This window comes from Carlito syrichta, unplaced genomic scaffold, assembly GCF_000164805.1.
Source record: "Carlito syrichta isolate Samal-C Ts95f unplaced genomic scaffold, Tarsius_syrichta-2.0.1 Scaffold302044, whole genome shotgun sequence".
Lineage (NCBI taxonomy): Eukaryota > Metazoa > Chordata > Mammalia > Primates > Tarsiidae > Carlito > Carlito syrichta.
In genome coordinates, this window is record NW_007246140.1 from 213,023 (window position 1) to 285,111 (window position 72,089).

The window sequence follows — 72,089 nt, forward strand, 5'->3', positions numbered from 1 at the left end:
CCTCCCCACTGCTCCCCCTCCACCTGCACGGACATGCTATGAATAATTCTAATGTTAACCACTCAATGTTGTGGGAAAGTAGCTTGGCATAAATATCTAAGTGCTCCTTTATTGCCATCTCTACAAGCTTCTATCACTAGAAGAGTCTGGTGAAGAGGAGATCAGGAAAGTAGTCAGTGGCCCCGGGGAATCAGAACCCCATAGTCATTTCTTTTCATGTCTTCTAATTCACACTTTCCCCATGCTCATTACTTAGGAACAGTGAGGGCTGAGAAGAACGGGTCTTTTTTTCGGTATCACAGAGAGTTTCCATACAAGTGAATTGAGGCAAATTGCTGCTGTCCAGAGAGCTGAAATAGCATTTTTTTAAAAGCCCCAATCTTTCCTTCCTTCCCACCAAGCTCTATTATTGCTCCATATGTTTATCCGGAGCTTTAACATCTACACAGCCCTCAGCTGTGCCAGCTCAAGGAACCCCTCCCCTCATCCCCCAGAGCACAGCTTTACCTTTCAAAGTGAAGAGGGATCTGTAGATGGCAGAGCTGGGATATAAATTCTGCAGAGCTCCTATCTTAATCTGCTTTATGCTGCTCTAACAAAATACCACAGGTGAGATCATTTATAAACAATAGAAGTTTATTTTCTTACAGTGACTGGGAAGTCCAAGATCAGGGAGCTGTTATCTTGTGAGGGCCTTTGTGCTGCATTATCTCATGGCAGAAGGCAGAGTAGCAAAGAGAGAGCAGAAGAGAGGGAGTAAAAGGGGGACCAAACTCCCGCTTTTATAAGAAACCCACTCCCTCATTAGCAACATTAACCCATTCACTCTGTAACCAGCTGCAAGTTCAGCCACTCATCGCCCAAAACCAAACTTGAGAGAGGAGAGATGGTGAAAGGAATGTGACTTTATTCCAAAAGCCAGCAGTTGGGGAAATAGCCAGGTTCATGCCTCAAACAGATCATTTCCATTTTGGAGACTATGTACAGGGGTTAAAAAGGGAAAACTATGTTTGGGGAGCATGCAGGAGTGACAGTAGGTGTTGATCTGTATGACTTGTTATTGAATTATTGCCTGGTCTGATATCCTGGCTGGCACCATCTTGGAGTTGTAGGTTAACTGCAGTCTTGAGGTAATCTCCTGGTGGGGGAGAATCTCTCTGCCATCTGGCTTGCTTCAAGATTAGCCCCTGGAACTTCTAAGCAAGCACATAATTAGATAAGTGAACACAATACAAGGGAGTATGTGGTAGGAAAAGGGAGGAAGGAGAGCGAGAGAAGGAAAAAAATGTCTTTTGAAATTAGGGACTCGGTTACAGCTCTGCCCACATGTCCTAATCATTTCTCATTAGGCCCTACCTCCCAACATTGTTGCACTGGGAATTAAGTTTAGAACACATGCTTTTTTAGGGGACACATTCAACCCCAAATCCAGCACCCAGTACTTGCCTGGTGCAGCAGATTCCAAACCCTCTGTCCAGTGTCCTCCTCAAGGGCCTAGGAGTCTTTGACACAAGCACCTGGCCAAGACCTGGGCATGTGTGAAGGAGGTTGTAAAATCCATGCACTGTAGACATGCCCAGACAGAGGAAGCTCATGGAAGCAACAGAGCTTGCCCTGAGCTTTTCCTTGTAAGCTTTGGACCATCCAGATGCATTGCCTAGAGAGGATGCTTTTTCCTAATCTGGGCATGAAAAAGGATCACTTTTTCTAATTCAATCAAAGATGCTTCAGTATAGACAGCTTGAGTTCCTGATCCTGGGCTTCCATTTTCTAGGAATTTACAATCTTGTGAGCTTGCTGTTGTCTCAATGCTTGTGTCCCACCAAAATTCATAGGCTAAAATCTTAATCCCCAAAGTGATGGTATTAGGAAATGGGCCTTTGGGAGGTACTTGGGCCACAGAGGCAGAGCCCTCATGAGTGGTACTAGTGCTATGATAAGAGAGACCTCAAAGAGACTTTTGTCCCTTCCACTTATGTGAGGATTTAGAAAGAAGCCAGGACATATTGTCACAAACAATGAGAGAATGATGTTGGAGGAAATTCGTAAATCTTCAGAGCTGATCCTCCCATCACAAGCCCAGAATGCAAGAGTTCTGGTAGGGGAGGGACTGATGCAGAGAGGCCCTGTTAGGGCAATACCCAGCAGAGCAGAGGAGGTGTGCCCCTGCCTCCAGATTAGTAGAGTGACCGGCAAGTGATTCCAGTGCAGGGGAGCCTGGAGCATGTGACCCAGGCACAGAGCCACTGCAGAAGTGGGACCACCACAGAGAACAGACCCAGGTGGGACCCAGGCATGGCCCAGGTACAGAGCTCAAGATAGGGAAGTAGGGTGACTACCTCAGTGTGCCCAGAAGACAGGACCTCAGGCCCAGTGGACCTGTAGGGAAGAGTATTAAGTCCAATAACATTATTTTAGACTCTTAAGGTCTTAAACTTAATTGGGACCATTTACCCCTTTTTTCTTTCTCATTTCTTTTTTTTAACTTTTAATTTTTTTATTTTAAAGGTGTGGGGTACAATTCAGGATTAAGTATACATATGTTCATTATGCACGTACCCCTGTTGATGAGGTATACCCTCTTCCTCAGGCAGATTCCTACTACTGCCAATCCCTCCTCCTCCCTCCTCCCACATTCCCTCCACAATTTCCTGCTACTGCCAATCCTTTTGTTATAGTATTACGATGGTTGTTTAAGGTTCACTTATGAGTGAGAACATGTGATACTCAGTTCTTTGTTTCTGTGAAAGATCACTCAATATTATAGACTCTAAGTTCATCCAGTAGCTGTGAAGTTCATGATTTTGTTCTTCTTTATGGCTGTGTAATATTCCATTGTGTATATGTACCACATTTTTTAATCCAGTCCTTTTTTGATGGGCAGCACAGATGGTTCCATGTTCTTGCTATTGTGAACAATGCTGCAATAAACATATATGTGCAGGTATCTTTTTTATAGAGTGATTTGAGTTCTTCCAGGTATATTCCCAGAAGGGGGATTGCAGGGTTGTATGGGTGGTTGATTTTTAGAACTTTTAGAAATCACCACACTGTTTTCCACAGAGGCTGAACTAGTTGCACTCCCACCAACAGTGTAGACATGTTCCCTTTTTTGCCACATCCTCTCCAACATCTGTTATTTTTTGAGTTATTGATGATAGCCATCCTGACTGGAGTTAGGTGGTATCTCAGTGTAGTTTTAATTTGCATTTCTTTGATGACTAGTGAGGCTGAACATTTTTTCATGTATCTGTTGGTTGCTCATATGTCTTCTTTTGAGGACTGTCTATTCATATCTTTTGCCCACTTTGTTATGGAGCTGTTGGTTTTTTTCTTTTCAGCATGTTTGAGTTGCACCATTTCTTTCTTTTGAACTGCAGATGTCTATCCTATGTCTGTACCATCATTGTATTTTGGAAGTATTATGCTTGATTTCACAGGATTACAGCTGGAGAGCAAATTGTCTTGGGACGAATAATATATTGAGTATCACCCATATCTGATTTAAATGATATTTAGATGAAACTTTTGAATAAATGCTGGAATGAATATGACTTCTGAGACTATTGGGATAGAATGAATGTACTTTGCATGAGAGAAGAACATATATTTTTGGAGGCAAGGGGTGGAATGCGATGGTCTGAATGTTTGTGTTTCCCAAATACATAGGTTGAAATCCTAACCCTAAGGTGATGGTATTAGGGGGTAGGACCTTTGAGATGTTATTAGGACATAAAGGCAGAACACTCGTGAATGCTATGAGTGAACTTGTAAAAGAGGCCCAGAGATCCCTTCCTCCTTCTACTCTGTGAGGACACAGTCAAAATACAGCCATATATAAACCAGGAAGAGGGCCCTCTCTAGACACTAAACTTCCAGCACCTTAATCTTGGACTTCATGGCTCCAGACTGTGAGAAATAAATTATTTGTAAGCCACCCAGTTTATGGTATTTTATTATAGCAGCCTAGGTGAACTAAGGCAGAGTCAAAGTCAAACATTCAGAAAGCCCTTCAGTTCTCTTTGTTTGCTTGGACTCTGCAGAAGGAGGCCTCTAAGGCAGGAAACCCTCTGTCTTAGGGAGGTGAAGCCTGCAAGAACTCTTTTAAAGGTGTTTGCTGGTGTTAAAACAAGGTTAGATGAGCTACCTCCATCTAGTTAACCCTTCTTTTCCTGCCTCCTTGGGTGCATACTAGTGTGAGGACACACAGAGGTCATGCATGGGCAGTCATGCTTTATTTCGCATATTTGGAGAGTACTTCCCTGTAGTGTCCCATCCTAGATGTTAGGTTACAGAAAGAAATGCTGCCTTATTCCCAAACCTCCCTTCCAGGGCCAGATCATCCCTAGGGTCAGGGTACACAGGAGGAAAACTGCACTTATTCATACAAAGCTGGCTAGACCCAGAGCACATCCTCGTGGGGCCTGCTATCCTTTCCCATTTGGGGCTGAGGCCCACTCTTGCACCCTTCCTGTGTCTCTGGGCTCTTATGTGGGGTGTCCCCAACACTGCTTGTTCTGTGTGTTGTGCTGAGGGCTGAATAAGTGCTGGACCAATTATTTAGAAGTGGGCCCTAACTCTGACAACAGTGCTTAGAAAAGGAAGTCTTGAGAGCCAAAGTCTGAACGCACCAGGTTTGAGGGTTGGTTGGACTCAGGGAATAGTAATGTGTGGCCCCAGAGCTAGGAGTAGGGGACTAGTGCTCAGGCTCACTATCCAAGTGGGAAGCCTGTGATTTCTTTTTTTTTTTTTAATAGCACAAAAAAGCCCTTCCTCTACTCTAGTTTCCTCTTTCCCTCCCACATACCTTTTTAGACAATGTAGGTCCTTGTTCTCTCTGTCTTCCTACTAACTGATATCAGTCATTTACAGCCTGTGCATGAGTTGAGAGCATTGTTACTCTACATATACCCTTTTTTTGTCTGGCATGACAGGATTGTGCCTGCTGTGGGGAGCTTTAGACCCAGTCCATTGTGATGCCTAGCAGGGTTTCTGGGACAGAAGAACAAGAGCCCACAGTTGCCAGGGCCAAGTCAGGGCCCAAGCCTAGGTGGAACATAGGGATTTCTGGCAGTGAAAAAATATTAGCCTCCCCAAACTCCAAATCGGAGGAGGAGAAGGAGATAGATGGCCTTATGGGTGGATTTCAGGGAGCTAGGGAGATCCCACACCCAAACATAGGCCCTATGAAACTAGTTGAAATGCTTTGATTATTTCCTATAAAATTAAACTCTATTACCAAGCAATCGCACTCTTAGGTATATACTCAAGAGAAAAGGAAAGCATATATCTGCAAAAAAGACTTGTGCAAGAATGCTCATAGCCACTTTGTAATAGCCATGTATTGGGTTGAATAGTGTTTCTCCAAAATCCATTCACCTGGAACCTCAGAACGGGAAATTATTTAGAAGAAGGCTCTTTGTTGGTGTAATTAGTTAAGTTAAAATGAGGCCATACAGAATTAGGGTGGGTCCTAAATCCAATATGCCTGGTGTCCTGGAACACAGAGGCACATAGGGAAAACAACATTCAAAGACAGAGGTGTCAGTAAGCCAAAGCTTGTGGATAACAAGCAGAAAGAGACAGGAAGAACTCTTTCCTAGAGCCCTGAAAGGGAGCAGGGCCCTGCTGACACCTTGATTCAGACTTCTGGCCTCCAGGACTGGGAGAGACTAAATGACTAAATTTTTGTTGTTTTAAGCTACCAAGTTTATGGTAATTTGTTGCAACACCCCTAGGAAAATAATATAGACCCCCAAATAGTAAAAAAAACCCAAATATATATCAACATATGAATAAACAAATTGTGGTATAGACATAAAATAGAAAACTATTTGGCAATAAAATCTGACAAACTCTTAATACACATAATCCCATGGGTTAACCCCATAGACAGCATGCTGAACCCATAAAACAGTACACTGCTTGACCCCATTTCTACAGTGGTGTGGACACACAAAATCAATACCTGGGATTAAAAAGTGAGGAAAGTGGTACCTGGGCAGGGGTGCTGGAGACCTTTCTGCAGTATTTTGTATCTTGGTGTGGATATAGGCTTCATAATGAATGTATCAGTTTATGATCATTCAGTCATACCATTAAGGTCTATGTATTTCACTGTTTGTGCAATTTCCTTAAAGAAAGTACAGGATGAATGATTTTACTTTTATAGAGTTTGAGAACCACCAATGCTAATTCATGCTGTCAAGAGTACAGTATCCTTGGTGGGGCATGTGATGAGCACACAGGGTCCTTTGGGGTAGAGGTGGTGATGCTCTTCTCTTTTAGGCTTTGTGAAAATTAATAAATTGTATGGTCACAATGTGTACGTGTTTCTCTTGCATATGACACTTCAATAAAAAGTTTATTTGAAGTACTTAAAGTATGCACATAGGTGTTATTTTGTCCTTGTTCCCATCTTGTATAACTCTAGGAACCATGCCTCCATGTTCGGAATAGCATAATATTGGATTTGTAAGAAATGCTGAGGCCCTTTTGGATATCTCCCCATAAGCCTCAGGGGTTTGAACAGTTTGCTGGGCATCTGTGTGGTCAAAACTACCCTTAGTAGTCCCACTCCTTGCTGGAGAGGACTGGGAAAGAAGCTGGGTCTGCTCTAATCTGAGCCCTGGCAGGCTAGGACCCTGGCAGGCGAACCTCAGTCAGGTGGTGTGGGAATCCTCTCTGTTGCTGCTTCTGAGCTTTGAGCTGCAAGTCAAATTTCCCGCCAAGGTGCTGGCTAAAGCTGAACGATGTCCTCATTGCCATTTTCCTTCCTCTGGGGCTGCAATGACAGAGCACAGGAGCTTTCCTGGATGGGGGCCTGGAACCCCTTGTAGACTGACATGGAAAGGAGGACAAGGGACAGTCTATATGCAGGCCCTAAATCCATCTTACCCAGAAGGTGACCACATCAGAGGACAGGACTCCTACTCCCACTCCCTGAGACCTGGGGACCGCCTTGTCCAGAGCCCCGTTAATCAGCAGTGGCAGACTCCTTTTCAATAAGAATGGCCCCATTAGACTCTATTGACACCTCATGGTCAGAACTCATGGGCACTGACTGCTTAACCTTCATGACAAGTTAGGTAACAAGTCTTAGATCCCCTTATAGATCAGGGAGGTAAGATTAGAAAGGTCACTATCCCAGGACTCCTAAGTGGAGGTTGGGTCATTTCTATCCCTGGCCCCTCTGCTGTTTTTAAACTATGTTTGCCTCAAGGCTTTGTTCCGTACCTGGAGGAACTGGGCATAGCTCAGCCTCACCTTCCCCTGCTTCTTTCCTGCCATCTCTGCTGGATCCAGATGGCTCTCCTGGGTGAGCTGCTATACCCAGAACCCACCCCCCAGTTGTCACTGTCTCTGCCACAGGCCACTTTGATGTGAATCCATCCTCCTTCCTAAAGCGACCCCCTAACCAGGCCCAGTTCCATCAGCTCCTGTGTGTTCTGTTGTGACAAGTGAGAATAATTCCCACCAGGTGATAAATGCGGAGTGTGGCAGCAGCACCTTAGGCTAGTGAGAGGCGCTTCCAGCAGCCCTGAGTGCCATCTCACTTCCCTGTACCTCAAGCTCCAGCCCCCTGGAAATCCCAGGTTTTCTTCTTGCTTCCCCAAGGACTATGAGGAAAGGAAAAGTATTAAAATGACCTCAAACCAACCACAAAGCAACCCTACCCCAATTTTATCTTTTCTGGCCTATAGAACAATATACCAATACAAATAAACAAAAGATTAATCTTTCAGCCAACAACAGCTTAGCTGCCCTGCAATGAATGAACTGTACTCCTCAAAACATGCTAATGTCTCATTAACAGAAGTCAAATGCATAGAGAACATTAAAGTTAAGACATTATGTCCAATTATCCTAACAATAGCAGTGGGGGAAAATTGTCAAAGATTTATTTATTCTTTAGCTTAAAGAGAATTTCAGTGGTTCCCTATTTATGTATTGCTTTGTTTATTTGTGTTTTACTTCCTCTCATCTATTTAAAAAAATCATTTGAGGTTTCATTTCTCTGCAGTTTGTGAGAGTTGGCAAGGCCGGCCTGGGGAGGCTTGGGAAGCGCTCGTCTCCTCTCAGGCCTCCGCATCCTCAGACCCCAGTCAGGCCATGACTGAGCAGCAGTGGCTGTGGTCAGGAAGGCCTGGGAAGCTGTGGGGTGGTGGTGTGCCTGCAGACTCCTCTGGATGCCCAAGGAGGGCTTCTGACTGCCGTGCATGCTCAAACCACTGGCCCTCTTCACTGTGACTATGGGGCTGGGCCCCTGAGGCCCGCTGAGTCTCCGAAACATGGCCCTTCTGCCCTTGGGCAGGCAGCTGTCCCAGTCACAGCTTTCAGGCAGTCTCTGCTGGCCCAGAGTGGGTGTTTCAGGAGGTTTGTAGGGTGGATGAATGAGAATCCTCTTGACAAAACCTTATATTATGGGCGAAAGGATTCATGGGGCCTTCGGCAGTGCACAGGCAGGTATTCTTGGACTTCAGGGGTGGTTGCAGGCCACTGGCCAGCTCCTGTGACTGGCTTGGCCTGGAGCATCCTCCTTTCTGGATGTCCTACCCAGTTCCCTCATAGGTCTACATGCTCAGCTTCCTTGGGGTTCTATTTGGTTTCCTACACTCTCCTCCCTGGGCCTCTATGCTGTCCATGCTCAGCTTTTTCTTATCCCCTCTGGTCAACAGGGCAACATCATCATCCCTTAATTTTCAAGATGTTCAAGGTGCCCTTTTCTCAACGCCAGGCATGACCCAGGCCCAGCTTAGCTGGCACCTCCCATAAAGCACAGCAATGCAGCTAGTCCTCCATAGTGCTGCAGGACATGGGGTGTGGTGGAAAGGGCCCTGGGTTCCAGGAGACCTGGGTTCTGGCTCTGTAGTTACTAACAACTTTATCTCTCTGAGCATCAGTTTTATCTCCTGTAAAACGGACTGGTAACACCAGTTGTTATGGTCCAAGTAACACTCAGCTGTTCCCTTTGATATCAGTAAATCAAAGAGGCAAGGAACTAGTAAAAAGAAGTTTATTTCTGAGTTCAAATCCAGGGAGCAGAGCAGAACTTGAGGTCTTTCTAAAATGGTTCTGCTCACCCTCCAGGCTTTTACAGTTCACTTTTATAAGTCCAGAACTGTTAGTACATATACATTAGCCATGTGACCAGCAGAACATTGTATAGAACTTGAGTTTCAGCTGCATTTATCAATAGTGATATTTTTCAGTTCAGATTTCCTGGTTCCAGGTATCAGAGATATCTCATAGCTTTTATTAGCAGGACCCAGCTGAAGCAGTAATCAAGCTTGCCACAGAGTAAAGGGAGTTTACAAGGTCTAAGACATCATGCATTATGAAAAGTTACACAAATCACAAAACTTATGATTACATTGATACAAAAGTTATATAAATCACAAGGCTTATGATTACATTGATACTATATTATTCAAACTTATAGCCACCAAAAAAAAGGCATCTTTCAGTTGATTGATGTAGTCTACAGGGAAGTCAAGGATCCCCTGAAACTACTTACAGGGAATGCTTAGGAGATAAGAGGACTCTCAGCATGTGCTCAGGAATGTGCAAGAGCACTTGAACTCTTGCTATGCCCTTCTCTAGGGTCTGTGGAAATATGAACAGACATGAGCAGGTCTCTGTATCACAGCTGCCACAATGTCCCCCAAGAGTCTTTCTGAAACTCAGAAGAGCCCCTGCCATGAAAAGTCCCTGCTGACCATAAACTGCTTTGGAGATACACAGGCACACAGCATCGCTGTGCATGCAAACCCACTGATACATGTCTTTCTTTCTTCTAGGATGGAGACCAGTCCTGAATGGAAAGATCCAGTGCCTTTCAGCGAGTTTCCTTTATTTTGGAATTGAGAGAAATTCAAGGGCTGCGAAACTGGTGCATATAGGTTTTCCTAGTAAAACGGTGTACCCCAAAATATAACCTTTTGTCTCAAGGGCTCTCTGACCTAACCACCCACTCCAATTTCTCTCCTAAGCTACTTGCTCTACCTGGCCCAACCCTTTTACAAAATAATGCCTGTCTCTCAGGTTCTTTGGGCTTCCATAGAGAACTATTTCCAAGTCATTCTCTGTGTCCCTTATCTATTCATTCCCTGCCATGTGTTGCCTCTCAATAAAATTCTTTTCTCCCCCTTCCATAACCTGTTTGACCAATATTCCAGCCCCCATTCTTCCTATTACCTCAAGATAATATTTAAGTTTCTGTAACTTATTGGAAAGTTGGATCTTCTTTCTAAAGGCTCTCATGTATACATATTAAATAAAATCTGCACGTCTTTTTTCCTTAAAAAAAAAGACTCTCATTCTAAACAATTGGCGGGAAGATTAACTTTTAAAAAAGAAGTAATATTGTCATAGTTAAACTTAATAATTTTCATCTATCTGGTTTGATATTTATGTTTCAGAAATATAGAAGCTGTTCATCTTAACTAAAATCTGGTAATACTGTTACAGCAACTGCAGCAACTCACCAGGAATGCACTCAGAACAGGCACTGGAGACCGAGAGGAGAATCAAAAGTGTTTATTCTGGAAATCTCAGGTGGAGTGGCCTCCCAAAATCTGAGCCCTGACCCTCAGTTTCAAGCTGCTTTTATCGAGCTTTCTGTGGTTACAACACACATGGGTTTGCCATTGGTGGGTTTACAGTTTTAAATTTAGGACTGGGAATGGTTACTTCCACAACAAGCATTGAAGCAGACATCTTTATGGACATTTCCATATGAGGTGGTTAAGGAAAATGGCATACAGCTGCTTACTTTAGATAAGACCCTTGAGGTAAGCTTTCCTGCTTAATTCCTGTTTTTCTATCTCATTTCCCCCTTTGATGCCCTTTAAAGTTTTTCTTTTTTTTTTAATGGTTTCATCAGAGGTTTATTTACTGTTAGCAAGTGAAGTTCTTGATATTTTAGTCATGAGATTAATGCAAATTTACCAGATATTGGAATTAAAATGACTAGGGCGATAAGTTTATCGATGGCATCATAACAACAGATAGTTTTGAGAAGTAAAAAGGCTGAAAATGAAGCAAAGAGGGTAATTTTATTAAAGACATGAAAACAACTTAGGAGGAAACTGTTTCAGCCTTTGATAAAATGTTCATTTTTTTCTTTTTGTAGAGACGAGATCTCACTATGTTGCCCAGGCTGTCTTGAACTCCTGGGCTAAAGCAATCCTCTCATCTTGGTCTCCCAAAGTGCTGGGATTTCAGACTGCACCTGGCAGATAATGTTCATTTGAATAAAGTTTTCACATGATCTTCCCCAGGGTGCACACATGACATGCACATTCTACTGTCCATTTTTAGAGAGAACGAGTCGCAACCCCAAGCTGCTATCTCAGTTCAGGAAAATTCCCATGTCACGTTTCAAGATGCTCTCTAGGGGCATCACCTGCTTTCCATATCTTGCAGAGGAAGTTGTTCATAGCTATGAAGAAACATTTGGAATTTTATGGATGCTTGGTGGGAGGAAACAAATCGAACTATTAGGTTGAGAATGCAGTGCTTAAACAGGAGTGCTAATAGGACCATGAGGAGGGAGTCCACCTAATGGGAGAAGTCAGGATGCCCAATTTTAAATATTGTTTCAGTTCAACCAAGAATCAGCTAATTTTTGTCTTCTTTTTATGATTAGTTATCTTATTTGTTAGGCCATGTCCCTAACTACTCCTGACTTATTTACATAAAAACAGCATTCCTCATTTAGGAAGAGACAAAACCCTCATTTCTTAGCAATTAGCAGGTTTATCCTCTTCTATTTTGTAATACCACTTCAGTTAGGGAACCTAATTGATCCTGTAAAGCTACCACTGATATAGCAACCCGTTTTATGACATCTGTTAGATTTCTAGACAGTTGATGATAGTATGTGGTTGAGGCCAGGATGACTCTATTCCAATACCTATCAAACTGTTATTCGTAGTTTAATTAGCAGGGGTATTACCGGGATGGCTCTTGGGGTTAAGTAAAACACATATTTTTATTGCAAACATAGTAAGGCAGTAATACAGTCTATGCATGAGAGATAAGATAGCATTAGCAGAGACTTTTTGCCACATTTTTAGTTTGTCAGTCTCTGGAGGCTATGGTAATTAAGCCTATGCCTAAAGCTAAGGCAATCAGGATGAAAAGGGCAAGGGTTAAGGGATGATAGTAATACATTCAGTGAATTAACAACCAGTGAAACCATTTATTTATGGTTTTGATGGTTGGCTTCTCAGGATTCCACTATGTATAGATTAGTCAGCTTCCAGAGTGACTAAAGCAAGGCTGATATTCTATAGGTCCTTTGGAGGCTTTAGTTGCATATTGACTGGTCAGCCTGCAGTGTGTTTGAAGTAGAACAGTGGGCTTGGAAGGTGATTTTTGAGGGGATTCTCAGAGTCTCTAGTAGTCGTCCAGTTAGCTATGTGTTCTGGTGGAGCAGCAGATTTCACTTGGGAGTGATGGAACCAGGTGTCTTTGCCTGCAACGTTTAAACCTGAGGGAGTTGTTAGAAGCAGAGTAGGGCCGGGCTCGGTGGCTTAGCCTGTAATCCCGCGCTTTGGGAGGCTGAGGTGAGTGGTTTGCCTGAGCCCACGGGTTCGGGACCTGCCTGGGCAACTTGGTGAGACCTCATCTCTACAATAAATAAAAAAATTAGCTGGGTGAGGTAGCGCGCACCTGTAGTTCCAGCTACTTGGAAGGCTGAGGCAGAAGGATCGCTGTGAGCCCAGCAGGTTGAGGCTGCGGTGGCCCGGAGCAGCCACTGCACTCCAGTCTGGGCGGCAGAGTGAGACTCCAACTCAAAAACAAAACAAAACAAAAAAACCCCAAAGAAGTAGAGTAGGGATCCTTCCATGTGGGTTTTAGGGATACCTTTTTACTCAGACAAAATCTCCTGACTTGTAGGGGTGCACTGGGTTGCTTATGGGCAGGGGAAGTCTTTCCAGCACCCAGTAGTGTAACTGGGATATGGTAGTAACTAAGAGCTGTAGCTGGGAATGGATATCTAGATTTCCTATTTCTTACCTGTCTCTGGGGACCCTTACAAGGGGAGGAGGTCTGCTGAACACGATTTCATAGTGAGAGAGCTTGATTCCTGCTCGGGGACAGCATCTTACCCAGAGGAAAGCCATAGGCAATACAGCGGTCCAGGGAAGTTGGGTTTCCGGACAAAATTTACTTAAAATTTGCTTTAGGGTTCAGTTCATGCACTCAACTTTCCTTGAACTCTGAGGCCTGGAAGCCATGTGCAAGTTCCATTTGATTTGTAGGGTCCTTGCTAGTTCTTGTGTTATCTTGGCCACGAAGCCAGGCCCACTATCTGATCCAATTAAGATAGGCATTCCATACCTAAATAAGATTTCAGTTAGTAGGATTTTTGTTACTTCTCTAACCTTTTCAGTTCTGGTAAGATATGCCTCAACCCAGCCTGAGTATGTGCATCCAATGACTAACAGGTATTTATATTTTTTGTTGGGTGGTAATTCAGTAGAGTTTATTTCTAAGTCTTCAGATGGGCTTTGTCCAGTTCTTTGTATTCCTGGTGGCTGGGAAGGCCTTTTCAGCATTGTTGCAAGCACATGTCTGACATCTCCGGGTTACATTTCCGCAAAGTCTGGCCATATAATAATATCAATTCACTAATGTTTCTAATGCTGTTTTTCCCATATGGGTGTTTTTATGAAGTTGGTGAACCAGGAGATAGGCCAGGTGGTTTGAGACAAAGGGCCATTCAAGGGGAGAAGTCACCATTCGTCTGAGCCCTTGGTATCCTTTTCCCTTTTTATCCAACATTTTTCCTTCCTGGGCATAGCTTGGGCATTTGGGTAGGGCTGAGATCACCAAAATTTTGCCAGTGCAGAAGGGGCCTGAGGAGTCGCTGTCATGGCTGCCTGTTTGGTCTCCATGTCTGTCCTTTGGTTTCCTTTGATTTTGGAACTCTTTCCCTTTTGGTGTCCTTGGTAGTAGATGACTGCAATGGTTGTGGGATCCCAGACTGCTTCTAGGAGGCATAGGATTTCAGCTTGATTTTTGATAGCTTTTCCTCCTGAGATAAGGATTCCTCTTTCTTTATAGAGGGTCTTGTGTATATGGAGGGTGGCAAAGGCATATCTTGCGTCTGTATAGATATTTACTCTCTGTTCTTTTCTTAATTCTAGGGCCCTGATTAAAGCCATTAGCTCTGACCATTGGGCTGACCATCCCATTGGGAGGGCCCTTGATTCTATTACTTTTGTTTCTGTTACGACTACATATCCTGCCAAATGCTTCCCATTTGACAGGAAGCTGTTCCATCAGTGTAGAGGACACAGTTTACAGAAGGCAAAGACTGATCTGTGAGATCTGGATGGTTTAAGTAGATTTCATCTGTTGTTTTAATACAGTTATGGTCTGGAGATCCTGGCTCAGCAGGTAGGAAATTGACTGGACTTAAAATTCTGACAGTTTTTAGGCGCACCTGGGGATTTTCACACAGAAGGCCTCGGTAGTGGCTCATGCGTGGATTGGTGAGTCAGTTGTGCCCTCTGTGGTCCATCAGGGCTGTAACTGCATGAAGGACCTTGATGTTTAGGATTTGTCCCATAGTAAGTTTGTCTGCCTCTTCAGCCAAGAGAGCGGTGGCAGCCAGGGCCCGCAGGCAGGGAGGCCATTCAGCCACTACTGTGTTTATCTGTTTGGACAGGTAGGCCACAGGCCATTGCCAGGGTTCTGTGTTTGGGGTTAGAACTCCAGGGTCATTCTCTTCTCATGAACAAAGATATTAAATTCTAGAGTCACATTAGGGAGTCCCAAGGCAGGGGCTTCTAGTAAAGCCTTCTTAAGGGTAAGAAAGGCTTCCTGTTGCTGTTGCCTCCATTGGAATGGCTTTTCTCTCCTACCCACCCCCACTTTGTGGCTTCATAGAGGGGTTTGACTATTAGTGAGTAGTTAGGGATCCAGATACAACAGAAATTGGTGACCCCCAGAAACTCTCGAACCTGTCTCTGGGTGTTTGGGGTCAGAAGGGCCCAAATTGCCTTTTTTATTTAGGCCCCAAGGCCTGATGCCCTTTTGAGATTTGAAACCCCAAGTACTTGACTGTTTTTTTCACAAATCTGGGTCTTTTTAAGGGACATTCTGTATCCAGTTCTTTGGAATAAGTCTAATAGTGTATTTGTTTCCTTAGTGCTGTCCTCCAAGGCTGTGCTTGCCAGGAGGAGACCATCTACTTATTGCAGGAGTGTACACTTGACTTCTGCACTTGGGAAGTATGCCAGATCCTCTGCTAGGGCCTCTCCAAATGTGGTGGGGGAGTTCTTGAGCCCCTGGGACAGCTGGGTCCAAGTTAATTGCTCCTTTTGGCTGGTGGCAGGGTCTTTCCATTCAAAGGCAAACATGAGCTGACTTATGGCAAATGCAGAGGAAAGCATCCTTCAGATCCAGACAGGTGTAGCATTGGGCCTCTGCAAGTATGAGGCCTAGGAGGGTGTACGGGTTAGGGACCACCAGATGGATGGTTGTTGTGGCTTGGTTGATGACCTGCAGGTCCTGGACAGGTTGGTAGTCATTGGTACCTGGTTTTTTCACAGGCAACAGAGGAGTGTTCCATGGAGACTGGCATTTCCAGAGCAGACCGAAATTTAGTAGTCTTTAAAGGTAAAGTTGGATGCCAATTTTGGCTTCCTAAGATAAGGGATATTGTCAAACCCTTACCAGGTGGGCACCAGGCAGCAAGTCAACTACTACTGGTGGATGGTTGACGGCGAGCCCGGGTGGGTTCTTCTCAACCCAGACTCCGGGGAAGTGGGAGCTCCATGTGTCCAGGGCTGGGCTGATGTTTGTGACAGCCTGGGAATGGAGTTTCCATTCTTCCTTTCGGGGAATTGTGATGGACAAAATTTAGGAGGTATCCTTTGGGAGTCCCAGCCACATGGGTCCCAGCAGTTCAAAGTGGGCAGGGCCATCAGCCAAGAAGGTGATTTGGGCCCCCAACTTGGACAGCAAGTCCCTTCCCATCAAGGATATTAGACATTCTGGCACATACAGGAACTCATATTTTACCTGGTGTCCCCCCATGATGCAACTGTGGGTTTCACAGAAAGAGCACTTGGTTTCAGCTCCAGTAGCTTCCATAATTCTTGCTTTTTTTTTGACATGGGTCCCACCGGTCTGGTAACAACCAAATGTTCAGCACCACCATAAAGTCCACCATAAAGTCCATTGATTGACCCCCAACCTTTATTTTGACCATGGGCTCATGGGAGACTAAGTTGATTGAGCCCTGTCTGTCTCAGTTCAAGTTGACTCTGGCTAGCCCTATAAAGCTGGTAGCCGAGGGCTCTGCCTCATATGGAGTGTGGTCCAGTTCTGACCTTTTGGTCCTTCCCTCCTTCAGGTTTATTAGGGTAGTCTTTCTTCTAGTGTCCAATTTTCTTACAGTTGGCACATTGGTTCTTTTGTAAAGAGGGTGCAGGATCTGGGTTTTGCCCTTGCTTGCCTTGACTTTGACTCAAATGTAGCTGGCCAACTTAGGGCACAGTGAGGAGGACAAACTTCTGCTTCATTTTTTTGTTCAGCTTCTTTTTTTGCAGCCTGCTCTCGATTTATGAAGATTTTGTTGGCCACCTCCAGTAGTTGGGTGCTTTTCATCCTGGCAAATCTCTCAAGTTTTTGTAACTTTCTACAGATGCCACCCTGTGCCTGGCCCATAAAGGCAGCATTCACCATGCGCTGATTCTCAGGGGCATCAGAGTCGAAGGGAGTGTATAACAGGAATACTTCACAAAGTCTTTCATAAATGTCTGATGGACTTTCATCTGGCTTTTGGAGGACCTCAGTGGTTTTGGACATATTGGTGGCCTTTTTAGCTCCTGCTCTTAATCCTTCTAGGAGGGCCTGTCGGTATCTTTTCAAGTTGGCCCCTCCACCCTCTGAGTCTGGGTCCCAATGGGTGTCTTCTTCTGAAAGGGCGACCCTGACCCAGGTCTCAGGATTCAGCAGTCCTCCTGGGGCATATCCCGTTATCAGTTTTCAGGCTTCTGTCATTACTCATCGCTGCTCTTCAGTATTGAGAAGGGTTAGGAGGAGCTGGTGGCAATCTCCCCAAGTGGGAAGATGAGTCTGACAGTTGGAATCAACTAAGTTGATTATGGCCTGGGGTTTTTCCAAGTAAAAGGAGTTTTGATGTTTCCAATTTAGCAACTCTGTGCTAGCAAAGGGCTGGTAATAGAAGATTGATTGTCTACCCTGGACATTGCCTTCTTGTATCACTTGTTGGGGGCCTCTGATCTCACACAGGGGCATTTGGAGTGCAAAACATTGGCTCTGGGCTGAGCAGAGGTCCAGCTCTGCAGGCAGTGACAGGGACATAGATGGCAGTGGTGTGTCTGGCAGAGGGGACCTCAGTTATTACTGGTGGCAAAGAGGGGGCCTCTGGTATCAGTGGCATGGTATAGATAGAGGGGTGGTAATATCGGAGGCTCATCATCTGGGTCTCTCTGGATAATTGATAGAGTTTTGGTTTGGTCTCAGTTTTGATCCTTTGGTTGAAGTGGAGCCTTGGCTAAGAGAATTCTACTCTGTCCCTGCCTACCAGTGCAAAACCTTATCCAAGGAGGCTGAGCTAATGCAGTCTGCAACCAGGAATCTATATATGGGAACTGATCTGGGTGGCCCAGCTCTCTGGTTATCACTCAGTACACAGCCTTTACCTTGGTTACATCCAGAGTTCTCTCTGGAGGCCAGTCCTTGGTTAACGTTGGTCACTCTATTGTTCAGAGCTTTTAGTTTTCTTGGAGACATTTTAATACCATAGTCTCCTAATAACCTTTCTTGAAGTTTTTTTATCATACAATTTAAGACAGTGGGTTTTAAGGAGGATCCTCTCATAGTGTGCCTCCTGCTGTGTTGGTGTCGCAGAACAAAAGACAAAGACCTCCTGAGAAGACACTATTCAGGACAGCACTCACCTCGCCCACCTGGCTGCTTCCCCAGAGGGAATTTAAGATACCTCTTAGCAATTGGCTGGTTGGTATAAACCCCCAACCCAGACCAGCCCTATTTGAGGTCATCACAGAACCACAGGTTAGGACACAAAAATACTCCATAGCCTAAAGGCCATGGAACCACACACATATTCACACCACTTTTACTTTCTTTCTTTCAAATGCAGATGAACCTGTCCCTGATATTCTACCTGAGCAGTTACAATAACTGCTGGGAAGTGATCAGGTTCCTGTTACCACCATTTGGTAGCCCTGATTTACTGGGCATCCCAGGGTGTCTTACCAGTTCCTGATGTTCTAGTCGATTTGTCCTCTCTCTGCACATAGTCCACTGGGCAGAGTGTGGTCTAATGGTCCAGGTTGTGGCTCATGGAGTCTGGAGCCCAGACAACTGGTCAGGAGGTGTGGCTTATCTTTGGGCCACTCCCAGGCGACAGCCGAGTCCAGCAATAGTGGTGGCTCAAAGGGTCAGCTCAATCTGAGGGCACTGCAAGACTTCCCAGCCCATGCACAAAATATGTTACAGCAACTGCAGTGACTCAACAGGAAAAGGAATGAATGTACTAAGAAGGCACTGGAGACCAAGAGAAGAATCAAAGGTGTTTATTCCAAAAGTCTCAGGTGGAGTAGCCCTGACCCTCAGTTTCAAGCTGCTTTTATGCTTTTTGTGGTTACATCATACATGGGCTTGCCATTGGTGGGTTTTCAATTTTAAATTTAGGACTGGGAATGGTTACTTCCACAACAAGCCTTGATGCAGACATCTTTATGGACATTTCCATATGAGGTGCAGGAAAGCATGTTTAAAGAAGCAGAGATTGTGGTTAAGGAAAATGGCATGCAGCTACTTACTTAAGATAAGACCCTTGAGGTCAGCTTTGCTGCTTAACTCCTGTTTTTCCATCTCAATATGAGCTCTGAAAGAAATGTTTTTAGAACTCTATGGTTAAAAGGTTGAGGCGGAAGGATCGTCAGAGCCCAGCAGGTTGAGGTTGCGGTGGCTGGGAGCGGCTGCTGCACTCCAGTCTGGGCGACAGAATGAGACTCCAACTCAAAAAAAAAAAAGTCAGCTTAATGAAAGCCTTTATGCTTTTTCTCTTTTGAATCCTACTTTTGGGAATTCAGTAGACTAAACTGTATCTTTTTTCCCACTTGTATCTGTCCATTCCTCTTTCTTTTTGCAACACTCAATGTCCACATGACCTAAGATAGAACAGCCGGGGATCTTTAAGGCAAATAGAAATGGCGCCATAAACTCCTTTTTGGGAGGAACCTCTGTTTTTCCTTAATGAACCTCAAGGTTTGTAAGTGGACAGATTTCTCTTTGATCTAAAATTTTTGACTGTGCTACAGAAATGCTTTGTATTGAAAATTTGACCTTGGTATGTGTAATAACTAGGTTACTATATTAAACATACATATGTATATGAGGGGGAATCTAAAAAAAGAAATTTATTGATAAAAACATTGTGCATTTTTCTTACATTTAAACTTCAGTCACCTTCAAAGTATTTTCCATTTGATGCAATACACCTATCGTGATACTTTTGCCACTGCTCAAAATAGTTTTTGAACTCATCCATTTTGATGCCTTTTGATGCTTCTTGGCTTTTTGTTTCACCTCTTCCACATCAGCCAAACATTTCTCTTTGAGTACTTTTTTCATCTGGGGAAACAAAAAGATGTTGCTCATGGCAAGATTAGTTGAAAAGGGAGGGTGAGATATGGGGGTCATATAGTTTTGGGTCAAAAACTGCTGAACACTCTGTTGGTGTGGGCAGGTGCACTCATAAATCACCTACCATGAAATGGGCAAACGCGTTGAGAAAATCTCCAAAAAAATGTTCACTGAAGCCAAATGCAGTCTCTCACAACAATGCTAGCTGGTACACCAACGCCAATGGGTTCCTAGAACTTACTTAGCAGGGAAAGCCTGTACTATAAGTGGCCTGCCCTCTAAAAAATAATTCCATTTTTGGAGGGGGGGGTGTCCCTCTTTGTACCTTTGTTTAAAGTGCTTTTCCTGTCCATGTCATTTACTTACCCCGTTTTTCTAGTCTAAGAAAATTATGGTATAAAAATCAAAACTGGTATTTTAATTATGTGCTTTAAATATAAATTTGCTACCTTGTTTCACCTAGAGACTGTCTCTTTGAAAACACAAATTTAGGATTACCTAGAACAATGAAACAGATCATTGAGAAAGTTTAAATGGAAGGCGAAAAAAAGGATCTTTTGAAACTGGTAAAAAGATAGTTTTATAACTCTGCTTCTGTCCGTGAGTCTGTATGTATGTATTGTTTTACTACCAAAATATATGAAAAACATCTCTAAAGGAAAAGCAAACATTTGACATGTTTTATCAGGAAACTAGAAACTATAATTCATGGTTTTTATTCACGTGACCTTAGTAATTTTTAGTAAGCAAATACAGAAGCAGTTTTAAAATTGGTATAATAACAATTTGCTCAGAATTTAATTTAGACATATTGTATGAGTCTCTTGGTCCACTGGTCAAATATTGTTTCTGGTAGATATTTTAAGATATAAAACTTTGCTTCTGTAATATTTTTTGTACTTAAGTTGTCTGTAACCTTATATCTTTTAGATTCAAACTGTTAAGATTTGAAGCCTAGTCCCAGATACTGTTCTATGTCCTGAACTCTGCTTCTAGTATACAATTAAAATTACTTGACTCCTAGGTTTTTACTAAAAATAAGAGTCACTAAGAGTTAACATTATAATTGATGTGTGTAATTCAAACTATCAGATAAGAAAAACAATTTTACATGCAAAATGCATATGAAAAATAGGATGTGTTTCTGGTAAAAAGTTATGAGAAAGCATGGGAATATGTTTTTTGTTAAAGGGGAAGTAACTTTGTTTAATTTTGAGATTTATTAGGTTGTTTTAAAATTAAAGGACTATAACATCTCATCAACAAGGGTACCTACATAATGAACATTTGTATATCTAACCCTGAATTGTACCCTTCATCTTTAAAATTAACAAATAAAATAAATTTAAAAAGCAATTAAAGGAATATAAATAATGTCTGAAACTAAATAGATATAAAAAGTTGGGAAAGAAAGCAAATTTTTGTCCTAAGGTAAAATGATAAGGATTAAACTGAAATTTTAAGCATGCTGTAGAAGGTCTATGGAAGATTAATTGCTTATAAAAAGAAATGCAGTTTATAATCAACTTAGTTAAAACTTAAAAGACGTTATTTAGTTTTCTATAAACATCCTGATCCTTGGCCAGAATCTAGATTCTTATGTATGAATAACAGGGTTTTCACAGAATATTTATATGTTTTCTAATTTTAAAAAATTATAAGAGGTTATCATAAGATAATAAAAATCTTACTTTATGGTCAAAGTAAGATTACATAGATTTGTTTAGAAGGTTTTATTAAAATTAGTTTTGATGTTACTAATGCACTCATACAAAGATAGAATGTCCTTGTCTCTTTTGAACTAGATTTTTGTGTAATTTCAAGAGATAATAAAAGGTTTTTGTTTACCCTTTAAGTAAACTACAAAAAAAAAAAAATAGAAGAAAGAGACAGATTTTGTTGGCTCCCTGCTGTTTTTCTTAGTTTTTGCTAAGAAAATGAGTTATCTACCAAAGAGTAAAAGTTTAAAAAAAAATCCTTGAGTTATCATTTTGGCTAAATGAATGACTTTTTTTGAGTTGGAGTCTCACTCTGTCACCCAGGCTGGAGGGCAGTGGCATGCTCCTGGCCACTGCAGCCTCGACCTGCTGGGCTCCTGCGATCCTTCCGCCTCAACCTTCCAATGACTTACTTTATAGTCTACCTGTAGTCCTCTGTTATCATACCAAGTGTATTAAAACCTTTGATATTTGACAAACTTTCCAATATCAAAACTTCATGTTCTTAATTCAGTCTTCCTGACCTTTCTAAACTTTTTTTTTTTAGACGTTAGGCTTCCCTGAAGTCCAAAAGATAAATATTTGGCTGATCTGGTTTGTTAAAACCATACAGAAAGCATTGTCAAATATGAAAGAATGTTTAATTGTTCTTTGGGTTATATCTATATGTATGTGTTCCAAGATTGTATGACATTTCTATTATTGTGATATGTCTTAGAATAAGTTATCAGTAGTAACAATTATTATGTTAAGTTGTATGCCACAAAATAACCACATTTTATTGTCAATTGTGTCTTTGATCAAATTTAAGACTTTTGTCATCCACTATGAGGGGAGACCCAAAGAAACCTGGAATTTATTTATTAAAAAATTATGTATTTATTCTTACATGTTTAAACTTCAATAAAAGTACTCTCCATTTGATGCAATACACCTAAACAGTTTTTGAAGTCATCAATTTTTATACCTTTTAGTGCTTCTGCTGTGTTTTGTTTCACCTCTTCCACATTAGCAAAATGTTTCTCTTTTTGAACTTTTTTCTTGGGGAAACAACAACAACAAAAAAGCCGCTTGGGGCAAGATCAAGTGAATAGGAAGGATGGGGTATGGAAGTCATGCTATTTTGGTCAAAAACTGTTGAGCACTCAGCGCAGTGTGGACAGGTTATTCATATAAATCACCCATCAAGAAATGGGCAAAAGTGTTAAAACAATCTCCCAAAAAAATTCACTGATGCTGAATGCAGCCTCTCACAACAACACTAGCTAGTACCCTGATACCAGTGGTTTCCCAGCACAGTTACTTAGTACTGTACTACAAGGGGCCTGTCCTCCAAAAGATAACTCCATTTTGGGGGGGTCCCCCCACATATTGTTTTACTTTAATTCCTCTCAAAAAGTGGTTTATATTCAACTGAAGGACTCTGACAGGTGCTCATCAGTGACGATTTCTATAACTTTAAAGACTGTGCCATTGGACTAGAAGAAAAAAACCTTGCAGGACTCCACTAGCCAATTAATGTGCTCATGAGGATTGCTGACAAAGCAGATAAAGCAGGACAAGAGTTAAATGCATGGATTGCGCTAATAGAAGACAATATTTGTTATGACTTTTTTTTGGAGCATTACTGAATTTTTTTTGTTTGGTTTTTTAGAATCAGAAAACTTTTCTTTGTGGTCTTCACAGTTTTGGACAAATGAGTAAAATATGTTCTTGTGAGTAAAATTTGAAGCACATTTCTTTCTTTCTATATGATTCTCCAGAATTTATCAGTTGTTTGTGAATATTGGTTTATTATGATGTATTTTATTGAATTGCAATGACTTGTTTACATAATTTCAGTAAGAATCTGTTTTTTGGGTTTTTGTTTGGGTGGTTGTTTGTTTTGCTTCACAACAGGATGTGGTTGGAGATACTCGTTATTTTACCAAGTCTTTGGTTGGGATGACATTTAGCAAGCTGCTTGGAGGAATTGACATTGAGATTCAAAAACAGCCAATAAAAAACCCCTTGGAAAGGCTGGTCTGGTGCCTTTTCAGCCCCTCTGCAGGGCTCCTGACCTGTGGCAGGTAAAGAAGTTTGCTTAATAATAGGCCCTAGAATCCAAAATTACCTGGAACCTCAAAAAGAGGAATTCATCCTATTCATATAGGGATTTACAGGCAGATCCTTGGCTGGGCTTCAAGGCTTTAAAGGTCTAATCCAAGATTCCTTATGGAAAAAATTCCACCGAAGCTAATTTTTAAAAGGGGCCTATATGACAATTCTTGCTGCACTTTATGCAAATAATCAAGCTAAAATAAACGTGGTTTTGCTATAAATTGTCCTTAGTAAAACTGGAGGACTGGAGAGAGAAAATTATGTTTCAAAAGAAACTATTGTGCACCTGTTGCTAAATTTCTCTTGCTCATTATTTTTTAAGTTCTTATTGTTTTCTACACCTTGGACAGCATCCTGATGTCCTTCCTGGTTACAAGTTTCCAAACTAATGTTTTCAAATTTTCTTCAGATTTTCTGACTTGAAACCCCCAGAAATTAAAACTGTGCTTTTGTTAGAGCTCTGTGAACTGGATCTAGACAACTAAACAACCTCTTGCCTGCCTGTTGATGTATGGGCTTCACAGAAAGCTCACTTGAATGCCTTGTTCAAACCACAGTCCAGAGGAATCTGTTAGATTGCCACTGCAATCCAAGGATACATCAGAGGCTCTAGAAGTTAGTTATAGGCTGCTCCATACATTAATATTTGTTTTTCTTCTATCTCCATAGAAATATCTCTTATTAAAGATCTGTTTGCCTAAACCATTTGTAAAGACCCAATCCACCTGCAATACTACCTTTGAAAAGGGGATGCAGCTGTTTAATAGGATTGGCACAAGCAGAATTTTTGCTACTCAACTTTTAATTCAATTTCTCTGTTTCACAACCACCAACTTAGCTTTTAATATGTAGAACTTCTAGGGGCATTCCAGACAGGAAAATGAAGGGGTACAGAGAAGTTCACTCAAAATACAGCCTTTTGCTTCAAGATCTCTCTTACCTCCTCCCACCCCTGTCCCTACCCCATCTCTTGAAAGCTGCTTCCTCTACTTGCTATCAGGAAAGGAGAGGAAAAATGTAGTCAGCCCTGGTCCAACCCTTTTACAAAATAATGCCTGTCTCTCAGGTTCATTCAGCTTCCAAAGATAACTATCTACAAGTCATTCTCTGTGTCTCCCATCATTCACTCTCCCCCACATGTTGCCTCTCAATAGAACTCCTCTTCCTCCCCGTCCCCATAACCTGTCTTACCAGGATCCAAGCCCCCATTCTTCCTATTACCTTGAGGCAGTATTTAAGTTTCTGTAACTCATTGGGAAGTGAAGTGCTTATTCTGAAGGATCCCATGTATTCACATTTTTAAAAACGTACATACCTTTTCTCCTATTAATCAATCTCGCCTCATGTCAGTGATTTTTCAGCTAACCTTTAGGGGGGCAATGGCCATGGCCCCGATAGTAGCATATTTTCCTGTTGTGAGCCTAAAACATTCATACTAAAGTAATTGCAAATATTCCATATTTGTACTGTGTGTGCTAAACCTGTGGAGGGTCTTGCCTTACTTCCTTGTTCTCGCTCTCTCTCTCTCTCTCTCTCTCTCTCAACACACACACACACACACACAAACACACACATTTCAAACACAATTGGAACTGAAATATAGTTATAAGTTTACTCCACAAGAACACCAAATTAAACATTTCAGTGACTCTTACAGAAACTGGCAGCTGGATTTCCCCTCTGGAAACTGACATGACCTTCACTTAGATGCCTGGTGTGCACTTTGAGCAGCTGAAGGTAAGGGGGTGTGAGCCTCTCCACCAGCATCTGTCTCCACCCTTGCAAACTCACCCTGCATGTTCAGTCTTCCATCCTCCAAGGTCACTGGTTGCCTCCGCATCCCTGGCACTGTACTCCTGCTATGGGTAAAAGTGTCAATTCAAAAGCACCAAAGACTAGAGACACATCAAACAATCACAGTACAGCAGTGACTTCCAGCTGGAGGTGATTTTGCCTCTTACAGGACATCAGGCAGAACCTGGAAAAGGTTGTTATTGTTGTTTTGTTTTGTTTTGTTTTGTTTTGTAACTCAGGGGAGTGTACTGGCATCTAGTGGGCAGAGGTAGATGGTGCTAAACACCATACAATGCACAGGACAGCTCCCACAACAAAGCCTTGTCTGAGATTGTCCATTGTGTGAAGGCAGAGTCCCTGAGATACTGTTTGACCGGTTCTGCAAAGGAGTAAGTCAAAATGACCATGAGAAAGCACAGAGAGCAGACACCTGCTTTCATGTGATAGTCAGGGGGGGCTTCCTGGAAGAAGTGGCAGACTAACCTAAGACCTTACCCTCCCATCTCTAGAAATTCACAATCCACCAAACAATATCTCATAGCATCACCTAGATCCTAGTTACCTTATTTGTTCTTCTTTAAAAAGCAGTCAAATATAAACCTAGGACCTCAGCCAAACCAATTCCCAATAGAGGGAATTCTGGTATGTTTTTCTCACTGTTGCTGTCTCTTTTGATCTCTTTTGAGGCAGGGGCCCTTCTAAAACAAAGAGATAAGGGCCTTCCCAGAATAGAAAAATAATATGTTAGAAAGTGACATGGCATTGTCAATATCTAAGTGCACATGAGTAACCCAGTTACAACCCTGTGCCTTAAAATACCCAATCAAAAATGCACATTGCCATGTAAGAGAGACAAAGGGGCTAAAATGTAATATAAGGCAATGCTCCACTGCATTCAGGGATTCAGCCTTTGGATGTGAACCTACCGAGCCAGTGCTTGCACAAGTAAACACTGCTTCCTGGCAAAGAAGCCTCGGTGTCTCATTTCTCTCTGTAAAGTATCCTGCCATACTTTCTCTTGTTGCTTTCTGTTTTCTCCCTGAGTCGTATCTTGCCCCTTTCTTGGTTGATATCCCAGCCTGCCCCTGGCTGCTTTTAGGGTCCACTGCTGTGTCTACTTGAATACTTCCATGAGGCATCTGAATCTTTCTGGTCACCAGGATGGTCAACAGGGACATGGACCATGTGTTTGAACTCAGCTGTGAGGAAGGGATCCAACCTATCCATACTTGCACTGGAATTGATGAAGATTCTAGTGGAAAGCACTGGCTTCAGATCCTGTCAGGTCCCTCATTCCTCACCCTTGCACTGTACTTAGTTGCATTACTTTACATTGAAAATTTAAGTTTCCCTGTCTGTCCTTCCCATTAGAACGTGAACTTCCTGAGGGGAGGGGCTTTATCATGATTTTCCCTGTGTCCATAGCATGAAGTCTGGCCAGAGAAATTGTTTAACAAATATTTAATGAATAACAAGAAGGATGAAAAGAAGGAAGAAAGGAAGGAAGGAAGAAAAGAAAGAGGAAGGGAGAGAGAGAGAGGAAGGAAGAAAAGGAAAGGAGGGAGAAAGGGAGGAAAAAGTAGGGAAGGAGGAAAGAAGGGAGGAAGAAAGGAAGGAAGATAAATGACTTACCTTCAAGAACAACTGAGGAGCCCTCCCATGCAGAGGCCAGGCCATGCCATGCACCATTATGCTCAGAGCACAATGTAGAACAGGGAAGAAGGGATGGATGAAGGAAGGACAATACATAGATGACTTGAACCTTCTCTTGAACTTTCTTGCCACTCTTCTATCTCATCATGGAACTGGACATTTCTACTTGTGTTTTGCCGTGTCTTGGTTTCCGTATCTTTAGCATCTCCATTAATAGATTGCAATTTATCTGCTGACATACCTACCTTCCTACTAGAGGGTGAGTTCATCAAGGGAAGGACTGTGTTTATCCACTTCAGAATCTTAAGCCCTGTGTCATGCCTAGCACAGAATAAGTTTTTGAGGACATGAGCTATTGCTGGTGGTGTTCAATGAGAAATAAGCATTGGACTCTCAATCCCAGCCTGATCAGATCATAAACCTACTCCCAATTCCAAAGGCTAAACAAGTGAAAATACAACTCTGTTCATAAATAACAACAATGATTATGCCATAGACCACTCTGCCTTTTTAAACAATTGTGATAAAATATACATACCCAAAACAACCATTTTAAGTGTACAGCTTTGAGGCATTAGGTACACTCTCATGGTTGTGTGACTATCTTCAAAACTTTTTGTATCTTCCCAGACAGAAACTTTGTCTCCAATACATACTAACTCCTTATTCCCCTCATCTCAGCCCTAGGTAACCACTATTATACTTTCTGTCTCTATGAATCTGATAACTCCAGGAACACCTGTCAAGTGGAATGCATAATCATACAGTATTAGTCTTTGATATAGTTTGGATGTCTATCTCCTCCAAATCTCCTGTTGAAATGTGGGACCCCTCACAATCTTAATATCAGACAAAACAACTTTAAGCTATCAAAAACTTAAAAGATATGAAAGGACACTGCATAGTGATAAAAGGTTCAATTCATCAACAAGAAATATCCATCATAAATATATATGCACCCAACACAGGAGCACCAGCATTTACAAAGCACCAACTAAGTGAACTAAAAAAAGATATTGACTCTCACACTATTATAGCTGGGGACTTAAATACCTCACTAACAACCGAAGATTGATCATCGAGGAAAAAAATGAACACAGAAATCTGGAACCTCAAATTCATGCTTGACAAAATGGACTTAATAGATACCTACAGAATATTTCACCCAACAATCACAGAATATACATTCTACTCAACACCACATGGAATGTACTCTAAGACCAATCACATCCTCGGCCATAAATCAAGAATAAACAAATTTCATAAGGTAGAAATATTGCCTTGCACTTTCTCAGACCACAGTGGAATGAAAATAAATATCAATACCAACAAAAATTTCCCAAAACCCACAAAGACATAGATACTAAACAACATGATGCTGAATGACTACTGGTTCAACACAGAAATCAAAACAGAAATTAAAAGATTCCTGGAAATAAATGAAAATGAAGAACCATCTTACCAAAACATTTGAGATGCCATGAAAACAGTTATAAGAAGGAAATTTATATCTCTATGAACACACATCAAGAAAATGAAAAGATCACAAGTTAACAGCCTAACAAATCACCTAAGGAAGCTGGAAAGACAAGAGCAACAAAACCCTAACAATAGCAGAAGAATACAGATCACCAAAGTAAAACCCCAAATACTACACATAAAAGACAAAAATATCACAGAAAAAATCAATAAAACAAAAAGTTGGTTCTTTGAAAGAATTAACAAGATTGATGGACCCCTAGTGAGAATGACCAAGAAAAAGAGAGACAAAGCCCAAATAAACACAATCAGAAATACAAAAGAACAACTGACCCTGAAGAAATACAAAAGATGATCAGAAATTACTATGCACATCTATATGGGAACAAACTTGACAATGAAATAAAGGACTTGCTAACATAACACAACCTCCCAAAGTTGAAACAAGAAGACTCTGAGACACTAACAACCCAGGAAATTGACTCCATCATAAGAAAACTACCTACAAAAAAATAGCCCTGGACCAGATGATTTTCCAAAAGAATTCTATAAAAGGTACAAGGAGGAACTGATACCAAACCTATTGAAAGTATTCCAGGCAATTGAGAAAGATGGAATTCTCTCCAAATCATTTTAAGAAGCTAACATCACATTGATATCCAAACCAGGTAAAAAAAAAGAGAACTACAGGTCAATATCCCTAATGACCATAGATGCAAAAATTCTCAATAAGATTCTAGTAAATTGGAATCAACAATATATCTCAAATATCATCTACCATGACCAAGTAGGCTTCATCCCCAAGATGCAGGACTGGTTCAACATCCATAAGACCATAAATGTAATTAAATGCATCTACAGACGTAAAAATAATAATCACACGATTATATTATTAGATGCAGAAAAAGCTTTTGATAAAATCCAGCATCTCTTCTTGATAAAAACCCTTAAACACCTAGGTATAGAAGGAACATACCTCAAAATAGTAAGCGTTATCTATGATAAACCCACAGTCAGTAAATTGCTAAACAGACAGAGACTGGAAACATTTCCCCTGAAAACCAGAATAAGACAAGGTTACCCACTCTCACCCCTCTTGTTCAACATTGTGTCGGAAGTCTTAGCTAGAGCAATTAGACAAGAGATGGAACTATCCAAAGAGGAAAAAAAGAAGTTAAATTATCCCTCTTTGCTGATGATATGATCCTATACCTCAAAAATCCAAGAGAGTCTGTCAAAAACCTACTTGCACTGATAAAGGTCTTTGGCAAAGTCTCAGGGTACAAAATAAATGTGCAAAAGACAGTCACATTCTTATACACCAACAACTAGCAGGAGGAGAACAAAATAAAAAGCACAATCCCATTCACAATAGCCACAACAAAATGAAATATCTTGGTATCTTCCTAATCAGAGTAGTGAAAGTCCTTTACAATGAAAACTATAAAACACTGCTCAAAGAAATCCAAGAAGACACAAACAAATGGAAAAATATTCTATGCTCATGGATAGAAAGAATCAACACTGTTTAGATGTCCATCCTACCAAAAGCAATCTACAGATTCAATGCAATTCCCATTAAATTACCAACATCATTCTTCTCAGACCTGGAAATGAAAATACAGAAATTCATATGGAAACATAAACAACCACGAATAGCCAAAACAATCCTTAGCAAAAGAAATAAAGCAGAAGGCATCACACTTTCAGACTTCAAACTTTACTCTAAGCTTACAATATTCAAAACAGCCTGGTACTGATACAGGAACAGACATAAGTCCAATGGAACAGGATAGAGATTCCAAAAGCAAAACTTCAATTTCTCAACCAACTCATCTTAGACAAATCTCTAACAACAACCACTGGGGAGAGGAAAATCTATTTAGTAAATGGTGCTGGGAAAACTGGCTGACTGCATGCAGAAAATTGAAACAGGACCCCTACCTGTCACTATACACAAAAATCAACTATAAATGAATCAAAGACCTAAACCTAAAACCTCAAACTATAAGAACCTTAGAAAATGCAGGAGACGCCCTTATGGAAGTTGGAACTGGCAACCAATTCCTGATCAAAACTCCAACTGCCCATACCATTAGAGATAAGATAGATGGGTGGGGCCTCATCAAACTGATAAGCTTCTGCAAAGCAAAAGAAACCATCAAGAGAGCAGGGAGACAGCCCATAGAATGGGGAAAATACTTGCCAACTGTATATCTGACAAAGGCCTAACATCCAGGATCTACATGGAACTCAAACATGACCAAAGGAAACAAACAAACAGTCCCATAAAAAGTGGGCAAAAGACATGAATAGACACTTCTCAAAAGAAGAGATATGGGCAGCAGACACATGAAAAAGTGCTCTGCCTTACTAATCATCAAAGAAATGCAAATCAAAACCACATTGAGATATTACCTGAACCCAGTAAGTCTGGCCATCATTAATAAAACTAATAACAACAGACGCTGGTGAGGATGTGGAGAAAAAGAAACTTTTCCACACTGCTGATGGGAATGCAACTAGTTCAACTTCTCTGGAAAACAGTGTGACGATTTCTGAAAGACCTAGAAATTGACCTTCCATATGACCCAGCAATTCCTTTATTGGGAATATACCCAGAGGAACTCAAATCATTCTACAAAAAAGATACTTGCACACGAATATTTATTGCAGCACTATTCACAATAGCAAACACAGGAACCAGCCATGTTGCCCATCAAAACTGGACTGGATTAAAAAAAAAAATGTAGTACATATACACGATGGAATATTATGCAGCCATAAATAAGGACAAACATATGGACTTCACAGCAACTTGGATGGATTTAGGGTCTATTATACTCGGTGATCTATCACAGAAACAAAGAACAGAGCACCCTATGTTCTCACTCATAAGCAGACCTTGTACAATATCATAATACTGTAAGAAAGGGATTGGCAGTAGTGAGAAACTGTCAGGGGATGGGGGGTGGGAATGGCAGTTGAGGGAACCTGCCAAGGGTGGGGAGCACCTCATTAACAAGGGTACCTGCATAATGAACATTTGTATACCTAACCCTAAATTGTACCTCACAGACAAAGAAGTTAACAGAGACCTCTGAGAAGCAGATGTCAGGAACCAGCCAAGAGAGCACTAGAAAAGAGCATGATGATTGATGACATTTTTTCCGTATGTCTATATGATCCACTGGAGGTTTTGGAAGTTCCCATGATGAAATGACATGATCTGATTCTTGTTTTAAAATTATCCTCATCAACAAGGGTACCTGCATAATGAACATTTGTATACCTAACTCTGAATTGTACCCCACATCTTTAAAATAAAAAATAATAAAATAATAAAATGATGTACAAAACTAAGCTGTAATTCAGTCATATTAGGCACACATTCTCAGGACCTTCTGAGACTGTGCCACAGACCTAGTTCACTCATGTTTGACTCAGAATAAATCTCTTTCAATATTTTGCAGAGTTTGGTGCTTTTTCCACATATGAACAGTGAGGGTCAGGCTGATGATGTTTCAGATAGAAATAAGAAATTTATTGGGTGATGCCAGGAGAGGTGCAGTATAAAACTTGTAGATTTTTTGACTCAACCCTAAAATGAATTTTAAAGTGCCCAACAAAGTTTTAAAACAAAGTTTATTAGTGAGAAGAAGAGAGAAAAGAAAGGGCAGGCAGAAGTTTTGTACCAGAAAGGCCTGACATGGGTAAGTCTCTCTCAAAAAACAAAGACTGTGCTTTTGCTCTTAACTAATAAACTAGCTACATCTTCACAACAATTGATATGCTAAAGAGGGTGGGGCACAGGCTTAGAGTCATCTCTCTACTTCTGATGGGAGGAATGGGTAGTCTTTTCCAGGTAGATTTGCCAGACTCTTCCAATTTACAAGTTCATGAGCTAAAAGGGGTCTTATTATCATTTCTATGGCTTTTTAATTTCCAGTCCAGGAATCACCATGATGGAGTTTTCCTTTGGCGAACTGAGAAGGTGGAGTGGACTGGGAGTCCACACTGAATTCACATTCCAGCCCAGAGAGCCATTCTGCCTGCCAATAGGATGCTTGAATGCTTTCTAAACCTGCATTAAATAAGAAATTTAACTATCTATGCTAGCTTCATAACTACCTATGCTAGCTTCAGAACTGGAACAAAGGTCACCCTTGTTACACCTTAGCAAAACTTGACAGCATTGTATCCATGTCCAAGGACTTTGTGGAAGGCTGAATTTAAAAGTGATGACTCAGGGAATCTGGGGGAAGAGATTTCTAACCAGCAAAGCATTCAAGAAGTGTGGCAGAGAATGAAAGTGCATTTTCTAGAGATAACTCTCAAGGAGAGAAATCCAAGTAGCCTGTACTAACTGGAGAGATTAGTGTAACTAAAAGGGAGCCAGGTGCTAACATTGAAGACAATGAGGGAAACACCTTGAAAGCATCTCAGAAAAATACTCCAGGTTGTCCTTCCCATCACAGACGCAGAGGCCTAAGAGGAAAGAATGGTTTCAGGGACAGGTCTAGTGCCTCTCTGACCTGTACTTCCCTGCATCCTGGCTGCTCCAGCTCCAGCCTTGGCTCAAAGGGCTCCAGATACATCTCAGCCTCTGCCCTGGAGGGTGTAAACTCTGAGCACTGGTGGCTTCTACATGGTAGCATATCTGCTGGTGTGCAGAATGCAGGAATGAAGGAGACTTGGGAGCTTTCACCTAGATTTCAAAGAAAGTTTGGGAAGGCCTGGGTGTCCAGGCAGAAGCCTGCCACAGGGGTGGAACCCCTGCAGAGACCCTCTACTAGTACAGAGCCAAGGGGAAGTGTGGGATTAGAGCCTCCACACAGAGCCCCTCTTAGGGCATTGCTTAGTGGAACTCTGGGACCGAGGCTGCCACGCTCCAGACCCCACAATGGTAGAGCCACTGGCAGCATACATCCTCAACCTGGAAAAGACACTAAGCAATTTAATTAAGACAAGCCTCCATTTCTTTATCTGTAAGAAGGGATTTTAAAAAAAATTTCTCAAGATATGAATGAAGGCGTGGAAGGCTGAGAAGAGCAACACAGGGAGTCCCCCATTTAGTGATCCCCTCCAGTGATCACCCATGAAACAAAGGCAAAGAGTGGTCACTACTGCATCCAGCGTGAGGGGTGCATGTCTAGCACACTCTGGCAGGTGCAGAATTCTCCTAGAGACTGCCGGGTGAGGCCAGGCTGGATGCAGAAATCTGATTCTCAGTTCACCCTTCACCCTACATGCCTTGCCATCTGTTTTCTGGGCCACCTCACAGTCCTGGAAAGAAAAGATTAATTTCCACCTGTCACTAGAGCCTGGTAAACATGAGATTTTGAGTGAGAATCTTGGATCTGAGTCTCAGTTTTTCTATTTTCTTCCTTATGACGTGGGATAAGTTGTTAACCTCTCTAAAGCTCTGTTCCTCATTTGAGAAATAGAGAAAATAGAATTGTGTGGCTCTCAGAACTGTTGTCAGGGATAGATAAAATAGCATTTGAGAAATACAGCTTGAAAACACTGAAGCCCATACAAAACTAGAAGTCAGGTTCACCTTTCTAGCATAGTCATCATTTTTGGTGTTAGCATTGCAAAACCAGACAGCACCATGTCTATCTTCCTTTTATGGTAAAACCAAGAATAAGTGTGAGAACAATTTTTGGGCCAAGGAAGCATTACTAGATCACATCTTTCAGGTCTGAATACTTAACAAAGCAAAAGGGGTCTGCAGGAAGCAGCGTTTCCAGAGCTTGGTCTCTGACTGATCACTGGCCCCTGAGCACTGAGGCTGCTGCAGGCTTCTCAAACCCAGCCTGTGGTGCTGCAGGCTTCTCAAACCCAGCCTGTGGTGCTGGTCAGCACAGGAGGAGTGGAGATCCAGCTGGGGTCTGCCATTTGCCCCCACTGGAGAGCAGTGGAAAGTTACCAGGAGTAGGGCCTGCAGTCCCAACATGGAGAAGGCCTCAGCTCATTGAGCAGTGAGGTCAAAAGTCAGAAATTGGGCCCTTTTCACTGATGAGCCAGCCTGCTAACTAGTTAGTCATGGAAATAACCTGCCCCATCTCCCCTGCAGTATCTAGTGGAGTCTTGAGTTGGGTTTTTGAATACAGGACTGAAAGTGGGTGCAGGCAGCCTGGGAAGGCTTCCTGTGATCTCGCTCATCCCTCATCTTTGGCAAAGATAAGTCTGAGAGAGCAACATTGGCAGAAGTCAGGGAATCTCTCAAAAGTCAGTCGGTGGCCTGTCTGGAACTCTCTGTCCCCTGACTCTCGGTCTGAGAGGGTCAGGCCAGAAGCCAGGTGGGGCAAACACTGTGAGGCCTGGTATAGAGAGGCCCTGTTCCCTGGCACTCAGGCCCAGCAACTGCTGACAGAACAAGCGGTATTTCCGCTTTAGCTGAGAGGAACATGAGAAAGAGCCTGTGAGATCCACTGGACCCTTCCCTTCTCCACTCTCCCTGACCAGGCACAGGTGGCCACTCAGGGAACACTCATTAGAAGGGCAGTATTTGTTAAAACAGTGAAGTACTTTATTAGTTAAGTATCTGCTATCCAGGGCACCCCCACCCTGCCCTGTGCTGCCAAGAAGCCAGCCCCTTTGGACCCCACAGAGCTCCCTGTTCCTGAAATGTAACCCAGGCAGGGCAGGATAGCAGGACAATGCTCCATGGATAATGGAAGGAACAAGGATGAGGTGTGCCTGGAGCTGTTTGCCGCAGAGATTAGAGACCCCTTAGGCTGCACTCCAGCTGTCCTCAGGTTCCTCTAGGTGCAGCGTCTCTGAGAGACAATGGGAAGGATCGGGCTCAGTCTACAGTTGGAGAAACTGAGTCCCAAGCCTTTGTCTCAGATGTCCAAATGTATCAGGAACAAGGACAGAATGACAGCTTGACCCCAGAGTAGAGACTCCCCCTGAGAGGATGAGCTGCCTGTACCCCTGCATCCCATTTTGTGATTTGACCCTAGGGCAGGTGATGTGGTCTGTCTGCCTTAACAGGAGATCGTGGGGTCTCCCTTGTCCACCACCTCAGGACTGTGGGGCCCAGAATCCAGAAGGGTTCATGGCAGGGCTCTTCACCCCATGCCATCGCCTGCCTCTGCCCACAGGTGGACCAGCTTCCATAAAGTATCTCAGTTGTGCTTGAGGCCCTAACTGGAGAGGAAAAGCAGGCTTACCCATCAGGAGCTGTGGGTTTACATGCCGACAAGCAAGAGAAACACTGTGGGCCAGGAAGTTTCTGGAGATTGAGAGCATAGAGATGGCCTTGAACCTAGCTGGCCATCACAGTAGCAGTGCTGTCTCCCTGAACGGCCTACAATGACAGTGGAACCTTGGCATCCTGGCCTGAGCAGGCAGGCCTGTGGGTCCGAGCCCTTCTCTTGCTGATCCTCGGGCCACCTAGGCTTTTGCTGCATTCAGACCCGAGAAAAGCATCTGCTAGAGAGTCTGTGGCGGCCCCAGCCCCACCTGTGCTCCCCTGCACAGGCCCTGACCTCCCCAAGGCAAGCCCGCTTCTTCCCTTCAGACTGCTCTCATACATCACACTTCTCTTGAGTCTGCTATTGACCCCATGCAACTTCCCAGCTATGTGGCCTGGTACAAGCTACTCAAGTTCTATTCCCTGGCTTCCTTATCTGCTTTGTGGGATTGCTGAGAGATCTCTGTAATTCACATAGGATATTCACACAGTACCTGTCACCATTAACAAATGCTGTTTGCTGTTATTTATCAGGCCTGACAATCTTCCTGGAAGGTGGGCAGGGAAGGATCACTATCCCAGTTTCCAAGTGAGAGAACAGAAACTTTTGATGAAAATGACTTGCCCAAGTTCATCCTGTGAATGAGTAGCTGGTCTCAACACTCGGTGAGGGTCCCATAAATAAGTTATGGCACATCAATGGAATGGCATCCCCATAATGGAAAGTATAGAGCAAATACCTCACTGTAATGAAACAACAGCCAAGACTGAAGTGAAAAGCTCATTCAGTGTAATTTCACCCATACCAGGAACCCTACGTACTTCCTCTGTGTGCAGCAGCCTCCAGAACACTGTGGGTTCCCAGGACACTGTGGGTTCCCTCAGGACACTGTGGGTTTCCTCAGACCCCTCAGGACACTGTGGGTTCCCAGGCCCCTCAGGCTAGGTCTCCTCATGTAGCTGGCTCAGGGGCATCTGTTGTGTTGCCCTGGCACAAGGAGGCAGCAGAAGGGGAGCTCTGCTCTGTGGGAGGAAGTAGTGCAGAAAATTAAAACTCAGCTGAAAATTAAAACATTGATGGAAACGTGATTTATTACTATAAAGTTGCCCTTTCTGCCGATGGAAGCTGCCTAGACAAACAGAGCTGTAACAGGAATGGAAGTGGCAGGCAAACCAAGCTGGAAGTCCACCTGTGGCTGATCCCTATGTTTGACGCACCCTCAGGCACAAGCTCCAGGAGCCCACCAGGAAGGCCACATCCTGCGGCCTGGCCTCCACAGTGTCCTGTGTGGACTTTGGGCTTGTCTTGCTTCTGTGTACAGCCTGTCATCTCTTGAAATTAAAATGATCCACTATGTTTGCTCAGTATTTCAAAATTCACAAAAATGTTCTTTATACATTGTCTTTTTTCCCCCATTCTCAAATAATACAGCAGTTGGAAAAAACAAAAACAAAAGCTACACCATCAGGTCTTTCCAACAGATCAGCATTTTTGTATATTTTGTATGTTAAGATATATGCTTTTTATATCATAAAATATATGCAGTCAAAATACATATTTTGTAGTTAATAAATGTACTTTACATATAAAATATAATGTATTTAATACTTTAATATGTTTTGTACTTATATATACTTCATGTTTTCAGATATACCACTGTATCTGGTCCTCACAATACCCTGTAAAGTCAGCAAGATCAGTGTTCTTGTTGGATAGTTGAGAGCAGAAGGTACCGAGGTATAGATGTCCTCCCCAAGTCACACAGCCGGTCTGCTATGGAGTTGAGAGTTGAAATAGAGCCAGGTTTTCACACTCCTGGGTCTACTGCAACCCATACCTGCCTCATTCTAAGTCATAAAATGTACTTGCTCCTGCCTAATTACTCTCCTTAACAGTGAGTGTGTGTGTGTGTGTGTGTGTGTGCGTGCGTGTGTGTGTATTATTTCAGGGCAATCAGTTTATTGTCCATAACAACTTAGTGTATTAGTTAAACATGAGATTCTTACAGCAGGCATGCTTTTCATTCCCTAGTTTTAAGACTTGAGTGTCTAATTGTTCATCACATTTGATTATCTACTATGAGTCAAGAGCTAAAAATAAACTACCTTATTTATGCCTCACAAAAACCAGGGAATCAGGAACTATTATGCCCACTTTACAATTGAGGATGCTGAACCAGTGGAAGCTGGCAAGTGTCAGAGCTGGAAAAAGTTGTGCTGCCCCCTCCCCATCACCCCTGCCTGATTGCTTCCTCCTCTCTCCCTAGACAGCTGGACTTACAAACTGGAGACAGTTGGTTTGAGCTCTAGCATTCTGAGATTCTATGCCTCCTCTGCTCTGCCCCTTGAAACCCAAGGGAAACAGAGATGTGACCACAGAGAGTCTGTAAACTTCTGCTTCAGGCTAGAGGGCAGTCGGCGAGGAAAGCAAGTATGGGACCGCACTTCGAGGGGCTCTGACTATACCTGGACCCCACATGCCTTGCTAAATCCTCTGACCTTGCTGAACTGGTGCCCTCGAAGAGGAAAACATGAAAACCTTCTTGTCCTCTCCCTGCCAGATGCAAGCAGGTGAGCACCCACCACGGAGGGCAACAAGGCTAAAAGTCCAGGACCCTAGCTGCCTACAGCTTCTTGACAGGCATGTCCTTAGTTATCTATAGAAACAGGAAAAAAGGAATTCCCAGCCCAGAGAACTCCCAGCCTCTTCCTAGGGGAGAAGTAGTCTTGTTTTCTGGGGATGGATAGTCTGTGAGTAGAGAGAGGGTGGGGTTGGGCTGCTTGGCTGGTACAAAGTGGAGGGGGCTGCACAGACTGTATGTGAAGGCCGACTCTGGAGTCACCAGGCAATGCCAGGGCTAGATTTATCTGCTTATCCAATGGTTTAGAAAAATGGAGATGATATATTTCCAACTCAGAATTGTTACTTACTGCCTGAAAAATCCGAGTACTCTAAAGACACGGGGTTTTTGCAGAAAATTCAGGGCCTTCAGTTGCTATTTTAAGGACAATTCTTTGAGATCAAAGTGGAGGGATTATGGAGGAGAGAAAAGAGCAAGAGAGACAGAGAATGATGCAGCTCTCCTTCCATGGCTGGTCTGCGATCTCTTATACCATCATTGAGCAGAGGTTGATTCACAATAAACTGCACATATTTAAGGTATACAAGTTGATTCATTTAGACATAGCTATGCAGTCATGTAGCCATCGCCACAATTATATACTCAACGTATCCTTCATACCAAGAAGTTTCCTCAGGCACCTTTGTAATTCATCTCCCATGCAAACATGAATCTGCCTTCTGTCACTATGGATTAATTTGCATTTTCTAGAATCTCCTCTTAGGGAAATCATACATAGAATCACGCAAAATCCATTTATTTTATGTTATTTATTTATTTTCTCTTGTCTTACTCTTTCACCTAGGTTGGAATACAGTACAGTGTCATGATCATAGCACACTGCAGCCTCTAATTCCTGGGCTCAAGTTCAGGTAACAGAGTAAAACTATTTTCTGCTATTCCAACAAAGCTAGACCCCAAAAGTTAGTTTTCCAATTTTTAAGTTGTATGATTTGGGATAAATGTCTGCACCTCAAATTGGCATGACAACTTGCAGATTCAATGCACTGCAATGCAGAAAAGTCTCACTAACCAAACTCTCAAGTCCCAAAATCTTGCTATCTGAAATCAGAACTAGAAAATAGTTGCATTTAAAAATAAGTTTTTAAAATATCTTTGGAACTAAACATACTCAGATAATGTGGTACCACTCACTATCTTCTCATTCTCCAAAAAAAAAGTTTTAGAACAAATAAATATTTATTTATTAAAGTGTTTGGTAAGCTCTAACCTGTGAAAGAAAATTTTTATTCATGTATTTGATTATTCAACACATTTTTAATTGAAGTATTATTTACAGCTGACAGCATGCCTAGATTTCAGAAGTGGGTTTCACTGCAATTTAGCAAATGATACATATATAACCACCACCACACTCAACATGTAGCATATTTCTCTGACACCAGATTTTTCCTCAGTCTCCTTTTTAGGAGTGCCTTCTACTCTCCATCAAAGAACTGGCGAGCACAGTTTTGACTTTCTAACACTTCAGCTTAATTTTTCCAGTTCTAGAAATGGATGTGAATGGAGTCACAGGGCAGGTATGCTTTAGTATCTGGGGATATTTCACTCAGCACCTTGCTCTTGAGACTCATTTATGTTTTTGCATTTACCCATGGTGTATTACCTTTTATTATGAAGTAGAATTTCTTTTTTTGACTACATCACAATTTGTTTATCTAGTCACATGTCCATGGAAATTTAGGTTGTTAGCAGTTTAGGCCTATTACGAATAAAACTACCATTAGCATTTCTGTACAATTTGGTGGGGGGGTGACTTTGTTCCCCTTGAGTAAATACTCAGGGAAGGAATTATTGAACTAAAGGGTACATCAATGTGTAACTAACAAAATGCCAAATTGTTTTAAAACATGATTGTACCATTTTACCTTCCCATCAACAAAGGTATGAGAGTTCCAGTTGCCCCATGTCCTCATCACATTAGTTATTTCATTCTTTTAGGCTTTAGCTCTTCTAGTATGTTTGAAGTGGCATCTCATTTGGATTTTAATTTTCCTTTTTCTGATAATGAAGGATATTAATTACATTTTTATAGACTTGGTGGACATTACTATCTCATCTTTTAGAGGTTGTATGTAAACCTGTGGACAACTTATTTAAAATGATTTTTGTCTCTTTACTGCCAAGTTGGTTGCAATTTTTTCTGTATGAGTATTTTAAATGCAAGTACTTTGTCAGCTATGTGCCTTGGAACTATTTCTGTCATTATGTGGCTTGCCTTTTCATTTTCTTAACAGTGTCTATTGAAGAGTAGACATTCATAATTTTGATGAAGTTCAAGTGATGACTCATTATTTTTATTGTTAATCCATTATTTTATTGTTAATACATTATTTTATTGTTCCATATTTTCCTATCCAAAGTCCCCAGAAATACATGGCATATGATCCATCTCTATTTGTATTGTTGTGAGATAAGGAGAGAGATCCATTTTTTCATGTGATTTTTCAATTGGTCTGGTATCATTTGTTGGAAAGACTACTTATTCATTCTCCATTGAATTACCTTGACACCTGTGGTTGGGTCTATTTTGGATGTGATATTCAGGCTTGGAGATCGATTTGTCTATTCTAATTCACTTTCTTAGTTACTGTAGTATCTTAAAATCAAGAAAAGGGATCTTAAAATTGAGTGGCATATGTCAGCCAACTTGATCTTTCTTGGCTGCTTTGGCTGTTGTAGATCTTTTGCCTTCTCTTACAAATTTAAGATAAGCTTCTCTATTTTTATTTCTGAAGAAGTCCAGGGCATGCTGTCCAGGTCTGCCTAAAATGACTAAGGGAACAGCCAGTCAGTCTATGATGCAAGAAGACTGTAGAAAACAGTAAATTTACAGAATAATTGTAGTTTAATGACGAGTTCTGTGAAGAAAATGAACAGTATGTGTGCAGGTGTTTGCTTGTGTGTCTTTATGTGTGGTTTTTGTGTAGCTGTGTAATCCTGCATCCATAATCACGTCTGTGGGTTTTTTATGTGATCGTATGTCAGGATTTTCCTGACTCATATCCAGAGCTTTTTCTACCTACTTCCTGATGAATTAGGAGTCATAACTCTACATTCATAGTGCCCATAAGACATCAGAAGTGGTCTCGTGCCCCTGGAGAGGGCATTAGTCTTCAAGGACTAAAACAGGAAGGTGTCTCAGAACTGATTTTTTAAATTGAGAATGAGGTTTGCTACAGTCAGGAGTCAGTCCTTGCTAACCCTCTCCCAATGGGTTAGCAAGGACTGACTCCTGATTGGAGCGAGTTTATGCTAAGGAAGTGGGACCCCAGATAGTTTCAGGATGGTGGCTGGTTACTAGGAAGACCAAGAGCAGCCCAGCAACTCATAAATCATATTGCTAAGCAGAGGGAATCAGTTTGAAAGATTGCATACTTTATGTTTACAAAGATGTGACATTCTGGAAAAGGCAAAACTACAGAGAAAGTAAAAAAGTCAGCGGTTGCCAAGGGTTTCAAGGAGGAAGGGGTGGAAAAAATAAGTGAGCCAGAGCATTTTAAGGGTGGCAAAACTATTCTTTTTGTGCATCCTAGTTTCTCAATGCCCACTTACTCCTTTTCCTCCTAGGATATTCTAATCACAGTCCATGGATACACCAAGGCAGAGTGCAGGAGCTGCTGTAAATGGCAGGCTCTGACAGAAAAAATAGTCATAGACTGGCAGCTTCTCTTTCAGCCCCTCCTCTCCAGACTTTCTCTTTAACTCCCTTGGCAAGCCATGGAACTTCCGTCTTCCAAAGCAAATCACCATCAAAAAACTAAGGGAAGAAATAATCCTGACAAGCTGGGGTGGCAATCTCGCATGAAGAAATCCAGTCTAGTATTCAGAGTTTGAGGGAGGAAATTTCAGTCAGAATGCAAAGTAAAGAAATAAAAAACAGTACACAAGCACACACACAACTGTGCCTACCCCAGAGTGCAGCAGAGAAGTGTCCTCTCTCCTGGAGATCTGACTCTGGGCACAGACCAAAGGCCTGGGATTCAGTGGAGTTGGTCACTGAAGCTGATCCGAGGCTTTGTGCAGAGGCTCACAGGGTAGCAAATGCTGACAAAGCCTCCCAGCTACTTCTAAAGCCTGCAGAGACTCCCAGGAACCTCTTTAGGTGGGTAGTGTTTCTACAAAATGTCTTCACTGCCAGGACAGACTAAGGAATCATGCAGTTTGACCTCCGTGTGAGGTGCAGCCTGCAGGTGAGTCTATTCCTTTGCCCCATGGCTGCCTGCCTGCATTCTCAGTCTCAGAGAGGAACAATGTGGACTCTTTTTTTTTTTTTTGCGTTGGAGTCTCACTCGGTCACCCAGACTGGAGTGCAGTGGCCGCTCCCGGCCACCACAGCCTCTCCTGCTGGGCTGTGGTGATCCTTCCTCCTCAGCCTTCCAAGTAGCCGGAATTACAGGCATGCGCTACCACGCCCGGCTGATTTTTTGATTTATTGTAGAGATGAGGTCTCGCTGCCCAGGTGCGTCTCGAACCCGCAGACTCAGGCAATCCACTCACCTCAGCCTCCCAAATGCGCGGGATTACAGGCTGAGTCACTCTTTTTTAAAGCTTCAGTAATGAAGCCTGTTGGCAGAAAGAACCTTCTTGAAGCACACGATTGAGTACTAGACTCGAATGACACTTGGCTAGGTTTGTGATGTGGGGTCAGTTTTGTAATCCCAGTATCAGCTTTGAATCAGTAAAATACAGGTTTAATGTGTTCTGTCTTTCTGCCTAAGATGAGATCATGAACAAATCAAGGTGGTTCACTCCTGTAATGCCAGCACTTTGGGAGATCAAGGCAGGAGGATCTCTTGAGGCCAGGAGTTCGAGACCAGTTTGGGCAACATAGTGAGACCCTATCTTTACAAAATAAAAATAAAATAAAATAATTTGCTGATGATAATGGTGCATGCTTGTAATTCTAGCTACTCAGGAGGCTGAGATAGTAATACTGCTTAAGCACAGAAGATTGAGGCTGCAGTGAGTTATAATTGTGCCACTGTACTCCAGACTGGATGGCAAAGCGACACCTTGTCTCTAAAATAAATAAATACATACATTTAAAAAATGCTATCATGAAAATGAAAATACTGTCGGTGCAACGTTTGCGAATCCCAAATTATAGATTTACAAACGTTGGTAGGACCCCTTTTGCATCTCGCTGCAGTTAAGTACTGTCCAGATGCTGGAAAATAGCAGGCACTGTCTTATGAACAGAAAGAGTGGCCAAACCACCAAGGGGTCACAGTGCTGCTGATTTAGAGAGGGTCATCCTCATGCACTGTTCACAATGTCCCAAAGAAAGTCAGCATCATCTATATTATGTTTTAAACCATTTAAAATGTTTTATATACTCATTTATCACGTGTTCATCAAAATGTAGGGAGTATTGACTATATGACAAATAGTCAAGTATATGTTAGGTACTGGGGTGGAGAATATAGTGATGTAATCAAAAATTTATTATATATAAAATTCTATGTCAGTAAACTGTATGTACACTGATTAAATGCATTGCTATGTGTCCTAACAGAGCAACTTGCCATAATTGAGGTAGTGAAGGACATTCCCAGGGGAAGTGACTAAGTAGGAGTCTGCCAAGAAAGGGGTGGGGAGGATAAAACAGTAAAGATATAGAACAGGATGTGCAATGGTACAGAGGAGACTGAGTGCCCATTGGGGCTGGGAATGCTGAGTGCAAAAGGCTATGGCAGATATGTTGGCTGCTTTCCCAGAACTAACCCCTCCTCCCAACCGTTCTTTCTTGTGGCAGAGCCTGTTTCTCACAGTAGAGGCAGGTCAATGCTAGATATTTCATTCCAAGCCTTTCTTTAAAATAGGCCAGTGGGACAACACCCTACCTGGTTGATAAGACTTAAGCTAAAAGCTTAATGGGAGGTCTGAGGTGTGCACTCATTTTCTGGAGAGGAAATGTCCCTTTTCTCCAATACTACATGTGGTCACGGCTGTGTATAATACGGAGGAGCCACTGCTGCCATTCCCAGCGTGAAGGCAGGATGTGGGCAATCCTTGATTCATTAGTTGCCAAACCATTCCTGGAATTCCTCTGCATCCAGAGTTAATTTTAGTATAAGTGAGAAGTTTAGACTGAGGTTTTGTTTGCTTGTTTTTATATTAACTATGGATCTTCAATTGCTCTAGCACCACTTGTTGGAAGACTCTTTTCTTTTGCACCTTTGTCAAAAATCAGTTGGATGTACATATGTGAGTCTAATTCTGCGTTCTTTTTTCTGTCCCATTGATTTATGTGTCTGTGCCTCCACCAATACCACACAGTCTTGACGTATACAGCTACATACACAGACTGATTTCTTTCTTTCTTTCTTTCTTTTTGAGTTGGAGTCTCACTCTGTCACCCAGACTGGAGTGCAGTGGCCGCTCCCGGCCACCGCAGCCTCGACCTGCTGGGCTCCGTGAGCCTTCCGCCTCAGCCTTCCAAGTAGCTGGAACTACAGGCGCGCGCTACCACGCCCGGCTAATTTTTTGATTTCTTGTGGAGATGAGGTCTCGCCAAGTTGCCCAGGCGGGTTTCGAACCTGCGGGCTCAGGCAATCCACTCATCTCAGTCTCCCAAGGCGCGGGATTACAGGCTGAGCCACCGAGCCCGGTTTACAGACTGATTTCTTCACTTCATTCTTCTTTTGCAAAATTGTTTTAGCAATTATGAGGCCTTTGTCTTTCCACATACGTTTGAGTATAATTTTGTCCGTGTCTACAAAATTCTTGATAGAATTTCAATAACAATTGTATTAAACTTCATATCAATTTGAGAAGAACTGATATCTTTTTTTGAGTTGGAATCTCACTCCCTAGCCCAGGCTAGAGTACAGTGGAATGCTCAAGGCCACCCCAAAGTCGACTTGCTGGGCTCTAGCGATCCTTCTGCCTCCGCCTTCCAAGTAGCCAGAACTTCAGGCACGCACTACCATGCCCAGCTAATTTTTGATCTATCATAGAGACCAAGTTTTGCCAAGTTGTCCGGGCTGGTCTCGAACACTTGGGCTCAGGCAATCTACTCACCTCGGCCTTGCAAAATGCTGGGATTTCAGGCTGAGCGTCCGAGCCCTACCAGAGAAGCACTGATACCTTTACTGTGTTGAGTCTTCCAATCCATGAACACTGCATATCTGTCATTTGTTTAGATCTTTTATTTCATTCATCAGTGGTTAGTAGTTGTTAGCATACAAGTTTTGTATGTGTTTTATTAGATTTACACTTAAGTATTTCATTTTATTTTGAGCAATTATAAATGATATTATATTTTAATTTTGGTATCCACAAGTTCATTGATAGTATACAGAAATGCAATTAGTTTTTATATATTAATCTGGTGACCTGTAACCTTGTTGAACTCACTTAATAGCTGTGGGATATTTTTGCAGATACCCTGCATTTTCTGCACAAATAGTCAAGTCATCTAGAAAAGGTACAGCTCTATTTTATTTTTCTTTCTGACTTGCATGCTTTTTTTTGGTCCCTACTGTGATAAATAGTTCTAACACTATGTTGAAAAAAAGAATAAAACAAACATACTTGCCTTGTTCCTGATATTAGTGGGAAACATTCAGTTCTTTATCATTAAGAAAAATGTTGGCTGTAGGATTTTTTGTAGATACTCTTTATCAAATTGAGTAGGTTTCCTTTAATTCTTATTTTCTAAGAGTTTTTGTTAACATAAATATGAATTTTGTCACATGCTTCTTTGCCTTAATTGATATGATCATATATTTTTAGCATGTTAACATGATTAATTTTTAAATACAGAACCAACTTTGCATCCCTGAAATAAATCACTTACTCATGATGTATAATTATTTTTATGTATTACTAAATTTTATCTGCTAATATTTTGTTAAATATTTGTGTGCTTATATTCATGAAGGATACTGGTTTATAATTTTATTTTGTTTTGTATTGTTTTGTCTGGTTTTATGCCAGGGTAATATTAGCTTCATAAATGATATTGGAGCTATTCTCACCTCTTCTATCTTCTGGAAAAGATTGTACACAATTGGTATCAATTCTTCTTTAAACAACTGGTAAAATCTCTCAATTATGAAACCACATGAACCTGGAGACTTTAGGAGAAAGATTTTAAAATTACTTTTTCCATTGACTTTAATAGTAACAGGGATATTCAACTTCACGTTCTCCCTTATAAGTGGGCCCTAAACAATGGGCACATAAGTGCAAAGGTGGGAACAACAAATGCTGGGCACTCTTAAAGGAGGGAAGGCAGGAGGGGGATAAGGGACACACAACCATTCACTGGGCACCATGCCCACTACCGAGGGACAGAGGGCTCATTAGAAATCCAAACCTTACCTGAATGCCATTTGCTTATGCAGTCAATTTTCACACCTTTCCCACAACTCTAAAATTAAAAAATAAATTTAAAAAATAGGAGTATAATGATGTAGCCACATTGAGTGAATTGTATTATCTATGCTTTTTTAGAAATTCATCCAATTCACCTAAATTGTCAAATTTATGTTTGTAGAGTTGTTCATAACATCCCCTATTATCCTTTTGATATTTTCAGGTATGTAATGATAAAATAGTAGTGTTTCATTCTTGATTTAATAATTTGCATATTTTATTTCTCTTTTTTATCAGTTTAATTAGAGATTTATCAATTTGTTGATTTCTAAAAGAACCAGTCTTTTGTTTCATTATTTATTTCCTCTATTGTATTTTATGCTGCTAACTTTGGTTTCTGAATCTGCTCTTGTCTTTATTATTTTCTTCTTTCTTTTTCCTTAGGGTTTATTTTGAACTTTTTTAATGTTTTTGAACAAAGTTTATCAAAGTTTGTCTTTTCTAAATATGCATTTATTGTTATAAACTTCCTTTTTAGAACTGCTTTAGCTGTGTTCCACAAATTTTAATGTGCTGTTTTTATCTTTATTTAGTTCAATGTATACTTTTTCAATTTGAAACTCCCTCTTAGACTACGGGTTATTTTGAAATGTGCTTAATTTACAAGTATCTGAATTTTTTTTTTCTTATTGTTTTCTTTCTGTTATTGATTTCTAGTTTGATTCCACTGTGGTAGAAGAACAGTCTGTATGACTTTAATTTTTTGAGGCTTATTTTTTGGCCCAAGATATAATTTATTTTGGCATACATTTTTTTTTGAAAACAAAAAGAATGTATTCAGCTGTTGTTGGGAGAAGTGTTTTACAAATATCAATTAAATCCTGTTAGTTGATTTTGTTGCATTTTTCCATATCTTTGTTGTTTTTCTTTGTAGGATGTTTTATCGATTGCTAAAAGAAGGGTATTGATGACTCCAACTATAATTGAAGATTTGTTTATTTCTCCTCCAGTTCTGTCAGTGCTGCTTTACATATTTTGCAGCTCTGTTGCTTAGTGCATATACACTTAAGATTAAGTCCTCTTAAATTGATCCTTTTATTATATATAATGTTCTTTTTTGTGTCTCATAATGTTTATATTCTCTGAAGTCTGTTACCTTATATTAATGTAACTATTTCTAGTTTTTTTTTGTGATTAATGTTTGAATGATGGAACTTTCTTCATTCTTTTACTTTCTACCTGCTCGTATTTTTATATTCAAGTTGAGTTTCTTGTAGACAATAATGGTTAGACATGTTTTTAATTCACTCTACTAATTTCTGTGTTTTAGTTGGTATAGACTATTTGCATTTAATGTAAGTATTTATAAGTTACTGTTTAAATCTGCTATTTTATATTTTATTTTCTACTTTTCCTATTTTTTTTTTCTTTCTTGTTTTCTGGCTTCCTACTGATCACTTTAACATTTTTAAAATTTAATTTTGATTTACTTATATTATTCTATGTTATTCTTGTTGTATAACATCTTTAGTGATTTCTCTATGTGTCTCTCTCCCCTCTCTTTCTCTCTCTCTTGCTGTCTCTCTCCACACACACACAAACACACGACTTTTTGCAGTCAACTGGTATCATCATTTGACCAGATCAAGTTAAAACCTTGCCTCCATTTATAATGTAATTCTCTTAAGCTTTTATTCTACATACATCAGAACCACATTAGACAGTGTTATAATTTTTGCTTCCACTCTAAAACGTAATTTAGAAAACTCAAGAGCAGAACAAAGTCCATTGTATTTACCCATATCTTTTCTTACTGTGTTTTTTCTTCCTTTCTGGAGTTCTAAGTTTCATTCTTTCATGTTCTTTCTGTTTAGAGAACTTCCTTTGACAATTGTTTTATGGTAAGTCAGCAGACAAACAATTCTCTGGTTTCTTTCTTCTTAAAATGCCTTGATTTTCCCTTCATTTCTAAAGCATACTTTCATTGGGTACAGGAATCTGGGCTTACGTTTCTTCTTTTTCAGCAGCTGAAAGATATCCTGCTACTTATTTTCAGCTTTTACTATATTTTATGATAAATCCACTGTCATTAAATTTTTAAAAATCACCTTACAGATAATGCATCATTTTTTTTTTTCTGGCTGCTTTCAGGTTTTTCTTTTCAACTTTAGTTTTTAAAATGTTGACTATGATGTGTCTTTGTGGGGATTTGGGGGAATTATCTTATTTGGGAGTTGATTCACTTCTTGAATCTATGAATTTATGTCTTTTGCCACATTTGAAGTCTTAGACATTAGTTTTTTGAGTGCTTTTCTAGTCCCACACTCTTTGCTCCTTCTGATACTGCAACAACAGAAATATTCGATCTTTTATTATAGTACTACAAGTCTCTGGGATGCTTTTCCTGTTTAAGTCTATTTTTGTTCAGACTAGGTTATTTCTATTATTCTATCTTCAAGTTCCATGGTTGCTTCCTCTGTCACCTTCATTCTGCTTTTGAACTCATCTCTTGGGTTCTTTATTTTGGTTATTGTATTTTTCGGATCTAAACTTTGCATTTGGTTCTTTGATACAATTTTCATGTCTTTACTGAGGTATTCTATTGTTTAATTTGTTTCAAGATTGTTTAGAATTGTTCATTAAAGTAATTATATGAAGCTGCTTTAAAATCTTTGTAAGATTATTCTAGTGCTGCTGTCTTTTTGTGTTGTCACCTTTTGATTGTCCTTTTTTATTTGGTTTGAGATCTTCCTAATTCCTGGGATACAGAGTAATTTTTCATGGAAATTTGGACATTTGGATATTATACTATGAAACTCTGAACCTTATTTAAACCTTTCCTGGCATAGGTGGAGTGGGAAGAACAGTTTTTGTTTTTGTTTTCCTGTTGTGTTTGGCTGCAATACAGTTATTATTATCTAAAAGTTTTCTGTGTGGCCAAGTTTTCCCTTTTTTGGTCTTTTGGCTAGAAATTAGGTACATTTTTTGTTTATTCTTTTGCTTGTATTTGTCTGTACTCTTTAGGCATTTTTAGTTTGCCAGTTTCTTCAATTCAAAGTCTGGGATATATGAGGCAAAAATAAAATTCAAACTCACCATACATTTTGTTCTTGGATCATGGGATCCCAAGACATTCTACCTTCTTCTTGCAGCCTTTCAACATCATTTTATAGTTATTTCATGTAATATCCAGGTTTTATCATTGTACCTACTGGAAATAATGGAGGAAAGTATGTATATTTCATCTCCTTGGAGGTAGAAGTCTCCTCCTGGGTATATTTTAAACATGTTTATTCCTTTATGAATATCTATTGCATAGATATTTTTCTTTGTATCCTGTATCTTATACCTGGGAGGGTTATTTCTGGCTGGTCCCTTTCTGGAAGGATCCAAACTCAATGCTATCTCTGTGAGTAGTTAACATTCCTGTAACATCACCACGAATGCCAGCAAGAACTCATGTTCTCATTCAGAACTCAGGAAAAACAGGTATATTGTCCAAATTTCTGTATTATTTATGCATAATTTCTGTATTATTTATGTCTTTAGCTATGTTACCTTAAATAAGCTACCTAACACCTTTAAGCCTAAATTCTAACATTTATAAAAGGGGAACAATTATACTTTGCAGGCTTTTATGTGCACTAAATGATATATTATATTGTAAAGACACAACGTAGCATGTAGACCATGATATCAATGTCTAAGATGAATACTGATATGGAGGAAAAAGACAAAGGAGGACCCCCTTCAAATGTCTCAAAAGATGAAGGGAAACCAGCAAAATATTTCACATTTACTTTCAATAACTCCTATTTCTATTAGGGAGTGCTAATAATACACTATGTTAAGAATATAGGGGTGAATAATACAGGCGAGATCCTTAACCTCACTAAGCTTAAATTCTACTGGAGGAAATACACAATGGGTTAAAAAAATAACTAAAATAGATTATTATTGCTTGTATTCGGTGCTGTGAGGTTGGAAATAAAACAGTTAATTAAATAGACTGGAAATGAGGGAAGAAGATTAAAGACAAGCTGACACTTTTGATGATAATAAAGAATGAAAGGATCCAGCCATACAAAGAGCTCTGGAAAATGTTACAGTGTCAGTGACAAGAGCAAGTGAAGATGTCCTGAGAGACAGATTTTGCATTTTTGAACCAAGACAACTTTTAGGGGGATCTCAAATGATTTAGCTTCATTTGCCAGAAGAAAAATGTATTTTGGAAAATAAATTGTGGATGTGTTCATTAAGAGCTAGAAGCTGAAAACTTTGAAATATATCCCTAAGGTGATAATGCCCTTTCTACTTCTTTTATTCCTTATAATTATGTCCTTTTCTCTTTATCTTCATATTTCTTTCAGCTACAAGTAGCACTAGGGCCATCCATCATTATATCAGAGGAAGGAGAAGCATTTACCAGCTGAAATAAGCCAGAAAGTGATATGGTAGTTAAGTGAAAAATAAAATTCACTGTCTATGAAAAGTGAGAATGGATGGTGAGTTTCATTTTCTCAGAAGACACAATACTCACTGTCCGTGTTCTGCTAATGGAGAGCTGGCCTTTATAATCAATAATAAAGATGGAATGCCATTCATGCTGGGAAGGTGAAATTGAGAACAGAAGAGTTGGGACTTCAAAGGCAGAGTATGGGTTACAAACTTTGCTTGCTGATTTTTTTCCTGCAGATGACTTGGAAAGTATTATTTCTGTATAGTTTTTCCCACCTCCAAGTGGTTTTCATCTTAATTCAGCTTAGGTTTGAAAACAAAATCATAAAAGTTAAAGAATATTTTGTGTAAAAGATATAGCCAAGTCAATCCCTTTAGCTTGACATTCCTTAACCTCATGCTACCTCACTAGAGATGGGACAGAGAGCAATCCTAAATGATCCTGGTTATCTTTCCCTCCTGGTCAGATACCTTTTAAATACAACACACCAGGAAAGCCATTACCAATTGATTGATGTAGACATTCTAAGTGCTACTTCTTTGCTATAGCTGCTTTATTTTAAACTCTGCTTAAATTCCTCCAAAGCATCCTACTTAAGTTTATTTCATATTTGATATGGTGAAATCACATAATGAATTTCTGAAGGGCTACTTTGAGAAAACCCACTTGATCGGGAACTCATATTAGAATGATGTGTAGAAAACAGATTAATTGTGTTAAGAAAAATATAAAAAAAATTTAAAACTTCAGCTAGGAGGATGCCTATTTATCCTACTGATGCTTTAAAGGCCAGAGAGGAGGCAGGAAGTTTAGAATGCTTCAGGACAGACTTCTCATTAGTGCCAGGGCTGAGACTCTGGCCCTGAGGTCTTTGAATGATGTTTTTTGAACTGGAACTCTGGGCAAGAACCATAAGGAGGCAGGCTTAGAAGCAGAAAAGAAAATTTCTGTGAACTTTCAAAAAAGAAAACCTGTAGATTTCAGGCCAGGAAGAGTTTTTGTTGTTGTTTGTTTTGTTTTGTTCTTTTCTTCTGAGAATGGAGGTGAGTGTGACCTTAGGAAAAAAAGAAAAAGAAAAAAAAAAAAAAAACCAAACAATTCCATTGCTGACTTTGTCTCTGACTACTGCTTGAAGAAGTAACATAGTTGAGATTAATTTGTAAGGTCAAAGGAATGACTGTTTAAAAGTCAGCAACAGGAACAGTGTTTGCCTGTGGTCTCAAAGCACTTTGACAATAAGCCTCCTCATGCCCTCGTGTGTGGTCTGAGTCCAGTCTCAGAGAAAAAAAAAAGCTGAGAGGAAAATGGGTCATACCTCAATAAATGACAGTTTAATCAAATCAGATATGGACAAACAAGTGAGTACAAATGAGCAAATGGGCTTTGTTCTCATTCTTCCAACAGAAAGATCATCTTGCTGTGGAGAGTGACAGATGTTACTAAAGCAGGTAGTTCAATAGTATAATGCAGGAACATCTTCATCAAAGATTCTTTAACATCTTCATCAAAGATTCTTTAAATACTTTAAAAGTTGGAAACAACCTTAGAACTATTGTCAAATTTTATGTAGATATATAAATGGAAGCTTTTCAAAAATCACCCCAGTAGTTAATAAAAGAACCAACACCAAATCCCAAGTCTCTTGACCCCCACTCAAGTGCTCTTCTAGTACATAAACTTTTAAGGATACCCTAGCATGGAGACAACATCTATGGTCTCAGGAAAGAACAAAGGGTTGAAGATTAACTATCTCATGGGAAATAATTCATTTTGCTTAAACAGCCATCACTGTCCCATCAAAAAATCCCTCTCCTTATCCCCTATTCATCCTTAATAATATCCTTCTGTCAGAGAAAGATCAATGGGAGTTTCTTTTGTTTTTCTTTGGCATCGTCTCCCAGCCCATGCTCATCTCCACTACTATATTGTATATTTATAATTCCCTGTTGTCATTCAACAGGAAAAATAAAAGTCATTGTTGTCAATGCCCCATTTACCTAGCATCCTCAGCTTTCACACCCAAGGGCAGTATTATCTTCATCTATAGTTAAATAATTCCCACAATTTGAGAGACACTGCATTGCACAGTGAATGTGTCTTTACAGGAACACAAATTTTTCTAACTCAGAAGATTGGATAGCCATAATTTAATGTTTGCACCAACTCTTCTATCCTTAGGGGTACTCTGGCTGCTGTTTTTATCCATTATTTCCAAACAAGGATCATTGAACCATATAGTCAGGTCTGATGTGCATCATTCATATCTTATGCAAGATCTAAATATATATTTCCCATTGTTCTATGAACTATTAGGGCTAAATGAGTCTCATTCAGTTGTAGTACAGGGCCCTGGCTTACTTATATTTTTTGCTACCATCTTAGATCAAAGTCAACAGTGACTGGCAAATGTTTGCCCAAGTGTTTGCTTCTTACTTCTTAAGATTCAAGTTTGGGAAATTCAGAAAAACATCTGGGAATCAAACACACAAAAAAAGGGAGAGAGAATTTCTGAGTTCCCTAGAAAGTAAATATTCTAATTCTTGTCGAGGAATCAGTATTTATTATCAGCTAACACCTTATTCATCAGTTAACACCTCAGGATCAGAGGAAATAGGACAAAGAAGAATTAGGATGAGGGTGAACTTTCACACCTCCAGAACTATAAGAAATATACTTCGGTTACCTATAATCTAAGGTAAGTTGTTATAGCAGACCAAATAGACTAAGACAGAAATTGATACCAGGAGGAGGGTAATGCTGTAACAAGTGCCTAAAATGTAGCAGTGACTTTGGAACTGGGTAATGGGCAGAAGTTGGAAAAGTTTGAAGGTGCATTATAGAGAAAGCCTACATTGCTGTGGACAGAACTTTTAAGGGTGATTCTGGTGAGGGCTCAGATGAAGAAGTGAACTGTTGAGAAAGCCTTGATCTTTATTAGACATTTCCTAAGTGGTAATAATTGGAATGTTGTTGGAAATATGGACAGTAAAGACCATTCTGATAAGATATTAGAGAGAAATGAGAAATAAGTATTGAAAACTGCAGGAAGGGTGATACTTGTCATAAAGTGGCAAAGAACTTGGCTGAATTGTGTTTGTGTCCTAGTGTTTTGTGGAAAGAACTTCTGAGCAATGAAATATAATATTTTGTGAAAAAATATTTAAGTAAAATTTTGAAGGTATGGAATGGCTTCTCTTGATTACTTATAGTAAAATGTGAGATAAGAGAAATAAATTTAAAAAAGAAATTATTACAACAAAAACAAAAAAAGCAGAACTTAAATATCTGAAAAATTTCCAGCCTAGCCCTGTACTAAAGAATGAAAAAGCAGATTTGGAGGAAAATGCCAAGGGTGTAGCTAAGCCACTCTTTGATGAGTAGATTAATATGACTTTATAGAAACCATGTGCTAGTCATCAAGACAATGGGAGAAGGACCCTAAAGGCATTTCAAAGAACTTCAGGACTGTCCAACTGAGAATGTCAGGGCTTTGGGGAAAAAAAATTATTTCAAGACTCTACTTTTCTCATTCTGATCCAGCACTTCTTGGCCATCTCAGCTGTGGCTCAAATGGGCCCAGATATGGCAGGCTGCCACTCCAGAAGACATGCCAGGGTCTGCTCTGTGTCACCTCTGTTTGTGTACAGAGTGCACAGGCTGTGGGGCCATGGCTATCTCCACCTAGATTTTAAAGAATTGCCCTGGCGAGTTTTGGATCCCAGGCAGAAAACTGCCACAGGGGCAGGGCTGCTGCAACTAACTTATGTGTTGGACATGCAAACACATATTCACATCTTTGAAAGTTTACAACTTGAAGGTTCTATATAGGGGACTTACTGTGCACCTATATTTCTGGCAACTAAATGTTTTGGAAACCTTCATTGTTTGAGATCTACTTTCATACTTGATGTGTAAAGTGGAATGGACTCATATGAATAGAAGAGTGGGCCTATTTAGGATTGGTTTGGCTTGTGTGAAGTCTGGCAGGAGGTTGGCAGATAGTTGGAGAAGAATGTAGTGACCAATCCATACCTCTGTGTTCTAGTCACATTATCTCCCTTCCTCCCCTAGAAGGGCACCCCTATTACTAGCCCCAGGAGAATGCACCCATTCTTGTGGTATTCATGTATTATACCAATGCATTTGTAAAATAAGCATTTTATTAATATTGCCTCAAGCTACCCACTTATTTTTTTTCATGGACTCTGACTGATATATGCTGTGTTTGACAAACAAGAAATACATTTTGAATGTTTCCCAATGACTAGACACTAGATATGAGGAAGAAAGATTTATTTTATTACTTCCATGAGGCTAACAGAAGAAAGATATTAAAGGGTGAGAGTTTATCTTAGATAATAGAAACTGTTGAATTTTGCAATAAGCTCCAAATACCTTTTAAAAGTTTAGAAATGAGTGAGTTTTAAAGCTTCAAAAATATTTGTAGTCTAACAGATTAGGATAAAAAATAAAATGATAGGTATGGTTTATAAAGAACCACTGAAATTTAGTCTTGTTTCTGGTGCTTTATTCTTTGTCATTATGATTGTTTTTATTCTTGTTCAATAACCTATACCCTTGAATACACAGATGGTCTCATGGGATTCTGAGAGATAAGGTAATATTTTGTTTCCACTATCAGTTTAAGTTTTATATAATCTGAGAATCCACAGCATGTAAAGTCATTATATACCCTGGGATTCTCTAGTGTTAACTTCTTCTTGGTTGACAGCTAGCCATATTTTGTAGGCTAATGTGCTTGTTCTTTCACTAAAACATGTTGTAATTCACAAGGCCCCATTATTTGAGTTGGGATATCAGTAGATAATCAAGTCAAATGCCACTGCCACATCCCTTGTGAGATGGAGATGGTTTAGAGTCATCTGTGGGTAAGGAAAATATAACAGACTGAAAGCATCTTCCTCCTCTTCATCTCAGAACTCTCACAGTGACAGCATCAGCAAAATGACAAGACTTTGGGGAATGAAAATTAGATCCTTCTGGGAGAATTGTGGGAAGATCACTCCAGTGTAATTTTGAACCTCACTGAGTCTGTCTGTAAAAGCTTAAAAACAGATAGAATAGAAAAACAACCTGGACGTGGTGGCTCATGCCTATAATCCCAACATTTGGGGAGGCTAAGGTGAGAGTATTGCTTGAGTTCAAGACCAGCCTAGGCAACACAGCAGGGTCTCATCTCTACAAAAAAATTTAAAAATTAGCTGGGCATGGTGATGTGTGCCTGCAGTCCCAGCTTCTTGGGAGGCTCAAGTTAAAAGATCTATTGAATCCAAGAGGTCAAGACTGTGATGAGCTGTGATTGTGCCACTGCACTCCATCCTGAGCAACAGAGTGAGACCTCGACTCAAAAACAAAACAAAAACAAAAAACTATGTACATCTGCATTAGATAAGGGGAGGGTGTATGAATGTGTTGGGGTTGAAGAGGGTAACAGGCAGAGTCAATGACATATCCTCCAGTTCCACAGAGTATGCAATAAAATATACAATAAAACCTGAGTTCGTTGGCAGCATATTTTCCGCTTCATACCCAGAACACAAGCCCCTTATTCCATCCCAAAGGAACTAAGACAACCCTTAGAACCAAGAAACCAGTGACATGACTTCTGGGTCAACCCAGATAGTCTTACTTGCAAAGACCATTGGAGAAGTCTGGGTAAGCCTCTGCTCAGATCTGCCTATGCTTAGGTGACTGGATGTGAAGTTTGTTTTTTTCAGTTTGTTCTGAAACATGACAAAAGTGCAAATCATAAGAATATACCTAGATTGCAAAGTGAGTACAACTGTGTCATGAGCACCCAAATAAAGAAACAGCCCAAAAGTCACCCTTGTTCTCTTTTCAGCCACTATGGCCTCACCCAAGATGACAACTATCCTGATTTCAAGAATCATAGATTGTCTGTTATCTGTTTTTGAAATGTATATAATACAGTGTGCATCATTTGTGCCTGGCTTTTCTCCCTTCATAATGGTGTTTAATATCTCACTTCATTTTGATATATTTGTGATTCATTTATTCTCACTAATATAGAGTGCTCTGTTATCTAAATATGTCATAAATTATTTATCAGTTCCTCTACTGATTGATGATGGACATTTGGATTTTTTCCAGATTTGGACTATTACTAAGAATGATATTGGAAAAATTTTTGTACATATCATTTGGTACACATATATAAGAATTTTTGTTGTTAATGTAAGTAAATGTGGAATTGTTGGTCATAATAGTGAACTGCATGTTTGGCTTTTTAAAAATTATTATTATTATTTTATTTTATTTTTTGAGTTGAGATCTTGCTCTGCCACCCAGGCTGGAGGGCAGTGGCACAATTATGGCTCACCGCAGCCTCAACCTCCTGGACTCAGCCACCATGCCCGGCCCCATGTTTGGCTTTGATCAATAATATTAAAAATTTTTTGCGAAAAATTTTACAAATTTACATTTCTGTAAGCAGATGAAGCATATGAAGATTTCAGTGGTGCCACTTCATAATAAAACACAAATAGTAGTAAATATTATTGATTTTTGCTATTATTTAATTGTACCTATTTTGGTTGATAGTAATAGTACTTTTTTGTGGCTTTAAATTAACATTTCCCCCGTGACTACAAATTTTGAGCCCCTTTTCATGGGCACGTTAGTCGTTTGGATAAATTATCTTGATAATCCACTTTTTTTGTGTTTTATTATCTGCCTTTTTCCTACTGACTTGTGGAAATTATATATTACCAATGAATCCTTTGCTGTAATATGTATGCAAATACTTTCTTCCTCTCTGTTGAAAATACACTTGCATTTTACTTGCTTAAAGGTATCTTTGGTCAGCAACAATACTTAATCTCATCGCAGCCTGGTTTGCCATATTTACTTGTCTTCCTACACATAAGTAGCAGTGATTTGGGGTTCTATTTTTAAAAGATCTTCCTACACCGAGATCATGACTATGTTGTTCTATGTTTAATTGCTAAGAGATTTATTGTTTTCCCTTTTACATATAATCTACAATCTGGGTGGAATATATTTTTTGTGTGACATAAGGTAGAAATCAAGATTCATAATTTTCCCTGTGGATATTCAAATGCTCTAGAAATATGTATTTTTTTAAAATTGCAGTGTCATCTTTATCACAATTTAGATGAGCATATACAAAGGAGTCTGTTTTGCTCTATTGGCATACTTACATGTTCTTGATCTTAATCATTCTTAGATAAATATGCAGGTAAAAAGATATTTATTTTGACATTATAGCTTGATAATATGCCTTATTATCTGGTAGTAAAAGTCCACTACTTTTGCTCTTCTCCATCAATATTGTATTACTATTTTGGTCCTTACCTTGTCAGACCAATCAACATGTCAAAGTATACACACATGCATGGGCACACACACATAAGCATTCATTTACTAGCTGGAATTATGACTGGATTGAATCAAATCTGTAGATAAGCAGAGAGAAACCTAATATTTTAGAAATATTAAAACTTTCAATCTGTAACCATAGAATATCTCACCATTTATTTAGGCCTTTTTAGATTTTTGTCAGTAATGTTTATAGTTTCCTGAGTAAAAATCTTACAGTTTTTTTACCTTTGTTTCTAAGAATGTAATATTTTTATGCTATTGTCAAAACATTTAACTTAATTTTCATTTTCTACTTGCTTTGATAAAACATATCCAGTATATTGTATACTTCTGTACAGAGACCTCATACCTAAAATTTTTGCTGTTAACTTATTGTCTTGAAGTTTTTCCATAGATATTTTTGGATTTTCTATATTTACAGTCATGATTCCCACAAATAATTATAATTTTATTTCTTTGTTTCCAATCCTCATACATTTTGTGTGCTCTTGCCTTTTTTGATGTGAGGATAACTAATACAATGTTATATAGAAGTGGCAATAGAGACTTTTTTTCTGGTTTCTAATCTCAGTTGTTAAATTTTCAGTATTTCATCACAAATTATAATGTTTGCTTTATTTTTTTAATTAAAATGATCTATGTGGTCATTAGATAATTAAGATGTTCTATATTAGATTGCTAAATGATGTCCCATTGTATGGATGCAGCGCAAATTGTATATTTATTTGCCATTTGATGGATAATTGGGTTGAGATTAAATTTTTTTACTATTATGACTACTCTAAGATCATGAATAAAAACTTTATTATTATTACATTTAGATGTAAGTCCTTCTGTGGGCATATGTTTCAATTTTCCTGGGTAATCAGTAGGAGAGGATTGCCATAACATAAGTATTTTAAATTAAGAAGACAATACTAATTTTCATTTCCACAAGCAATGCATTGTGATTTTCTGTTGTTTTACATTCTCACTAGCACTAGGTATATTTATTTTTAAATTTATTTTTATCGTCCTAGAAAGTATACCGTACATATAAAAAACAAACACACAAAATTGTATATGTTGATTCTTTTAAAAATGAATTTCTAGAATTTCTATTCATAGAAAGAAGATCAATGTTTGCCAGTGGCTGGGGCTGGGAGTAAGAGATAGAATGCAAAGCACTATGAGGAAAATGTTTGGAATAAAGGAAGTATTCACATCATGAATGTAGTGGTGATTACATGACTATTTACGTTTGTAAAACTCAGCAAATTGTATACTCAAAATTGCTGAACATTATTGTGTGTTAATTATTCTGAAAGAAAGATAATTTTAAAAATTGTTTGCTACTGGTATACAAAAATGTAATTTTTCAAAATATTGATATGACAGTAGTTCTATATATTGCTTTGATAACTTCTTAGCAAATATTTTTTATTAGACAATTATGTCTAGTAAAAATAAAGTTTCAGATACTGCACTGAACAACTTGCATCCCTCATAATGTTAAATCCTCCCAACATCCCTACTTAGTAGACACAGACTTATACCTCCATTTTATTATATAGTGAAACTAAAGCTGAGCAAATCACCCAAGATTGCAAAGCTAAAAAAATGGTAAAATCAATATTTTAATCCAAATAGAAAGACCTGGGAACTGCTCACCTAGCCATGGTCTGTATTGCCTACTGGAAATAGGAGGTGCTGGAAAGTGTCTGATCCATCCTTTTACCAGAGGGACCCCTTCTCAGCTACACCCTTGAATGACACATCATTATGGTTCATCACATGGTTCTAAGCTCAGAAGTCCTTCCTCACTCCAGCTCTGATTTGTCTTATTGCCATTCCCACTGGTTCCACCCATGCCTGACTCAAACCGTCCACAAACTCCCAGCGCACTTGAAATAGAATACAAACTGCCATTACACACCGAGCTCGAATATAAGAACTCCTGCTTGCCTTCTGCATCTCTCCTCCTACCACTCTTACTTTTCTCTGCAAGGTCTCGGCTGCCCTGGTGTCTTTCTCTGGGCAAATGCAGCCGGCTTTTTATTACTGCACGGCTTTGGTACTTGCTAAATAACGGCTCTTTAAAAATTCTTCTCCAATGACTTAGCATGGTTGGCTCTTTTTCATCATTCAAGTGTCAATATCTATTCATTTTCCTCTACTTTTTGCCTTTTTAATGATAGTTATTCAGAATTATTTTATTCATTTTATCATTTATTCACTGGATTTCCCATACTGTGACATTTACCTGCATTAGAATCACCTTTATTTGTCTCCATCCCCTTACTGAGAGATGTGTGGTTTTTTTGATTGTTTGTTTTGTTTTGGCTATCATTATATCTGTAGCATCAGCAGAGTGTCTAGCACAGAGCAGGCGTACATATAATCATCTCAACCTTCTTGTGGCATGGGTAGCATTATTTTTTAAAGGTCCAGGGTTGAAGCTCAGGTCTATTTGACCTGACAGGTGTTTTCACCTGTTCCACACTGCCATCAGTGAGGACAACACATGCAACTTTCCAGTTCCTGTACCTCCCTTATTGGTAAGTCAATCTTACTGACAAATATTGAGCAGGCGTGCATTCCAATGGACTTGCCATTGGTCAGGCTCAGCAGGACCCCTAGAAAAACCTGCACATTCTGGTTCTGTTTCAGATGTAAATCTCCCTGCTGTCCATGAGTTGTGCTGCCTTCCCCACTGTCTGTTTAGAGACAGGACTGGGTTAGCTAGGTTGTCAGGTAATGGAAAGTGGGTTTTGGGGCAGCCTGCAGAAGTTTAGGGGAGCTAGAGATCACGTCCAACCTTTTGGTGGGTATTTTGGCTGGATCTAGAAACCAAATTGACACAAGGCAGATTAACAAGAGAAAAACATCCAGATTTTGTTAGTTTTGCATGTACATTGGGGATCTTCACAAGACAATGCAGTCTGAAGAAATGGCAAGAGCAAGATGCTTTTATAGTTTTGAAATGAAAAGTAAAATCCTAAGCCCCCAACCGACTAAACAAAGCTCCTCTTGGCCAAGGGGACTCCAGAGAAACCTGAGGAACCTTAAAAACCAAGTCTCTGGTTGTGACAGAACAGGAGGTCAGATACACCTTGTTCTACCCTCTCCCATTTGTGCTTTAGATACACAAACAAACCAGCATTACTATTAAAATTGAGATCATAAGACTGACAGAAGTTGCCAAATTACAGACAGAACCCAAAGCCATCCCAGGCAAGGGTTAAGTCACGTACCTCTATGCTTAAATAATAAACTGTGTTTCAACTACCACAAGGTTTTTATTTTTTTCCAGCAGCTAAACAAGCACTGACCTCCAGATAATCAAGATTAAAATGATTCGTGGTTCATCCACCACCAGTCACTGATTAAGTTAACTTCTGTTCCGCCAGCCATGTCTACAGTTTTGATCAACCAAGAGACTGGTTTCAGTAACTTTCTTCTGATAAGAAGACCACCAACCATGGACTGGTTCTGGCCAGTTTACAGAGGCTCCACACCAAGTGCCTTCATGTCCCTGCTTCGTCTTTTGCTGGATAAAGCCTAATTAAACACATTTAAATGCTGTCTCCACCCCAAAGTAAACATGGGGTGTATATGTTACATGCATGTTTGTTCAGTATGCACACGTTGGGACCACCTTCATGAATATTCATAGATCCTCCTATAACTTGTTGAATATGTATGTTTAGCCAATGCATTCAGCTTAAATTCCTGTCTTAACGCTCCCTGCCTCAAAGTGCCTGTGTTTAGGTCAGAGGCTATGCTTCCCAGCAGGTCAGAATAATAACTTTGCAGATCAGAATAATCACTTTGTATGAATTTGTGATTTTTTAAGTTAACACTTTTTAAACAAAGAACAATATATCTGAGAAGAAATGACAGTACAAAGGGGTTCTGGCTAAGGGCAGTACATTTCTAGGAGAGTCACTAGCGAATTTTGGGGGGTGTAAAAGTAGTGAAAGACAAGGGTTACTTCAGTAAGTATATTTATTCAAGTCCATTGCCGCTCCAATACCCAGTCTCAGATTATAAGGGCTATTTTCTCACCGTGGCATGGGGAGGGTTTCCCTCTCAGAGGAATCTTTATGGCTTGCTGCATGCAGAAAGAGACAGGTCAGCTTGCCCTTTCTGAAACGATAATTTCTCCAGTGTTTCCAACTGGAAATATTCAGTATACCAATCTGGCATACTTGGAGATGGTGCATCCATTCCTCCTGCAGAGGCCTGTATTTGAAGTGCTGGTTGTTGTTGCCCATGCCTCGGTTGTTCTTCTGGCATCCACCCAGAGCTGCACAGGAACTTGCCTCTCACTCCTACTCAGAAGCCCCTGGAGTGGCTCTGATCACAGTGCTCCCTCTGCTTTTGGCCAGATTGGCCTTGAGCAGGTACAAAAAGAGGTGAGGTCTTCACCTCATCCCCCAGGCTTGGACCCTGGGAGCTCTGTATAGAAATAGTCACTAATGTGCAAAATGGAGACCTAGAAAAGACCAGGAGGAGATAGGCCTCTTCTGCTCAGTTTCCCAAGCCAGTTTCAGGACATGTGCCTGGAGGTTACTACCCAGATGGTGACTACCACAGGCTGAGTCAGATGAGAAGCCAGCTTCATGGCGGCATACTGATGGGCAGCCTGGGACATCACTGGAGGCAGAGCCTGGGCGGAGCACCGCACACAATAGGCTCCATGTTCCTCTAGATATCTTTCAAGCAGCAGCCAAGCACACTTGAACACCAAAAGAAGAGACTACCACGGGATCCCTCCTTGGAAAAGCTGCTCTTCAGGAGTATGGCATGTCCTGGTGGCGCTCATGCTGCACTGACCACATCAGGCAGCAGGATGACCAGACAGTAGGCCAAAGGACAAGCATGTGGGTCCCTTGCTTTGCAGAACTGCCCCAGCCACACTGCAGGTACAGACACAGCCTGCACCTGCTGCCAGGAAGCTCCTTCTGAACTCCCGGTGCCTTTCATGGGCACAGAATACCCTGATGCTGTCCGTTTTCCACCAGAAATTCTCTTCCAGGGAAGCTGGCTTACTCATGTGACCTCAACCTTGAGTGACAGAAGGCTCCCTTCACTGCAAACTCCCTTTTCCTGACTGAAATTCTCCTCAGTCTGCAAAAATCAATTCAAATGCTGTCTCCTTCGTGGTTTCTTCCCTGATATGTGTTCTCCCATTTTGAGTAAATTATTTCTTCCTCTTGACTCCATCATACTTTATAACATTTTTACGGATCTTTCTTTTCTGATAGTATGTCATTACCATCTGTGGACATCTATTAGCTTCCCAGGAGATTAAATAAACCACCCACATCTAGGAATTATATTCTGCTTATCTTTGCCCCTTCCTTGTTATCCAGCAAAAAAAATTACTTATTCCCAGTGCCCAGCACAAGTATGGCACATAGTAGATGCTCGGGGAGTTAGTCATTTGACAAATGACTCACAGATAGGAGGGAAGAAACAGGTATACAGAGCTTAAGAGACAAATAACAAATGCCATAGTACATACTCACACTTAGGCCTCCTGACTCTAAGTCCGGTGATCTCTTTAACAAAAGATAATCCACCTAAAATTGCCATTATCATTTTAAAACCAGAGTAATTTTCTTGAAATCCCGTCATCATTAGCAACCATGATTTGTTTGTTTTTGTCGATCCCCATAAGGCATTGCTGCTCCCCTTTGAAGACTGATTATCAAAGTTTGAGATGGGCTTTCTACCTGCCCCAGCTGTGTGCTTTGTTTCTTCGAATGGGGCTCAGGAACTCAGTTACCGAGTGATCTGAGGGATTGGGCAAAGAGGGGACCCTGATGTTCGTCACTCTTAAGCATCTGGGCCCAATATTAATGTTCTCTATTCTTGTATAACATGAACATGGTTGAGAGAGACACCATGACAAACTCTCACCAACAACCTGCTGCCCCTACCTAGTGTGCTCATGAATGCAAGTGTGCACACACACACACACATACCTGTTCCTTGAATTGGCAACTGCTCCTTGAATGGCTTCCAGAATGCCTTTCCAAGCCTGTCACTAATATACTCCATAAAGAAATGTGTAAAGATGAAAATTATTAAAATTCTGCATCATCATAGCTTTATCAAAGTTCCTCCTAGTTATACAGGTAAATACATTCCAAAGAAGGAACACTCACCCGGGAGGAAGACCCACGAGGGGGTCTGAGTGTGCCTACATATCAAGCAGGTCATACATCCATTTTTGAAACTATGATTCAGGCCTGTCCAGTTCTCCACGCCCAGCCCTAGCTCATCCCTATTACATACTAGTTATGACATCCTGAGACGACTACTTAATCTCTTCTGTCCTCAGTGCCATCACCTCTAAAGAGAAGTATCCACCTGTCCAGGGCTATTCTGGCACAAACTGTTCATACAGGACGTGTAACAGCTCCCCCAACCCCTCCTGAATTACTCCTTGTTTAGATAATTCCCAACAGCACCAGAGTGTGAAATAGCCAAGACCTCTCATGACCTGTAAGTTGAGAACTGAGAGTGAAGATGAGGCCAACTTGCCCTCTTGGGCTTAGAATCACTCTTAATCACGTCCTGGCGTCCAGTCACCACCTCCTGCTATGGTTCAAGGTAATATAAATGAATCTCTCTCAGGCAAGAAGTAATTCCATATAAATTTAAGATTTTTGCCTCTAAAAGTTCATCTTGGCCTGGAGATAAGCATCTGAGTCAATTTAATATCTTCCTTTGAACATATGATGATTTTGGTTCCAAGCATGTCTCCACAGCTTTCCCGGTCTCTAAAGAGAAACAGACCAAAGGTGTTGCATTGGAACTGTTACACATCAGATCCAGCCACCCCATGTGGAGCAGGGCTCTGTGCCAGGCCCGTCCACAGTCCATGATCTTGGAGATTGCATTTAGACTTTAGAATCAATTGAGTGAAAGATGGCACCATGTTTTGCTACATTTCTGTATTAATTTTTTAAAGCCCCTTTCCTCGACTCCATCTTCCTCAGTAAAAATGAGACCTTTATCATTTCTCATTTGGATCATTCAAGTCACCCCTCAGTGGGGTGTGAGGGGTGACTCTGGTTTCATCCTATCCACACCATCCTTCACAGAATACCAGCTCAACCCCTCTAAGATGTAAATCCTCTTCTGACACGTTCTGCACTGCCTGCAGAATCCAGTCCTTCTGGACACATCCTCTAAGCAGAGGACTGGAAGCTTGGTTCAGCCCACCCCATGCTTCTCACAACTCGGCAGACTTTTCCCCCAGCACCGCCTTTCCTTTCCCACACTTGTCCCTGCTCTTCAGGTAAGAATGCATGCACAGGGCCTCACATCCATGCTCTTCTTTCCTTCATGCTGCCTGCCTTCGTCACCTACCCAGGGAATTTCCATACATGCTTTAAGGCCAGCTCAAGTGTCACCTGCCAGAAGCTTCCCCCAGCACCTCCCACACCCTCCAGGCACCACAAAACCTTCTTCCCCATTCCCACTATGCTTTGCCCATCCCTTCTCCACAGGCCTTGCCATGGACAAGCAGATCCTGTAGGGCAGGAGCCCGTGAGTTCCTCTAGCTATTGTATGAGGCATAACATTGTTCACTCTTCAAACTGTAGGGGAACTTAGAGGTGAATTGTATCAAGGTCTTCATTTCCCAGATTAAGAAACTACGGCCCAGCCGGGCTCAGTGGCTCAGCCTGTAATCCCGCGCCTTTGGGAGGCTGAGGTGAGTGGATTGCCTGAGCCCACGGGTTTGAGACCCACCTGGGCAGCGAGACCTCATCTCTACAATAAATTAAAAAAAAAAATCAGCTGGGCATGGTAGCACATGCCTGTAATTCCGGCTACTTGGAAGGCTGAGGCGGAAGGATCGCCCGAGCCCAGCAGGTCGAGGCTGCGGTGGCCGGGAGCGGCCACTGCACTCCAGTCTGGGTGACCGAGTGAGACTCCAACTCAAAAAAATAAGAAAAAAAGAAAAGAAACTACAGCCCGTCTATTTACTCTTATATTCATTCACCAGTTGAACTTCATATGCTATATATTTATTAAGAACTGCTTGTCAGTGTTGGAGATACAGGCTTGAATACGACAGGCAAATCCCAGCCCTCACTGTGCTAGCGATTTGGAAGCAGTGGTGAGGGGTGGGAGATAAGTGGATGAAGAGTCACATATTCCTACTTTAGATTGTAATAATTGCCGTGAAAAAACAACACAACGATGAGATAGAAAATGCCTGGGTTTGAGGTGACATGAGTCTTCTGAGTACTGGTGGTCAAGAAAGGGCTCTCTATTGCTGTGATCTTGCATCTGAGATCTAACATTGAAGAGGTGCAGTCACCGGAAGCAAGGGAACAACATTCTCCAAAAAAGACCCACAAGTACATAGGTCCTGAGAGTGGGTGAGTGAGGGGGACTGGCATGTTCTAAGAGGCTGGAGAATCATCAGTGAAGGGGATAGAGGCAAGGAGAGGGGAAAGAGAGCAAGTCCAGGCTACAGAGGGCCTTGTAGACCATGGTAAGGATTTTTACTTTACCATCAAATCAACTGAAAGGCAAAGTCTTTGAAGAGTTTTCCATGGGAGAGTGAAGCATCTGAATTTTTTTTGATTACACAAATTTAGGAAAAGATCATTGCTCAGTCATGGTTAAAAGTAGCCTTTAGTACTAATTTTCCTGCTCAGCCGATCATGAGTGCACTCCTCAGTGGACACACCTTATAAGCTGACTGTCAGTGTCAGGCCCTCCACTCAGAAATGTAGCCAACCAGGCCTGGAATGACTTCAGTAAGTGATCTCCCCTTACCAGACAGTGACAACTGTCTCACTCAAATAGCCCCGCTTTTGTGGATGACAGCACCCTTCTTTCATACTAATGAACACCTTTGTAAGATCAGCACTCACTCGGCAGTATATTTAACTCCCTTCTTTATTTCAGTGAATGTTGCCTTAGTCTTCCTTTGACAGTTCTCGAACTTTCTCCCAGATTGTTCTGAAGTCCTTGAATTTGTAACCAAAGTCTTCATATAAGGTCAGCAGACTTAAGCCTTTGTAAAGGGTACTTAGCCCTAGACCTTTATTAAGTAATTAAAACTTTGATTTAGAGGTAAACCATTAAATAATTAGACCCAGTTCTATTATTAAAACAGGGTTTCTTAACCTCAACACTAGTAGCTATATGGATTGGAAATTCTTTTTGTGGTCCTGTGTAATGTAGGATGTTTACTGTGTAATATAGTATGTTTAAAAGCATCTGTCCACCAGAATTGAATAACACCCTGTTTTAAATGAAGCTCTGTCAGCTTAGCTGGCAGCTGTTTTCCCCAGCACCTGAGAGGCCCAGACAAAAGAGCACCAGCTGGGAATCCACCAGCATGGGTCTCTTGGGGTAGCCTTGCTGGCCTTCAGCGGTAGGATTGTGGGCACGACTTTAATGATACAACCCCAAAGCAAAAACTTGAAAGTTTTTAATAGCTTACAGAGGGTACAAGGTATGCCTGGAAGTCTCTCTCTCTCTCTCACACACACACACACACACACACACACACACACACACACACACACACACACACACACACATACATGCAAGTTAGGAGCAGCAGACAGATGGTCATGCTGGGATGAGAGGTGGTCCCTTTAATTTTGTGGGCAAGTATCTGAATGGTCTGGATAAAGGAAGCCCAGGAAAGTAGGAAGTTCAGCCTGCTAGGTGGAAGAAATACTTCCATGTTTGTTTTATCTCTGACCAACTGCTGGAGATACTGGGTGCAGTATGGCATTAGAAACTATTTCAAGAAACTATGTCAAACCATGACTGAGCCCTGCTACTGGTATGAGAAAGCGAAAGTTATATATTAAAATATATGCAAAGGCAGCACAAAATTATAAGCACTTACTACATATCCCCACCCCAAATGAGACAAACAAAAATGTCTCAGGGCCGGGCTCAGTGGCTCAGCCTGTAATCCCTCGCTTTGGGAGGCCGGGGTGAGTGAATTGCCTGAGCCCATGGGTTCGAGACCCACCTGGGCAACTTGACAAGACCTCATCATCTCTACAATAAATCAAAAAAATTAGTCGAGTATGGTAGCGCGCACCTGTAGTTCCAGCTACTTGGAAGGCTGAGGCAGAAGGATCGCTGGAGCCCAACAGGTTGAGGCTGCAGTGACTGGGAGCGGCCACTGCACTCCAGTCTGGGTGACTGAGTGAGACTCCAACTCAACAACAACAAAAAAATGTCTCAGGCAGGCAAAATGTTTTCTGAGGTGTAAAATTGCCCCTGCCTATGAACTGCTGATATAAGGTTATTAGACCTTTTGTTTTGGAGAAAAAATATTTGGAAACTTTTTTTATTAATTTGATATGTTCCCAGCTGTTTGTTTGCTTTTGTTTGTTTCATGTGTTTTTGTTGTGTCTTGAATTGTCCTTTTTCTGTTGAGTGTTTAAGAGACGTTTCATGGGGAATGGATGGAACAGTATTCATTCCATGCCAAGTTGACTGACTGTAAGGGCCAAGGGTCAGAAATTAGACCTGCAACATATTCACTAATAAACAATTGTTTAAACTTTACTTTGGATTATCCTATAATGTCCTCATGAGAGCACTCCTCATCTTATTAATTTATGAGAAAAAATTCCTAAAAGTCCATATTTTGGAGTTGACAATTATCGAAGTGTTAGTGGCATGACTGCTTCCTATCATCTCTTTGGTTCAGAAACCCAAAACACCATTCACAAGTCCACATTGGTGCCCAGCCATGGTGTCTTTTTCTTGTTCCTCCTGAGTTTGTTGATATCTGGGGTCAGCAAACTTTTTCTATAAAGGACCAGAGAGTAAACAGTTTAGTTTTTTGGGGTCATACAATCTCTGAGGCAACTATTCAATTCTGCCTTTGTAGCACAGAGCCAGCTACAGATAATAGACAAACAAATGGTCTGGTTGTAATTCAATTAAACTTTATTTACAAATGCAGGTAGCATGTAGGATGTGGCCTGATGACAGTAATTTGCCTAATCCCTTCCAGGAAAACTTGTGCTTCCTTTATAAAGTTGCAGTATAATCTTTACTTTTATGTTGTGTTGATAAGTATCAATAAAATAAAAAGAATTACTATAACAATAGCTATTATGGCTTTAAAATATAAAATCAATAAATTTATGTTTATAAGAAATTCCAAAAAATTAGGAGTCAAAACACCAAATATTCAATAATCAACTTCTTGATTGGTCCCCAAAATCGCTGGGGCCCCAAAATTCTACTCCCTGATACTTTACCTTAAAGACTCTGTGGACTTATGAAACCATACTCATTGCATCTCTCTTTCTGTAGAATTCAGAATTTTGTTAGTTTTTTTGTTGTTGTTGTTCTAGACTACAGTTGAATTAATCGGAAAGATGAGACAAGATTAGGCTGGGCTCGGTGGCTCAGCCTGTAATCCCAGCACTTTGGGAAGCCTAGGCGAGGTGCGTGGATTGACTGAGTCCACAGGTTTGAGACCAACCCAGGGAATTTGGCGAGACCATGTCTCCACAATAAATCAAAAGTTAGCCAGGTGTGGTAGTGCACGCCTGTAGTTCCAGCTAATTGAAAGGCTGAGGCAGAAGGATTGCCAGAGCCCAGCAGGTCAATGCTGGGGTGGCAGTGAGCATGCCACTGCACTCTAGCCTGGGCAATGGAGTGAAACTCCAACTCAAAAAAAAAAGAAGACAAAAGATTAAATGAACCATATGTATAAGATTTTTAAAGTTATAAAAAAGATTTAAACAACAAAAATTTAAAATGTACTATTGTGACAGACAAAATCAAATTATGTCTGTCCCAAGGACAGCCCCGCTGTAATCTCAGAACCTGTGAATAGGTTAAGTTATATGGCAAAAGGGAGTTAAGACTGTGATGGACCAACCATGCTGTCCATCAAAAGAAGACTGGATTTAAAAATGTACATATACACATTGGAATATTATGCAGCCATAAAAAAGAACAAAATCATGAATTTCGCAGCAAACTGGATGGAATTAGAGTTTATAATACTGAGTGATCTCTCACAGAAACAAAGATCTGAGCATCACATGTTCTCACTCATAAGTGGACCTTGAACAACTACCATAATACTGTAAGAAAAGGATTGACGTGGAGGGAAACTATGGGGGTGGGGACAGGGAAGGGAAGGGAGGTGGGATTAACGGTAGTCAATATCTATCTGGGGAAAGGGGGGCACACCTCATCAACAAGGGTACCTGAACAATGAATATTTGTATACCTAACCCTTAACTGTACCCCGCAACTTTAAAATAAAATATATATATATATATATAAAGACTGTGATGGAATTTAGGTTGAAATGGCTGATTATAAAAGAGATTATCCTGGATTATTTTGAGGGGACCAATGCAATTGCAAGGGGCCTTAAATTAGAAGAAGGAAGCAAAAGAGGCAGTGTCAGTGTGATTCAGTGTGAGCAGGAGCCAGCAGGAAGGCACTGACTCTGGTGAAAAAGAAGAAGTCTGAGAAGCCTCTACAAGCTGGAAAAGACGGGGAAACAGATTCTCCTGAGAGTCTGTGAAAGAAATCAGCCCTGCTGACACCTTCATTTTTAGTCCAGTGAGACACATTTTTAACTTTTGGACTTCAGAACTGTAAGAAAATAAAATTGTGTTGTTTTAAACCATTACGTTTGTGATAATTTGTTACAACAGACATCGAAGCTAATACGACTACTTAAGGCAATTTCAGAAAACTTCTTTTAAGAGCAGACTAAGCAAAGATACGAGTATAAACCAACTACAGATAAAATGTATGTCTCAGAAAATTTTTTGAAACATATTCTAGAATAAACCTCATGTAGCTGAGGGACCAGTCCAAACTGGGCCTATTCTGCTGATAACAAAAGGTCGAGTTATCTTATAGGTATATCAGAGTCAGAAACTGCAATTCATGTAGCTGGGGCATGGACAATAGAAAAAGATTTGACCTCTAGCAATATGCAGAACTGATGATTCCTCCTCTTGAAACCAAGAAGACTGGGACATGATTAGAACCTGAATGACAGCACTCTTTTAGAAGCAAGGGGGTCTATTGGCCCTGAAGATCTGTGGCTAACATCTGCTTCAGCATATCTTCCTGTAAGTGTTCAAATTTGAAGCCCTCTAATTAGACTCTGCAAAATCAACATTCCCAAATCCTTTCCTTTGCCCTCTGATCCCATAAAACTTACCCCAGATTCCAAATCAGGGAGATAGATTTGAGCACAACTCCTGTCTCCTCGGGAACTGGTTTTGCAACAGAGTCTTCCTTTTCTCAAAAGTCAGCGCCATAGTTATTGGCTTCTGTGCACTTTAGGAAATGAGCCCATTTGCTCAATAACACTTACACTTAAAGTGAATAGAATCATTCTACTTCTATAAACAGTCTCAAATTATAATTAGATTAACTAATTTAAACAATAAATTAAATTTAGTTAGACATTTTCAGTAGCCTTAAAAGTAAACAAGATAGAAAAACAACTCATGGCTCTCTTAATTCAACAACCATAAGGGCCTGTGCTCTCTAACATGAGAGCTGACAGATAAGTACACTTACAGAGTTATAAGCAGAAGGTCTTTGAGAGAAAAAAAAGTCTTACTTTGTCTAATCAACAGAAAAAAACAACTATCCAAAATGTGTTCAATAATGCTTCCCCAAGGGAGATA